Source organism: Micromesistius poutassou, assembly GCF_964030765.1.
Source record: "Micromesistius poutassou genome assembly, chromosome: 1".
Lineage (NCBI taxonomy): Eukaryota > Metazoa > Chordata > Actinopteri > Gadiformes > Gadidae > Micromesistius > Micromesistius poutassou.
Window position 1 is genome coordinate 15,436,898 of NC_140271.1, and position 70,000 is coordinate 15,506,897.

The 70,000-nt window shown below is 48.2% G+C and overlaps 3 protein-coding genes across 11 annotated transcripts in view; 2 read left to right on the forward strand and 1 right to left on the reverse strand.

The window, feature by feature from the left end:
• Nucleotides 1-5,683: 5,683 nt before the first annotated feature.
• LOC311397547 (uncharacterized protein) lies at nucleotides 5,684-14,033 on the reverse strand (the record flags this gene model as incomplete). Its single annotated transcript, XM_084488796.1, is given in 13 exon segments — nucleotides 5,684-5,759; nucleotides 6,641-6,706; nucleotides 6,872-6,945; nucleotides 7,294-7,410; nucleotides 8,048-8,149; nucleotides 8,436-8,552; nucleotides 9,118-9,277; nucleotides 9,279-9,320; nucleotides 9,382-9,449; nucleotides 9,830-9,963; nucleotides 10,754-11,972; nucleotides 12,909-13,043; nucleotides 13,887-14,033. Coding segments are annotated over 13 exon segments (2,457 nt in total).
• Nucleotides 14,034-17,662: 3,629 nt separating this feature from the next.
• sun1b (Sad1 and UNC84 domain containing 1b) lies at nucleotides 17,663-44,532 on the forward strand. 9 transcript variants are annotated; one of them, XM_084480641.1, is made up of 24 exons: nucleotides 18,933-21,043; nucleotides 21,532-21,626; nucleotides 29,943-30,155; nucleotides 30,624-30,883; nucleotides 31,409-31,435; nucleotides 31,555-31,869; nucleotides 32,073-32,204; nucleotides 32,814-32,942; nucleotides 33,936-34,019; nucleotides 34,374-34,496; nucleotides 34,825-34,968; nucleotides 35,475-35,568; nucleotides 36,040-36,098; nucleotides 36,645-36,856; nucleotides 37,982-38,266; nucleotides 38,531-38,614; nucleotides 38,818-38,933; nucleotides 39,219-39,363; nucleotides 39,916-40,275; nucleotides 40,717-40,801; nucleotides 40,918-41,033; nucleotides 41,597-41,764; nucleotides 41,905-41,997; nucleotides 42,503-44,532. In XM_084480641.1, exons 1-24 carry the CDS (start codon nucleotides 20,960-20,962, stop codon nucleotides 42,617-42,619), a joined length of 3,540 nt encoding a protein of 1,179 aa, XP_084336767.1. In that variant the 5' UTR covers nucleotides 18,933-20,959; the 3' UTR covers nucleotides 42,620-44,532. The 9 variants fall into 9 exon arrangements, with proteins under 9 accessions (XP_084336773.1, XP_084336767.1, XP_084336770.1 ...); XM_084480643.1 differs by having other exon boundaries at nucleotides 18,934-19,218; XM_084480642.1 differs by having other exon boundaries at nucleotides 18,934-19,148.
• A 19,940-nt stretch (nucleotides 44,533-64,472) lies between these two features.
• iqck (IQ motif containing K) overlaps nucleotides 64,473-70,000 on the forward strand; it is a gene marked incomplete at both ends in the record, with an annotated part of 11,960 nt that continues 6,432 nt past the window's right edge. Inside the window, 7 exons of the mRNA XM_084488797.1 lie at nucleotides 64,473-64,524; nucleotides 64,636-64,763; nucleotides 64,891-65,044; nucleotides 65,190-65,287; nucleotides 65,549-65,601; nucleotides 65,958-66,035; nucleotides 66,241-66,325. Coding sequence (XP_084344923.1) covers nucleotides 64,473-64,524; nucleotides 64,636-64,763; nucleotides 64,891-65,044; nucleotides 65,190-65,287; nucleotides 65,549-65,601; nucleotides 65,958-66,035; nucleotides 66,241-66,325 — 648 coding nt within the window. The remainder of the gene's footprint in view (nucleotides 64,525-64,635; nucleotides 64,764-64,890; nucleotides 65,045-65,189; nucleotides 65,288-65,548; nucleotides 65,602-65,957; nucleotides 66,036-66,240; nucleotides 66,326-70,000) is intronic.

Below are 70,000 nucleotides of genomic sequence, written 5' to 3' on the forward strand. Positions count from 1 at the left end.
GAGAACCCCACTCAGATTTGAGAAGATTCTCTGGATTTTTCAAAGTCAAAAGTTCAAAGTGTTTTATTTTCACCGTCGCCGCGTTAATGTAACAAAGTGTCACGGGCCTCGTCTAGATCCGAAAGAGCAAGCGTGTGATTACGTCTGTCCCCCTCTCTGTCCTGCGGGGCGCTGCAGGACCCCCCCCCCCCCCCGTTCCGGAGATCCCCTTTGAGGTGGAACGTTCTAGAAGCGGTCGCATCAGAAGGGATTAACCGTGACAACCGACATGTGGGAGAAAAGTAAAGAGGGAAGTGGTCTGAGGATGGGGAAGGCCTGGGGGGAGGGAGGGGGGAGGGGGGGGGGGCGACCAGGAGACGGGGTGGGCACAAGTATGTGAGGAAGGAAAGGATTGATGTGGGGGGAAAAAAGTGGGGTCGGAGGAAAAGACGGGAGATGGAAAAGGCGGGAAGAGGGGGTCGTGTTTGGGTGAAGATGGGCTCCATCAGCACTTCGCTGTGCTGGGTGTGTGTGTGTGTGTGTGTGTGTGTGTGTGTCTGTGTGTGTGTTTTCTATACAAATAAATAAATATATATATAGATGTGCATGGTGCATGGAAAAACATAACAGGTTTATGTAAACGTCTCAGTGTGCACCCGTGTATGTACATGGTGCACGCGTGTGTGTGTGCGTGTGCGTGTGCATGCACGTGTGTTTACGTATGTGTGTGTATGCAAATAGACCTTTTCCACTCAGAGAAATACGAGCTGCGAAACCGCGCGGCACACAGCGTGGCACAATGCGCACCCTGTGAGCGTCAGAGGAGACTTTGACTGTATAATTAGCCGCGATGCCGACCCGACGCCAGAGTGCACGCCGGGTCGCACCTGCGCCGCACGGCAGGTAGGAGTATCGGATAAACAGCGGGATAAGAGGCCAACGCCTTGGTGTGCTATAGCTGTAATTCATATGCAGTCTATAGGGTGCCGTCTGTAGTAGCCTACGTATTGTCCCACGTTCCCTCGCCGTATACTCCCTGTCTCTGATCCGTCGGTAATGGGGAGGAATCTGCTCACAGACAACCGCGCGGTCAGAGATTAATCTCAGCCATAAATTCGAATAGAGAGTTGACGGTAAATCAAGGCTTCGGAACTGGTTTTGGCTGGTGGGTGACATGGTGGTTTGGGGTGGGAGTGGGAGGGGATGTGTGTGTGTGTGGGGAGGGGGGGGGGGGGAGGCGAGGTCAGGTGGAGGTGGTGATGCTGCTGTTGGGTCTGGTTGATATGGCTACGGGCACCGGGTCCAACATCATCAAAACACAGCGGGCGGGGGGGAGCGGGTGCAGCTGTGAGGTATCGAAGGGATATTCGTCCGATATTCGCCATCGGCCTGTTTGCATATAAGCCGGCATTCGGTCGATGTTTATCAGATGCATCCACTTTGAAACAGTTGATTGTGAATGCATGGTTGTCATGTGAAAGAAGGATTATTAAATCCATTTGTGTGATTGAATGTCATTCAAAGATAGTGTGATAAAGGGCTGAAAGACTTTCAAATAGTTCAGTTTTACATTTCTTTGTTGTCCGAGCACAAAAGGGGGAATAAATTACAACAAAAACGTATGAATAAACAAAAGAATACTTCGGGATGGGTACGGGCCCAGAGTTCCACCATCAGTGCATCCTCACACCCACCCACAGAAGCAGAGGCTTCCCCCTCTTGCATGTGTGTGAGCTGGGAACGGAGAAAGTCCAGGAGCCCCGCCACTGACACCATCGAGGGAAGCCCCGCCCCCTTCATCCATCACGCATCACCATGCCCATTTATGGTCGCCCGCAGGAGAACCGAGAGCCAGGGAGATCGCTGAGGAAAAGAGAGGGAAAGAAAGAAAGATGGATGGAAGGAGAGAAAGAAGAGGAGAGAGAAAGGAATGAAGAAAGAATAAAGAAGAGGAGAGAAAGAAAGAAGAAAGAGGGAGAAAGAGGAGGAGAGAGAAAGAGAGAAGGAAAGAAAGAAAGAAGGAAAATAAATAAAAAATGAAAGGAGAGAAAGAAAGAGGGAAAGTAAGAAAGAAATTGAGAATGAGAAATAAATAAATATAGACGAGACCAAGATAAACAACCAAGAACAAGGAATGTTTTATTCATAATTATTCCCTGTTCATGCATTCTTCCCCTCGCCCCTCTCTCACCGCTCTAATCGCAGTCTGCTTTCCCCGGCCTCAGGCTATGTTTGGTTACCAGGTGACAGAATTCCAACAGTAGGAAATGTTCCCCCCCGACCCACCCCCACCCACCCACCCCTCGCGAGTCATCAGGATCTCACGACGGCCTCCTAAATCAGCCTGATTCATTCAGTGTGTGGTACAACATCATTCCATTCATTCAAGCCACATGCTCCCGTTACCTTCCTGTTTCTGCGGAGAGGATCCTGGCTCCCCCCCCCCCCCCCCTCGAGGGGCGAGCGGACCCCTTGGCAGCCTACAATGTATACACGCCGCCGGCTAAACAAACCGCTTTACATTGGACAGAGGCGCTCTCTCCCATTACCATGCGCGCTGCCGCGTCTCTCCACCGAAACACATCTCCTCCTCGCTGGCAGCCGAGGACATATTTACCACCGCGACTCAAACGCTGACACACTCCATGCCCCCGCGCGTGGACTGACCTCTGCCCACACTCACGCACACGCACACGCACACATGCGCATACGCGCACACGCATACAAATGCGCGCAAATGCATGCGGGCACACGTACACAACCACACACACATATAGGTGCACACACACATGCACCCACACACAAGCACACACAAGCACGCATACCCCCCCCCCCCCCCCCCCCCACACACACACACACACACACACACACACACACGTACGTACATAGCGGCATGAGAGTATGTGATCTTCTAACTGCCAGACGGATGCCGGTTTCATCGTTAGCTCTTCCTACAATCCTTGAGCAAGGACAGAGTGTGTGCTTTAGCCGAGCACTATGTAGAAACATGTATTGCTGATATATTTCATGTATAATAAAGTCCATTAAAAGTGTCACTGACAATAAACAAAATCACAGAGAGACATACACACATTTAGAAAGACATGGGTTGTTTGTCCCAAGTAAAAGAAAAGTAAAGACGACAGAGGTTGAAGGATTAAGAGATAGGTGTGTGTTTAAGTCATACTATACCGATTCACAGGCTAACTGACATACAAGGGCATGCAAACAGCTTTGAGTAGTCTTAAGCCTCTTGTTGCAAACTCGCAAGATTAAATATGAAACACAGCCCATATTGTTTTCTCCTCATCCTGTGTTCCATCTCCAGCATGTAAACCCTAACCGCTGTGTTCTCTCTTCATGAACACCGCTGCCCTCTGGCGGCCACTCGTCTGTAATGTCATCCTTTAGTTCAGTGACTCAGTCCTCCTGACCGCTCAGGTAATCTCCGCTGTTTGTTTGCTTTCTGATTGACGTCGTGTCCGCAGGAAAATCACCATGCCACCGAAAATGAACTCATGGTGACAAATATAGAGCCGGAGGCTTTTGGGAAATGAAATGAGGTGGGGGGGGAAATATTTTTTGTATACAGAGGGACTTGTCCTGGAATTGGAAAGAACCGCCACTCGGTCACACCTGCGTTCGAGCTGAGTCAGGGCCTGACAACACCCTGTCTGTCTGTCTGTCTGTGCGCTTATCTGTCTGATTATCCTTCTTTACCGGTCTGTTGGCCTCTGTCTGTCTGTGTGTCTGTCTGTTGATGTGTCTGTTTCTCGCTGTGTGTCTGATTGGTGTGTCTGGCTCCCTTTCGCTGTCCGTCAGTCTGTCTGCTGGTGTACTCGCCTGTCTGTTGACCCCTGCCTGGAAGCCGTGTGTGTGAGGTGAGGGTGTTAACCAGGGAGGTCAAGAAAAGGCCAGTCAGTTCATCTGAACCTGGCATACTGCCAGGAACATCACGTCACCGCTACTGTAAAGGTACGTCAGTTCCTCCGTCTGAGGAGTTGATTGTTGTTGTTGCTGTTGACCTGTCTGACTAGAACCATTCATCAGATCGGCTCTCATTAAGACTCATAGAATAATATAACGACCAGAGGCCATTTATTTCCCTATTTAGTGGGTTTCAGTTTCTAATCTCCAGAGAGTGTCCTGTCATTTAGAGTAGCCTGCATAATAAGCCATTGCAGAAGTGGGAACATTTAAATCGTATTTGTGGCAAAGCCACCATGAAGATCAAATCCAAACAACGCCCCTTAGAACAACTTAAAATAAAGGGCTCAACACTTCATTGAAATGCTCATACAAAGGTGACAAATGTACAAAGTGTTTTGAGACGGCACTCATGAGTATGCCTACTTGTTTTTCTGAGTCACCAGCAGGCAGGGGATGTGACTGACTGACTGACTGTGCCTTACTTAGTATTTCTTAGGGCCATAAACAGACAAAAGGCCACCAAGCGACTCATGCTGAACAGTCTTTTGTAAATATAAACCAAAAAACAAGTCTGGTTTTGGTCACCTTCCTGGAATTGTGGTGAATGACACATTTCCTTACCTGTGATATGACAGGATGACATGACAGCCGCTCTGGGCTGACCCATCTCTTTCTGTGAACCTGACACATACCTATGGGTAAGGGTGATGGTTGATGGGGGAGGTGTATGGCTGTGTGGGAAGCTGACAGAGTAAACCAAGTCAGCATAAACATAACCGGGACAGAATCAAATACAGCAGGGAATTTATTATGGTTATTTTTACTCAAATGAACCACAATCTCCTCTTGAAATATGTGATAAAAGTTGTCGGGCAAATGATATGAGCCTTGATATCACCTATAGTGAAAGGTGCACACACTTATCTGAACAGTTACAATAGTCTGGGAATACCTCGCTATTTATACACTTCAAAAGTAAGATCGCTCTACTATTTCAGTATTTAAAAATAACATATTGGTTGGTTAGTGGTTTGGTTAAATGTACAAGACATTCAGCTCTCCGTATAAATACATTCAGATTTATTTTTCTTTTGGCATTGATCATAGTCAAACAACAGACACAAAAAACAATGAAAAGTAGGGTTGATATAAATAAATAGGCACCAAGAATAAAAGGGGTCAAGCAAACTTGACCCTTACCACATCAATTCCAATATTACTCAGTTAAACACTCAACTACCAATGACTGTCAGTGAAGCATTAGTGATAATTGCATTTGAAATGACAGCCAAGGACAATATTACATTCAGCAAGCATGCAGGATAAGTAGATATGTGTGAGGGAAGGCACAAACATTTCTCTTTCTCGCTTATGGAAAATCCTTTACCTACTCTTTACTTTAGCTGCAAGTATGACATTTTTTTAACTAGTGGTTATAAATCTCACACAGACAAATGTTTCAGTCTGTTTACATTACAGTAAGGGCACATTATAGTCTTTAAAGTTCAACGTTATAAAAAGTGCTTTTTTTGATCATACAAAAAACAAAAACCTTCGCGAGGTAATAGACACGTGGAGAAGGAGAGCGGTAGACCTTTGTGTGTTTAGCAGCAGTGCTCCAAGTAGCGTTGGTTGTACTGTACATACTGACACTGCTTGGTGTCCAGATACAGACAGAGAAGTGTTCCAGCCCTCCGGCGGGTTTAGGCGGACCTCTGGGCAGCGTCTTCAGCCCAATGAGGTCTGGTTCTTCAGGCCCATCTGAACGGCGCGTTCAGCCCACAGAGTTCTGCTTCTTCAGGCCGTCCGAGCGAGTGGTCCTCCCCTCTGGGGTCTTCCGGTAGCAGCTCCTGATGGGGGGGGGGGAAGGTTGAAGCGAAAGACGGGGGGGTTCAGTCGAATACACGCATCATACGTCATACACACATTGCTGGTGGGACGCATCTCCACTTGAAGTGGATTGCAGACATGAAGGTTTCACTTTTACAAAACTAGATTTGTTTTTTCTTTCTTAATGCACTGAATGTCTAATATCTTTTTATTTTCTAACATATTTACACACCAGCATAACCGGTGGCTAACAATAGGCTGATAACATCATCACTGATGTGTGACAGCCTGGTCAAACTACTACAACGTTTATGCAGGCCAGGCAAATTTGATTCTAGAACCTAGAAAGCTGCCTAGAAAGCCAAAGCTGAACCAAGTGGTTTGGTTTTACTGAGGAGATAGCCAGGACATGCCTTGCATATGAACAGTGTGTTTAAGGTACACTGGCAAAAAAACTGACGCAATCATACTGAAATAATACCGTAACCAGAGAAACCTGTGCAATACTTTCCAGGAAAACCACAGGCCTACGCAAATCTTAAATTACCTCTGGGTCATGACTTGATCACAAAGAATGAATCCGGATCCTGCGGTGAGACCAGTTTAAAAAACCAACCGCCTTCAATTATGCTGACTTGATCACAGATGCTGTAAAACCAATTATGGGGAGTCGGGAATTAAAGCTAAACTTTGAAGGAAACTCTATACTAACCCCTTGCGTTTGAGCTTGTCTACGGCTGGGGCTTTCTGGCCTTGCTTTGTTTCCGGGACGCTAGATGAGGAGAGGGGCGATGAGACCCGTTGTTTACATGACGGAAATATGGATGAAGATGATGACGACGACGATGATGAAGGGACGGGGCCGTTTGATGAAGGCAGAGCAGCTGGTCCCACACAGTACCTGTTGGTCGAGGAGCCCTTTCCCTTCTGCGAGGTTCTCCTGCCCTGAGCGGGAGACCCAACGACCCTGAGGGAATACATTTAATCAAATAATATACGCATACACATACAAAAGTAAAGGTCTTGCAGAATTCCTCTGTCAGCGCATGCATTTTCTTTCCATTGTTCATGATGAATGTCCCCTCAGGGATGAATTCAGCACCAATGTAATATAAACACACAGACTGCTCACCTCTTCTTCCTGTCCAGAGACCTCTGTGTAGCCGCCGACAGCGCCACTCTGTCTTTGGGGCTCTTGGCTTTCTCCTGCAAGTGTGTTGTTCAGTAAGTAGAGCACAATGGGTTTTCACAATAGCACGCTTTGGGAGACTTTGGGAGAATGCTGGACAGAGGAAGGTGAAACGTTGCTGCACTGCAGGGACATTAGTGGACAAGGTAAGTGGGTGACAGGGAGGTAAGTGGATTTACATCGACTTAAGTGGACTACAGGGACCTTAGTGGACTACAAGGACATGAGCGGACAGCAGGGATCTTAGCGGACTACAGGGCCACTTGTGAACGACGACGATGTTATTGGACGACGAGCGGGTCAGTGGACTACATAGAGGTGACTGCACTGCATGGAGGATAGAACCAGGTGTCCTGAGGTGTTACCATCTCTCTCTGCTTCCTCTCGGCGCGCAGCTCTCGGTCCTGCTGCAGCAGAGCCAGCCGGTCCTGCAGGGGCATCTCGAAGAAGATGTCGTGGAGGTCGTACAAGGCGGCGCGCAGCTGCAGCACAACACAGAACATGCAAAGAAATCAATATGACACAGCAGGGGCGTCCTTGACTCGGACTCGGTAAAACCCCAATTAAAAGATGAGTCCCAATTAAACGCTAGAAGTTGGCGACAACCGCCGTAAAACAAGAACAAGAACAAGATTGTAGCGTGAGTGTTCTGCCCTCTATCCCCAGCGCCATGCCAGGGCCGCATGACAACATCAGACGGACATATTTCCGAGCATTACCAACTTTCGCCAGTAGATGGCATCATCGGACCAAAAGGAAGATTGAAAGGAATTAAAGGCCTGTTCCATATAGACGCCTGTCCCAAATATAAGCAAATATATAAGTTCAGTGATTGAAACAAATAAAAGCCCGGGCTATTCATTGTTTTTAAAGTTTTACGGTAAGCATAGTCAAACATGATTCGTCAGGACAGACCCCATCGTCGATTGATCGTCAAATCATTTTCTTTTTAATAATATGCGCCTCAATGATGGTGAAGTTTTCGTGGTTTAAACAATTAAAAAATAATCAATCGGTTCATCAGGGTTTCCCACAGCTGTCTGTAGGTGAGGCGCAGTGAGTCCACATCTGTATGTGTGTGTGTGTGTGTGTGTGTGCGTGTGTGTGTGTGCTACATGCCTGGGCTCTGACTCGGTCTTGCAGGGAGATGTCCTGGGGGGACACGGAGCCTCTCTTAGCGGGACCCTCACTCTGGAATGAACGGATGAACTCCTGTGTGTCCTGAGGGAGCAAACACACGCACAAACGCACACACACATACACACATACACACACACACACACACACACACACACGCACACACATAAAGATTCAAATAAAGGACACAACCTCCCCAGCATGTAACACAGTGATACATGTTATTCAATCAAGTTCAATGTAATTGTCTTAATCAGATTTTGGATTTTGGTAGACAAGAGCTGCAGAATGTGTGTTTGTTTGAGTGTGCGTTTGTTTGTGGGCGTGTGTGCGTGTGTGTGTGTGTGTGCGCATATGTGTGTGTTCTCACCCCCACGGTCTGGCGTAGGTGTTTGACCTTCTCGGTGTCCATCAGCCTGCGGGTCAGGAAGCCCCGGGCCACCGCGCCGAGCCGACACACACACCTGTGCTGCTCCGCCGTCAGAACCTGGAGAGGGCAGAACGCAGAGGTCGGCTCTAATCCAGAACGGACCGCATCAAGATCACAGAGATCCAGCAGGAATTTGATTCTGAATGGGGTTGGCGTGCTGCGATCAAAATATCAAACACAACTATCAAACAATACCATGAGGGAATTTTAAACAACATCGCCGGTTCCCCGTCTCCGTTCACTTCTCTCTGAAGGGCTTGTGCATCAGAATGCATCGTGGGAGTTTTTGTTTGTGATACACCATATTGAGAGAACCAAAGGGAAATCCTTATTTAACGTTAATATACGTCATGTTTACCGCGTCTCGCGGGAGAAACTGTCGGTTTCAAACACGACAATGCATCCCCATATAATAATAAATCATTTCCCAATTAATGACTTAAGTAATTACAAAACCAAACACGAATACCAACACAATAACTACGACTGTAACGCTCCTATGCTTCCAAAACGGAGGCAGTCAATGCGGGGAGATGCGAGTCGCGATGCACAAGCCCCTTTCCACGTCACTATGGGCACACTGAGTGCTAACGTCCACGCTGGCTCAACACACTGGCCCCACCTGACTGAGTCTCGATCTTGGCTTGCCGGCCCCCCATGTGGGCCCCCAGAGATAAGCCGGGGGAAGGTTGGAGGGGGAGGAGCGATTGGAGAGCGACGGCGAGGGGAGACCTAGAGTGAAGGAGGCGAGACACGCCGTCGGTGAGTGTGGCCCCCGCCCACGTGTGCGTTTTTAGCAGTGGCATCGTTTTTTTCTCTTTAGTGCTGAGATACTTCTTTTCAGAGAGAGTTAAATCACGTCTGCTTATAATGCACTTTGAATTACTCACCATTCCCACTGAGCGGTCGGTCACAGCCCTGTCCCATCAATCTCCTCTCCTTCTCCTCCAGCTCCTGCACGTAAACACGCACGCACGCACGCGCACGCACGCACGCACACACACACACAAGCACACACACGCACACACACTCACACACGCATACACAGAGACACACACACACACACGCACACACACACGCACACGCACACGCACACGTACACACAGAGACACACACACACACACACACACAGACACACACAAATTAATACACAATTATCGCTCACCGACAGGATTATGAAAATGCATTTACAATTTACAACCCAACCCAACCCTTAATAATCACACGGTTAAATACATCAAAAGAACCAGAAGGACAACATTTGAGTAAACGATGACAGTTGTTCACAGGCTGGTCTGCGTCCCCGCACGTTTGGTGTAATAGCACAGGCTGACCTGCTGGAGGCGCTCCTGCTCTTTCTCCTGCTCGGCCAGCAGCAGAGACATGTGCAGCACATGCTCCTCCTCCAGGCGCTTCTGCATGTCCTCCAGGGCCTGCACCCGCCACTGGGTCTCCTCTGGTGACCCCCCTGACACACACACACACACACACACACACACACACACACACACACACACACACACACACACACACACACAACGGCACACGCACACGCATATACATACACAAACACATACGCATACACGTACACATACACACGCACACACATACACACACATACACACACACACACACACGCATACACATACACATACACATACACATACACATACACACACACTCACACACACATAGCATACACACACACACATACACATGTACATTTAGGGCATTTAGCAGACGCTTTTATCCAAAGTGACTTCAAATAAGTAAATTTGTCAGAAGAAAAATAACCAACAATATATCTCTGTCAGTACACATATACATATCCATACACACACACATTAATCCATTTTCCACACTAACAACTAAAACTAACCATTATATCGTCAACACACATATGGATAACAATGTGGTGCACATCTCTAATGAATGCATTCAAAAATAATCTGTTGACAGTTATATGTCATGTTATAGTACATGTAGTACACGGAGCAGCAAGTTCACTCAGGTCAAATCACGCATGCATCAGCTGAGCGCTCATCAACTGAAGTTTGTCACGACATCAGGACATCGGCTCACATGATGTACCTTTCATGGCGTCATGCAATGCTACAGACTGAACACCAGCGAGAAGTCAACCTAATATATTATTAGATCTAAAATGAAGTCTAATACACATCGTTCACAAGATACACATTTGCAATGGTACGGAATAAATCGTCAAAAATATACACATTCCAAATCCAGGCTCTTACCTGTACTACAATCAGGGGCGTTAATGTGGACCGTTTTGTTGGCTCTTGGCTCCGGCCCCTGAGGACTCCCGGACTCCAGGCTGCGGCCTTGGCCCTGAGGGCCTCCGTCGGGGGACACGTGGGGCCTGTGCATCCCCGGCGCCGGGCTCTCGACGTCGTACGTCTGGCTCAGCGGAGCCGCCGCGCCGGCCCTCCGGCTGAGGGGCGCCCGCGTCACCCCGGCCATGAAGCGGGGCGCCCTCTCCTGGCTGCGGTCCACGCCGGGCGCGGGGTACAGCTGGCTGTCCAGGGTGTGGCTGCGGCGCCGGAAGCCCGGCGGCGGCGGCGGCGGCGGGTGCTCGTGGTGTCCCAGCGGGCTGGGCGCCGAGATCCGCCCCGCGCCGCACGCCGTCTCCCGTCCCGGGCTGTCGTCGCATCGGCTGGCCCTGCGCCCGGCGGCGGCGCCGGCGCCGCAGCCGGGCGCCGGGCCCCAGTGATCGGAGCCTCCGTCCCAGGCCGCCCTGCCGCACGCCTCGCCCGACCCCCCGGGGCTCCTGGGGATGAGGTCGCCCTGGCCCATCAGGAAGGAGAGGTGGAGGTTGCCAGCGGAGACGGGGCGGGGCTTGCGTCTGTGGACGGGGTGGAAGAGGATGAGCTCGGGGCTGGGGAGCCGCTGGGGGGGAGGCTGGGCGTCCGGGAGGCCCGGCGAGGGACAGCCCGAGCGCTGTGCCCCCCCGACCGGGCCCCTGGGGGGACCGACCGGGCTGTGACGGAGGCTGAAGCCGAACTCCACCCCGGAGTCCCTCGCGGGGCCCCCGCGGGCGTGGTTCTCCTGGTCGGAGAGGCGGTCGGATGGAGGAGGCGGGGTGCGGAGGACCACCACCGACTCACGCCGACTCTGCTCCTTCTCCACGTACTCCCTGGAGCGCTTCAGGAGGCTGTCCAGGCTGATGTCCTCCTCCTCCTCCTCCTCCTCCTCCTCCTCCTCCTCCTCTCCCTCCTTCTCCTGGTCCTCGAGCTGGGCTTGGCCCCAGTCGATCTGGGCGGCACAGTGGGTGGGCTCTGGACGCGGTGGACCAGGAAGGACAGGTTCCTCGGCGGTGCACCCAGAGTCCCGGAGGAGCCCCGGGGAGTCGGTGACCAGGGTGTAGCCGTTGACGGTCTCGTGTTTAGGGGAGGGACCGCTGGGGTGAGGTAGCGGCTCCTCCTGCGTAACACTGGGCTCTTTGTTGGGCTGGACCTGATAAGGAATGGAGACTTGTTTGTTGATAATTGGCGCTGAAGTGACTGCTGATCGTTTAGCAGTAATTCTCTATTTCTTACTAGTTTGCCCGAGTTCCTGGATTTGCAGACAAACCTTTAATGGGCTGAGGCTTTCCTTTCAAACAAAAAATCTATACATCACTATAAAGTGGGCATTTTTAAATATCTCGTGTCATTTCCATTTTGACACCCGCCGAAGGGCGCCTTAAAAGCACTTTCATGTCTCAAAAAGGTATAGTCAAAAATAGCCCAGTAAGTGGAGCAGTGCTTGGTCATGTCTTAGGAATGCTTCTTAGACAATCCATATTTAATACTGAAAACATCACAAAATGTAATTAACACTCCCGTCTCACTGTTGATTACATTTTTGTGGCACATTTTTGACCGATAGACCGAAATAATTTACATATACAGACGTTTATATTTGTCCTGTATCCATTACATGCAGAAAATTCAATATATTCTATTTTTGGTGTGTTGGTACAGTGGCCACTCTACACAGTGTTGACCTCCCTACAGCTGGCCGAGTCGGTGCTTACTAAATTCACCCCAACAGATCCCCGTCTCAAGCAACGTGATTGGTCGAAATAAATATGAAGCGAAACAAATTGAAATGCCAAATTGAAATGCCCAGTTTGCCAAAATTCATCGGATACAAGATTAATCTAAAGTCTGATTGGTGAGACTAAGATTTTTCTAAAAAGCAAGGTGGCTGATGGCAAACTAAAATAGTTGGGATTCATTTTACTTTCTGAGCCTCCGTCTCAGAACTTCCCCACATTATTACACGTTTGGTGTGTGTGTGTGCGTGCGTGCGTGCGTGCGTGCGTGTGTGTGTGTGTGTGTGTGCGTGCGTGTTCATGCGTGCCTGTGTGTGTGTTTAGGACGGAGCCGTGGCAGTACTAGTCCCCACCTGCTGGGCTGCCAGGTCCAAGATGTTCTGAACCCGGCTCAGAACGCAGTTCTTCCGCTGGTTCAGTCTGTCTGCGTGCGCCTGGACCGCCCTCTCTCGATGGTCACGCATGACTCTGCGCTGCTCTGCGGTCAGCTGTCAGTAAACACAACACATGTACAACTCACACCAGACAACTAAATGGAGACCATATCGAAATATTTTGATGGAGATATTGAATAAAGAAATACAATGTTAACACTCACACAGAAGGTAGAAGAGCATTGTTCAATGTACTATTTTAAAATAACACAATAACAAACTTCATTCACTATATGTATAAATATGTAGCTATAGCTACATATAGCTGTAGCTATAGCTGTCACTATATATAGCCTATATACGTCCCAGGAGCAGATTCTCTTTCACTGGGCTGTCCTTGGTTTGCTCTGTTCTCAGCGGCAGATGGTTGTTCCTGGACATAGAATACCGTTCACCCCCGTCTATCATTCAGGCACACTTACATCCGTGTATCTTGATCGACATGCGTGCATTTCCCTCATTCCCTTCTAATTGCCGCCACACACGTCAAGGTGAGCCAACAATGCAACCTCTCTGTAACCATGCAATGTAGGAGGTACAGCATGACCGCTCAGAGAGAACCGGCATTGTTTTCAGGAGAAAACCAAGCAACCAAATTGCCCTTCATAACAGCAGCAAAGTGTTCAGTTACGACGGTCAAATGTTTATTCTTAGCAAGGATGAAAACCCTTAAGGGAATGTTTTAGACTATGGGGTTTGCCTGTGTCACATTAATAGACTAAACTGCACATTTTAATATGGGAGCTACACATTTTAACCTAACCCTAACCCTGCAGTGGCATAGAAAACAAATGTCAAATCTAAAAAAAAGTGATTATTTTTAGGATGTATTATCAAGAAACTGGAAAACAACTTATTCTTAATTTAGTTTACCCTTACAGCACTTTAAGCCCTTACCAGAGGTGGGAGCACAGGCCTCCCGTAGAATAGAACGGTGGAAAGGTCTTTCAGTGAACAATGTGTCTTCAACTCCATCTCCTCTGACTTCTCCTTCTCCCGTAGCAAGGCCATGGTTCGAAGGGCAAACTCCTCATAGCTCTCCATGTCTGCACACCCAGACCTCCACACTGACAGGGGACCATGAAGCCTTAAACTGCCGGGATCTGAAGGGTAAAAGGTTAGAAGAGATTGATTAAAAAAACACAACATGGGGAAAGGTTGTGGTGGCCCCTTAACCCCTTCTAGAAGGGAGTGGGTTTCTAGCCCAACCTGCTATCTGTGATCATGAAACTAGGCAACTGGAAAAGCAAGGTTTACTCCACAAAAGATTGCATGTTTGCCCTTACTGACGTAATCTGTGGCTAATACTGCTCTTATCTTAGAGCAAGGGAGAATATTGACTTGATGGGGAACTGACGACCATCAAGAATCCAGCGTCTCACTCTAATCAATATTAACAGTGTAGGCTTCTAATACAACGTGCTTGTCAGCACATATCTGTACAGTGCAATCATCCACCTTAAAAGCCATGAGCATGGCAGCACTGAGCAGATCGAGGTGATCGCCCATGACAATGAAGCATAAGACACCTCATCAGGAAGGATGCCATGCGGTGTTTCATGCGAGGTTACGCATGGATCTCCAGAAATAACTCCCCCCCCACCCACCCCAGAATCGCCACTACAAGCAGCGTTGCAATTACAATATCAGTGCGTAATTTCGTAGTGGTTTACCAAAGCACGACCACCCTACATCCCAATATGAGTTCACTGGGTCAGTGGCTGCAATTGTGTTATTACTACCACTTATTACGCTTGGATCGGCGATGCCACTACCACTGTTCTCAAGGTAAGATCGGTACAAACATTGAATTCAATGAATTCAATGTTTGTGTGAACCGATCTTGAGAATTCGTATTTAATTATCTTTTAAATTGGAAATAGAGCGTATAAATAGACGGTACTGTTGCCCTAACGTTACCGCCACAGCGGTGCCAAGCAGCTGGCGATAACGTGGGAAACCATGACCGGTTTGGTTGTGTCTCCTTTTCGGAATGCCTTACCTCGGGTGTAGCAGACCACACACACGAAGGAGGAAAGGATGAGGCGATGTGTGTTGTTTAAATAGCGGATAATGTCCAGGCGATCGTTTGCCACAGTGTGTCACGTTAATGTCCAGAGATTTAAATCAGTGTCTTCCCTCCCACCCACCCTTCCGGATCGCAACAGCGTCTTCTAGCGACAGCACACAGTAGTGAGTGTTTTTATTGGGATAGGAAATGGTATAGGCCTGCATCCTATAATATAGGATTAATTAATGTATCAATTATTTTGTGTAACTAACTTACAAGCAATAAATGGGTTATGCTGTGTCTTGTGTACACAAGACAGTTAGTTACACAAAATAATTGATACATTAATTAATGATGATGCATAACCCATTTATTGCTTGTAAGTTAGTTACACAAAATAATTGATACATTAATTAATGCATACATTAAAAAAAACACAGCCAGGAACCTAGAAATCTCCTAAACCTTTTCAGGGAAATCATATAAATGTGTTGGAACCGGCCTTCTCCTCATCTTGTAATGGCATGACATGTCAGTCTGTCTGTGAGGTCAAAGTTTCACTTGCCTGTGGTGGCGGTGGTGGAGTTTAGAACCAGGCACCCCCAGCATGCTGACGTGTTTGGAGGGTAAGATGATGGTCTAAGTTAGACTGCAGAGGTGTGCAGGCTAGGATGGGATTGTAGTTGTGTCGCGCAGATCACATCTCAAAAAATCTCAAATATCTGATTATTAATAATCAACATTAAGAAAAAGCGTACCACAGATATGTATTGAGATTGTACACAAATAAGAACCACGCTCATCCGTTTTTCCTGGTTTCTCACACTACTTTATTATTTATTATCAGTCGTTGCATACATTAAACACGTTGGAGCAAACTGCAGAAATTGTTACCATAGTAAACATTCAGACGAAACAAGCCCAGGCAGGCGACACTGAGGAGAGCACATTATGCCTTAATGTCTTTCACAGCTCCTCCTTTGAAGGTGAATGAGTATGCAGAGGCTGGCTAACGCGCATATTCCCCTTGTGGCTCTGAATCAAAGCCTCCAGGTCGCTGTCCTTAAACATGACTTTGGAGTTCTGTCAGGAAAAAAGAACACATAACATTTACATAGACAGCTGCATATTACTGCATATGCTGAACTGATGAATAGCATATGAGCCGTTGAGATAAATTCTTGACAAGTATGTTGCAACGCACAACTTAATGACCCCAGCCTACCTCGAAGGAGTGACGCTTCACCCCCACACACAAAGAGGATTGCTCATAACACAACGTCATCTCCAGGCCTTTGGGCTCCTTGTTTGACAACGCCTCACTGAATTTTTCATGGTGGTCTTCTACGTTTTGGGGGAGGGGGGGGGGGGGGGGGGGGGTCCACATAGGATTTGGTCATTACAAACACAACATATTGTATTATAGAGAACCCTAGCGGTGGCATTGTGTAGTTCTGCGCTCTGTTACCTAGCAGTCGCTTGCAGGAGGATGTCAGTGAATTTTTGGAGCCGGCCTTGTGGTTGTGAAAGGCAGGTCTGTCACACACCTCTCCATCCAGTAGATTCCTCAGTACAGTCTGCCTGGCATGGGCTGGAGAATCCTTGAGGACCTTTTCAATTTCTGACGCATGGATACGTGGGAATAAAATAAGTAAAACCAGATGGACGATGTCAAATGTAAAACTAATAATAAGCATGGTTGAATTGTTCAAACGTGTTTGGAACGATCAAATGTTAAAAAGAATGCATTCTACCTTGTGCTGTTAGGAGACAACTCTCGCAATGGGTGGCTACAAGTAGACAGAAGCAGGTTTGAGGCACAGACAATAGAAACAAAGACCCAACATCGCACTGCAACAAATAGGTTTCTGGTAGCGCAAGAGAAACATAAGAAGAAGAAGCGTATATACTTACAGCGTTTGGCCGCTTGATGCTGAGCGACCATCAGGTGAAATGTACACATGACTAAGATCAAGACCTTCATAGTTGACAGGGAGTCCATTAACAGTGTGTACGTGGAGCTTCACCTAGACACAACACTGGTGTATTGGCAGCACAGTGGTCACATGATGTGGAGGACAATAGGATAACATCACCAACATTCCCCATATGATGCTTCTGGTTTTTCAGGTTTCATCCCATGTTCTTCACAATTTACACACAAGTGCATGTTCAGATGAGAGCTCTTATGGCTCGGATCCAGACCTTAACATACATCATGAAAAGTTGATTGCCAATTAAATGTTTTCATAATATTCATATTTTAACTGATATGTCTATCCAAAAAATGGAATAAAGTATAAATTATACATAATAAAAAGTTTTACAAAAAAGTTAATTACGTAAAAAGTATGATATATATTAGAAGGATTTTTTTGGGTGAAAATAGTAGAGTACAGTACAGTAGAGTACATCACGGTACCATAGTAGTGCTTAATACCGGCCTCCAGGGGGCGCAGTTTGACCAACATAAAGAGAGACGCTGACAGTATCCTCGTTCGTCGTTCTATGGTTCTATCCATAAAAGGACTGACACGTGACGGTGGTGTCAGACATTGGAAAATATGAGTCCTGAGCTAGCTAGTGAGGGAGAGCCCGGCGTCGAAACCGTTTTCAGGAGACTGTTCGCCTGAACGTTTCGCCGCTTTCGGACGTATTCCCCAAAAAATATAACGTTACATTATATGTCAGTTAAAGTGCAAGTCTGTTGATTAAAGAAAGTCTACTGTTACCGGGATCTATCATCTATCATCCACCCATTGCGTAGTGATTTCAAAACTTGGTAAGTCCACATGTAAGTAACAGCTATCGATAAGTCAATATGCTTCACAGCGGTCGACGTGCTTTCTAAAGTTTTTTCTTTTTAGGTTTTTGCAAACGATTTGTTTGGGAATATTTGCTATGAATGCATCCTTTTTAATTGTAAAGTTTAGTGTTTTGGATATACAGTATTCCTGGTCTTGGGCTCAAACGGTAGACTACTGATGTGAGCCATTCGGATGTCAATCATGCACCAGCCTCTCTGTTTAGATGAAGTATAATAATACACGCTAGGGATTTTTAATATATAATGTTTTAATTTGTATTGACCATCCTGAATTCCTTGAACTGGGAAGACATTGCCCGCCTTGCGCTGACATCGAAAACGCGCCTCGTGATTGGTCGACACTAGTACAAACGTTCTCTGACGTCATATACGTTGTAGACCAATAGACGCCCTGCCTTGAAATCGTATCCATCCACCGGTCTGTGTTTTGATCAGCCCTCCTGTCATTCCCTGGATGCGCCACTGAATAGGACAATTATCCATGCTATCCAATAATATCCAAATGTTGGAGTCCCTGGGCGGTGTTGGGCAAGAGATGGGTCACATTTTGTGTAGTAGTCCAAACTATTGTAATTTAAAGTTAATTTATTTGAATTTGATCTGTGTGTGTGTGTGTGTGTGTGTGTGTGTGTGTGTGTGTGTTATTTGATATGTATAAATATATTTTATATTCAATTTTTCACCTGCTTTGGCAACGTTACCGTTTGTTTCTCATGCCAATAAAGCTTTTTTTAAATTGAATTGAGAGATTTTATATATATATGTGTGTGTGTGTGTGTGTGTGTGTGTGTGTGTGTGTGTGTGTGTGTGTGTGTGTGTGTGTGTGTGTGTGTGTGTGTGTGTGTGTGTGTGTGTGTCAGGCAGCTATATCTATGTGTGAGGGAGAGATATGTATTTGAGAGAAAGGGATATGTATGTGAGAGAGAGATATGAATATGTATGTGCGTGTGTGTGTGAATGTGAGAGACAGATATGTGTAGGTTGGGCAGTGGTAGGATCCTGACAAGTGCGTAGAGCTGCTGCAATATCATTTCGTCCAATGGATTCAAACTGTGCGCCCTGGCCCACAACGGTGGTGGTGGGAGTGGGAGGATCTCTGCGCTCCTGGCTTTGTTACGTCTGGGAAGCCATTTTGGAATTCGGCTTGTTGTGGATGAACATAACGCGCACTGGCAACTTATTAACTTTTGCTTCTGTCTAGGATCAACGCTATTTCTCTGAGCGATCTGTCCTCCATTCACCTCCATTTCTCACCCGCTTCCATATTCTTCATGGAGCCACCGCGATGCGGGTGCAACTTGGCGCATCTTCCTTGACAGCAGTGTGTGGATATTATTTCTCTGGATTACGACCATAAAGAATCACAACATTGATGGACTCTTAACGTTCGGGCAAGTCAGCGCAATGCTAGATATAACGCATGGCCTTATTTCTGCTATTGTAAAAATGCAGGCGTGTATTTATAGCTTTGGTTTTGTCCTGGCAGAGCTCCTTTACACATAACTGTTTTGCCAACGAGTGCAATCCCGGGCCTCTTTCTGTTAATATAATTGAAAATACATGCCACATTATCCAAACCCTCTATCCCACAAGTGCCTCTTTGGACAACGAATACACAATTCTGGCCATAAACGATATAGCGCGTCCGCAAGCCAACGGGTCCACAGTGGACTGTGATCGAAATATACGCAATCTAAATTTAGTGCTGGTAATATGAGATTGTAAAGTGGGGACAATGTGTGGTGCTATATGTTGGATATTCATTCGCTTTAGGGAAACCAAATAATTGTGTAACGTTAGCACTCGAATTGACGTGTGGAAAGCCCATTGACTGTTAAATGACCCAGCTATCATTGGCTTTAGTGTGGCTTAGAACTGTTAGTGCGTAAAGGAGACGGCGACAACCGGCGAGCCTCACGGAGACTGTGGACTGTGAATGTGGGTCTGCGTGTATGGAGCGTTATGGTGCCTGTGCGTGATCTTGTTCAGCCCCTCTCAATGACTTTAATGCCATGTCCAAAAGACGACTTCAATACATATATATATATATATATAGTCTATTCTGCACCGGGATAGCCCGAATGTTTTCAGACCCTCGCTGTTGCAGACTTGCCACGGTCCTTGTTTTGGACCTGCCATTTCAAAGCATTGACCAATAAGGTTGACCAAAGTGCTATACAGCATATGCTTGACATGAATTGTGATACTCAAACAAGCAACTTGAATGTTGCTGATGAAACGGTTGGCTTTTCTCTCTAATCTTAATGTCCAGCTGTATTCTTACTGATTGTGATACTGAATTCAATTGTTTTTAAGAGACCGCAGTGGATTTGGCTGATCTGGTTAATGCTATCCCCTCATTAACTCTCATTAGGATTTAGTTGTGGATTTTGAGAAAGCCATCTGGGAAGTGCTTCCAGTTTTACCACCCCTGTCGCTTCAAGCTTGTTTTAATTATGTAACCATATTGAGAACCAGTTGCTTCGTTGAAGAGTTGAAGCAACGGTTTGTATAATTGTGATTTAAGTATAGCATGCATATGCATTGGCCTCTTGTTTTGGAAAAGTGGGCTGAACCCCTCTAGGGTTTTTCACTATGGAGATGTGAACCCTGTTTAAACCGCATTGTACTGAGGGAGTAGAATCCAGAGTTTTATTATATAACCTATCCTTTTCAATCAAGAAAAATGCATCTTTATAAATCTATGTTTTGCAAGGCGCCAAATTAAACACCTCAGGCCTTCGACATACGGGCGTAAACAAGTGAGATAACTCTGTTTTCGTAAGCAAAGAAAAAAAGAGAAAGAATGATGACTAAGATATCCGGCATGCTGTGTTCCTGCCTTCCTGCACTTCTAGTTCCAGCCCCACCCCCTCTCCTGTCACGGAAGTTTCCCGCCTAGTAGCTAAACCCAGCCAAACCTCGTCAGTCTCTCTCTGGGCTTCGTGTTCCGTGTGTGGGTCAGGATCACTCTCTCTCAAGCATTGCCGGCCTGGATGCTTCAAATTAGGTTTCAGTGTGATCCAGATAGAGGGAGGGAGGGAATGGGGAGATCCTGATTGGATCCAGTACCTCTGTGCTGCAGCAGATCGCCTCTTTAGCTCGCTCGTCTCTCAGAAGAGAAGAGAAGAGATGTATTATTCATTGAGGGCCGGCTGCTGTCCGGGCCCAGGCCCTCAGCTGCTGCCAGCCGGAGCCAGGGAACAGGAGGAGGAGGTGGGCCAAGTCTTGTCCGTGACCAGGGTCACAATAGCATTGTTGTGCTGCTTGCTATGAAAGGCACTGGGTGTTGGGTGCATGCCTCGAACAGGGTGCTGGGGCTTCTTTAGTGGTGAATGGGAGAGCTTCCCAGAAGTCCCTGTTGGTGGATAGTGAGTGATAGATATGGAGCAGGGAGGTATATTGTGGTTTAAAGCCCAGTCTATTTATTTGTATACTTACTGAGGTCATTAAGTGAACATAATCGGACAGTGCTTTAATGCTGTGCATCCTTCAAAGAGTTGGGCTGAACAAAAGTGTGTGTGTGTGTGTGTGTGTGTGTGTGTGTGTGTGTGTGTGTGTGTGTGTGTGTGTGTGTGTGTGTGTGTGTGTGTGTGTGTGTGTGTGTGTGTGTGTGTGTGTGTGTGTGTGTGTCGTTCATGTATAACTTGTAACACGTCCATGTCTGCCCTGTTCCCTGGATGTGCATTCGTTCGCCCATGCAGTCTAAGCGAAGAATGACCATGGATTTTTCCCACCTGCACACGTACACGCCGCCACAGTGTGCTCCCGACAACACTGGCTATACCTACTCCCTCAGGTGAGAACCTTCCCCCCCCCATCGCCTCCGATCAACCTGTCATCGTCCAGTCATCATCATGCGACTATGGCACTCCTCAACATCAAAGTCCCAGTTCAGCTGAGTCTGCAGGGGGAATACATTTACAATTTAAATTGCGAATTGTCGTTGAGCCTCTCGGGGGAAATTTGTTGTTCTCCATCTTGGAGCAAGAATACACACGCTTTGTTCCGAAGAAACATGAAACAAAAAAAAGGCCCTCAACTGCTTATTTATTCTGTATTGCAGATTGATTCCACATGTGTGGTTGGGGATTAATCAGTGTGGCACTTGGAGCTTTTTCAGAAGTGGGCTTGGCAAGGATGGCATATGCTATAATAATGATACAAACCTTTGTTTTGCGCAATAATTATCCATTTTCCATGCCGGAGCATTCATTTGAAGTATATCGAAAGGGCTTTTGCAGTTTGATAAAATCAATCATATCATTGTTTTCCATGGGAATGATATTGATTGTCTCCACTTTCAGTCATGTCTTTTTTTTATGCCATTGAGTCTTTTTTAAACAGTGTGTTCATTGCTTTGTACTTCAGAACTATTAGCTATCATTGTTATTCATAAATCGCTTCTGTGCTGCAAATCTTGGACAGAATCCCAAGCTGTATAGATACTGAACTATTATGCTGACTTGCTGTGCTCTCCTTTTGAGTTTATTCCAGTGTAGAGCCAAACTGAAAAACAGGTTGTGCTGTGGGGAAATTATACAAAGGGCCGTTAGTCAGTTTGGGTGCTGTGTAGTTTGCATTTTTAGCAGCTCAATACAGCTTTCTTTAAGAAATGAAACCAGCCATCTATTTGAAAAGTAGGGACACGTTCATTGTTTGGTCTTTGCTTTCACATTCTGCTGTCCTTCACTCCGGTACCTCACATGTCCCAGAGTCATGAGGGCAGGACAGAAAGTAAAGGTGTGTTTCCCTCCGCCTTCGGGGGGAATGTGATGGAATAGTTTTCTCCAGGGCTGTTCCAACTGACACATCTGGCTGTAAAATGGATAGAGTGTATGATCTGTTACTTTTTTTGGATTCTCCTTGCACTCAAACATGAATTGTATTCATGGAGTGGCAATTTTCTTTTGGTTCATGGATCTGCATTTTTATAGTTTTTATGAATCGTGTTCAGTTCAAGAGCTGGAATGGAGTTTGTGTGAAGAAGAGTGCAGGCCTGTTTCAACACTCCCTCCGTTCTTAAATTACAACCTCTCCTCTGGGAATTTGATTCAATATTTTCAGTGGAATTACAGTGAGGCTGAGCTGGCTGCCCGTGTTGGCTGCTGGTCTGCTGAACAAGTCTGTAACTGCAGGCTGGTTTCTGCCAACAAGATTAATAGTATATATTTGGTCTTTCTCTTACTGAACATTTTGATGAAAAACTATACCCTCCTGGGCATAGTTTTTTGCTGTTTGTAGGTGGGCCATTGCATGGAAAACCATCCATAGGATGATTGGATGTTGATGAACCAAATGTTGGAGTAACTTTACAATTTCTGCTCTCATTGAAGTGCTGACTTATCAACTGTCCATTTCTTCCCCAGCGATCTTCATTAAACAAAGCCTGACTGTGCCAATAAGGATTGTAGTTTGAATGCGTTTTGTTCACACCCCAACTACCTGTGGCTTTACTCGCTCAACTCTCTTGCTTGAAGCATTCCCATGGTTTCGCACGAGGAGTGAGAGTCGTCCGACAGATCAAAGGGAAAGAAGGTCAGCCGGAATGTTCTGGGTCGACTTAAGAGCTCAAACTATGTCAGGTCTGAAACAAGCTAATCAGGCTCCTCACTGCAATCTGCTGAGAATACCCTCCAGAAGTCATTCTGGCCCTACCAGTGGGCTGGTGACACCACCAGGCTGAGAGCTTACAGGATCCCAGAGCAAGCTCGGAGCTCGTGTGTGTTAACTAGTATAGGACAGTGAGGGGGACAGTGTCAGGTGACAGAAACCGTTGGGCCATCTGTTGTGAACTTTCACGAGACAGGGGACCTCTTATGGGGCAGAGACAGAGGGAGACTTCCAGACCACCCATCGTGTTAATGTCCGGGTCTGCCATGTTCGTAATGGTCGGTTGGTCGCTGAAAGAGGTTTGCCTGCAGTGTTTTTTCAGAACAAGTTCTCATTGAGGAAGACGCTGTTAAAGGGAATTCCATTAATGTGACTTTCTGCGGTGGGGCCGCACCTCAACTATTAAGAGAGATTTAATTACACATAAGCCATGTAGGGTCAGGGTGACGAATATGGATTGTCAAGCAGTTATTGTACATTATGCAATCGTACATGGGAATTGCCTTGCTACTGTTTTATTATAACTTCATGAGTAATATATGGATCCTCACAATGGATTGCATTGAAAAGAAAAATAGCTTTAATACTAAATTATACCTGAATAACAACGTGGGCGTAAGAGTTAAATGTTTAAAAAAGTAAAGAAGTAAATGTGATTGTCAGTAATTTGTTAAGCAGCAAAGTGCACATTACGGTTGCAAACACAGAGCTAAAGGCCAAATGTGTTCGTTCAGTAATCAGTGTCCTTGTCAGCCCTATTGAAAAGGAGAGATAGGAGACCGTGATTCAAACTCTAGTGCAGGCATGTGCCTTGTCATCTTTTACCACCTCAGTTTTTACTGCTCTGAGAGCATTTTTGCAGGAATGTTGAATTACACAAACTGCATTTGCTCAAGGCCAGCACTGTTTTGGATTTGCTGGTGGAAGGATTCCAGTTTCAAGTCAACATAAATCCTGCCGCTGTTGTGTTTAATGAATAGGAACGGTTACTGGGAATACCAGGGAGGACTTTCCCTTCCTGAGCTTAGATTATCCAGAATAACTCTTTGCCTTGTAGCCTGAATATTGCTTACGGTGAGTTAGAAATCCTCTCTTTTCTCTGATTGGCCACTGGGGCACCATTTAAAACTGCAATTGTAATGGGATTATAATGCATTGTGCGTTGAGTTCACAAACAGGGGGTCCCTTGACGGGCCCCCAGGCTTTAAGCAGTATCATATGATGACAGTTGAGACCTCACCACCATTCATAATGACCAGCAGTGGAAGTGGGTCAACATGGCCTCTGGCTGTCCGCCCCCCCCCCCCCCCCCCCCCCACCTCTCACCCCATTGACACTTGAACTGTGACAGTAGTAAGGTGTAGCGTGCTGGAGAAGAGACAATGAGTGGTGCAGCCGTAATTTGAGGGAACCTCCAAAAGGTCGCAGTCTGAACTGAAGACGGAGACACGGACTCTGACTCTGAACCATGGAGCCCTTAACACTCTCACCCCATATTACTTACGAACCAAGCCTCCTGCAGCTTCTGTCACAGTGTTGTGTTGTGTGTATGTGTGGCTGTCCCAGTTGTTGTGACATCTGGTGCGAGTGTGTGTTTCTATTCACGCAACACTGGTCCAGCGCCAAACGGTTTGGGCTGATCAGTGTAGATGGTTCTATGCCAGCGATGTCATATGGCCCTGCCCAGCCGATATAAAAACACAGAATATCGTTTTAAACCTCAGATCCACCAATCATATCACCTTTTTTGGTTAAAAGAATGAACAATTTAAACGATAATTTCGAACATTTCTTTAGAAGGCCACTGAGAGCATTCCATGTGATCTCTAATGGAGGTTTGTGTTTGTCTGCTGCTGCCCGGGGATTAAAGACGTCCCACTGGTGCATAAGGGGTGTTTTCGAGTGGTCCCCAGGGTAATGTAAAAAAAAAAGCCCCTCCCAACATCGTGTGCGTATATGGGGCTAAACTGATTGCAGATAATGGAATAGAAAACAACTTTACTATCTGCAGGGGGTTCAAATGTACGTCGGTGGGCTGTCCCGGTTCTACTATCACAGCGGAGAGGGGCTGGGTGGGCGGGCTTTGGGTTCTTGTCCCAGGATTCAAGTCTGTTTCTGGTAAATATAGAAACCCAGCCAGCATCATAGTGGAAAGAAGCAAGACCTTCCTGTCTTTTTGTTTTTGGGGAAACAGGGAGGCAGGGCTGCTGCTGTTTCTGTGTCCCGTGGTTCCCTTGAGTCCGGTGTTCATAGCAGAGTAGCAGAGTCTCTCTCATGGGGCAACGACGTTTGTTGATTTCAGTCAACACTGTTTAGTAGGGAGTAGCTTCAGTGTAGACATTAATGAAAAGCCCTACTTGTCAAACTCTTAAACTGATTCCAATACAGAAATGCGGGCTTCCGGAATGCAGGAAAGAAATATATCTGAGCCTTGGCTTCTTGTGAGTGTAAAAAAAAGAAATGCACCTTAGTTAAAAGCTTTTCTCTTTATTTCCCGACAATCTGAAGAGACAACTAGGACAGGCCCTCATTAGGCCCAGGATTGCCGGTCGTTACAATGCAGCCACTGTCATCGGAATGAAATAATTAATTAAACGGCAACACATCTTGCACGTACACACGTTGGTGGTGTCTCCTGTCCTCAGTGTGTCAGGACTCTCTGCTGTCATGAACTGGGATGACCTCCCCCCCCCCCCCCCCCCCAAACAGTGAAGGTATGTGTGGGAAAGCCTTCCAGGTTCCTGTTTGGTAATTGGATCTTTGCGTTGCACAAGGATGTTCCAGGCGAAGCAGGGCCACCAGCAGCCCATTTGTGGTGTTTGTTCAGTGGTGTCTGGTTGTAGGCACGGGCTGATATGAAAATTCCCGGCCAGCCATCTGCAGATAACCAATGAATCCTGGGTCTTGTGCGGCTCAGATTTACAGGCCCCACGTGACTCCAGTAATCTCTTCTGAGTGTCGAGTCTGTGGCTGGCCACGCTGTATATAGTGCAGACATGTTGTACTCTGGGGGTCAAATCCTATAGCTGGCACTCGACCTGTGTGACTGAAGACTAAAAGGTGAACAAAGTGCAATCCCTTCGTTAGGAAATGTTCATGTTTGGTCAGCAGCATGAGGCGCAGAGACCCCAGAGTCCCTACCTGCTGCTGAATGAATGCTGCTGCTGAATGCCAAGTGGCCTGAAAATCCCTTTTTTTAATTTCTCTCGTAAATACAGGCCATGTGGCCCGACTCTCTTGGTATTTGAACTATTAGAGGCTGGAGACAGGTTCCTGCTGTAAGTGTGGGCAGAGGACTGGGCATTGGAGCTGTTGGCGTGATGGCAAAAGGAAAAGCTATTCATGGTCATCTCTGTGTCGGAAAAAGGCCTTGTATGATCCTTCCGTTTTCTTTCTTCTTTCCGCACTCCTTTCTAGCGTTCTCCCTCCGTCTCTATTAATACTGCGGACGTGGGAGCACACAGATCGATACAAAGACTTGAGAGCAATCTGTGTTCACTCCAACCCTCTCTCTACATTCTGAACAAATTCAAGTCTGTGCACCAGACTGTTTCAAAGGGGTTGACAGTGTTTGTTAAGGGGAATACTGCTTAAACAGTGATAATAATAATAATGTGGATTTGCTTGTGCGTCTACACACGATGAGGGATTAGGAGTGTGTGTGTGTGTGTGTGTGTGTGTGTGTGTGTGTGTGTGTGTGTGTGTGTGTGTGTGTGTGTGTGTGTGTGTGTGTGTGTGTGTGTGTGTGTGTGTGTGTGTGTGTGTGTGTGTGTGACACAGTCGGATCAGTTATGCTTGCCTTGGCAACAATGTTAATGTGCAGTGTGTTAACAAACAGGTTTTACTGAAGATTAATGAGCCACCAACAGGTTGATCAAAGGGTTGACATTCTGCCTGAGCCCAGAAAGTAAGTGTGTGTGTGTGTTGCCCTGGAGATTTCCGTATTAACACTGCAGCCAAACTGTTTTGCAAGTGCACATCAACGCAATACAACACAAGGCTTAATACAGTCATGTCACTATAGCACAAACTGGACAGAATTACTAAAAACCTGTGTCAATTATGTGACCCCAAGCTTCTGTTGGTTTCCAAAGTGCATATTTGGCATTCAGCCCAGCAACAAGCACTGATGCACCAAAACTCGAAACTCAAAGTCCTGAAGGTTTCAGTAATAAGTTGCATTTGATGGGAGATTAAGTCTTTTTCTCCTTGTAGTAATTTAATCATTTTCTCCCTGCAAGTTTAGCCTTCCCCCACCTGAAGGGGAAGGCTGTTGCTTAAGCCCTCCAGCTATGTACAATTTTATTGGCACCTATTGGTCTATAATTATGGTTGTTAGTGTCAGCAATGAGCATGGTAAGCCTGACTGTATTCGAACACTCGCTGCATGGAGCATGTTATGCAGTGAAGTCGCGTTACAATTATCAATTAAATTAACAATGCCAAGATCCCTTTCACGTAGAAAACATAGCTGAACACACGTCTCATGTTGTAATCATTCTAATAAAGTCAATCATGACTAAAGTTATTATCATCATTATTGTATAGATATATTGCCCAGTTTTATAGGGTGGGCTTGAATGTGGAATGACCTGGGCTCCATTCACATCGATTCACAGGGGAAAGGTGTGTTAGCCGGCCTTACAGGTGTGTGTGTGTGTGTGTCAGGTGGACTGGCAGGTAGAACGCAAAGAGAGGTGAAAAGCCCATAATTGGCTCTCTGTCGGTCCGTGGTTTAATCCTCAAGGTTAGTTACATGACAAGGGCAAACGGAGAGGCGCGTCCGCCACCCAGAGTGCATCTGTCCTCCTGCACTGCAGTTCAACTGTAGCCAGCGTACACTCCTTTTTATACTTGTGCGGTTGAGCTTTGAGCTTTGCCCGTGTGAGCAGTTCCGGTGGACTTCTCGGCGGTACCAACGTTCATTCAAACAGACAAATGAGCGTTCTTGTTTACTTTCCCCTTGGGCTGGTGTGGACCCGAGTAGGTGCAGCTCTGGTGATAAGTTGCTCCCCTGGCTCCTCCCCCCCTCCCATCAGCAGACCTTGCTCTGTCTGTGAGGGAGACGGACCACATGACCTACTTGAGCCAATTACGAGGGTGCACACACAAACAAACCAGAAGCAGTGCGACGACGCCAACAGCGCTGGCCATGTCTTAACGCTGCCGTCCCCGAGTGGAGTGTGTTCGTAAATGCCCGCGGAATCCTTTTGGACGGTACTGCATCCGCATTACATTATTTCTGTTTGTTTCACGTGTGTACTTGTGTGTGTTTTGGTTGAATGCAAGACTGCACCGTTTTTCTGAGAAAGTAGTGAAACTATGCTGTTGTTCCCTGTTACACATTTACGAGGGAGATTTCTGGTACTTGGTGGAATGTAGGCTTGGCATTGTGTGCCTACTCTAACTGCGAGCTGTGGCCAGCATGAGTCAGAGCTGCCCAGTTTGCAAAAGTATACTCAACGATCTATTTTGCCCTAGTAATGTTGGGTGTTGCCTTTTTTCATTGCTGTCCATAGTGGTGTATACCATACATAGCACACACACACACACACACACACACACACACACACACACACACACACACACACACACACACACACACACACACACACACACACACACACACACACACACACACACACACACACACACACCGCACAGGGGTGGGGGGGGGGGTGAGTCATTTCCTGCCAGGCCCATCAGCAGTTGCAGGAAGCAAACAAAATTTCTCGTGTACCCTCTATCTCTTTCTCGTGTTGGTCACTATCCCTGTGTCCATTATGTAAGGTAGCATGTATGGACATGATGCGTACTGCTGTTTGAATTCAACGGGATGGGCCAACAGAAGAGGAGAGCACAGAACATCTGCCACGGTAGTAGTGTTGAACCAGAGGCGGTCAGGTGTAGCGTGTAGTTCCGTTTGTTGGCAGGCTTCTTGTATCTCAAGCTGTTGTGCGGTCGTCCAACTTCCCTTCCAGGGTGGTTCGAGTTTAACAAAACTTTCCACCTGCTAGAACTTTGTATTAATCACATCGTGTTATCTTTCTCTCCCTGTCTCACGCCTCCTTCTCACTCTGCCTCTCTCTTGCCATTACTTCGTCGTCGTCTCTTGCTTTCCGTCTCTCTCGGTCTCTCTGTGCCTCTCTCTCTCTCTGTCTCCATCTCTCTTTCCGTCTCTCTGTCGGCCTCTCTCTCTCTCTGTGCCTCTCTCTGTCTCTGTGCCGCTCTCTCTCTCTCTCTCTCTCTGTGCCTCTCTCTGTGCCTCTCTCTCTCTCTCTCTCTGTCTCTGTCTCTCTCTCTCTGTCTCCATCTCTCTCTCTCTCTCTCTCTCTCTCTCTCTCTCTCTCTCTCTCTCTCTCTCTCTCTCTCTCTCTCTCTCTCTCTCTCTCTCTCTCTCTCTCTCTCTCTCTCTCTCTCTCTCTCTCTCTCTCTCTCTGTTTCTGTCTCTGTCTCTGTCTCTCTCTCTCTGTCTCCATCTCTCTCTCTCTCTCTCTCTTAGTTCCAGCTACTCCACGGCGGCTCTAGAGTTTGAGCAGCAGCACCAGCTCGCTCCCGTGTTCGACTCTCCCAGGATGTCGCGCCGGAGCCTGCGTCTGCAGACCGGCGGTGCCGGTCTCTATGGCAACGACAGCCATGCCGACGGCACCCAGAACCACGTCAGCTACACCACCAGCACCACCACAAGCAGCAGCAGCAGCAGGAAGGAGACCCGGTAGGGGCCCCAAACACACACGCTACGCAGACTCGACACACAGCAGAGAGCCTCGGTCTGTCTCCTTCTGTCAGGGGCCCCCTGTGTTGTGAAGCCTGTGGCTCTGTTGTTACACTAGCGCATGTTCACATGTGGGACACTTTAACCCCATTGACGCGGCAATACCAGTAATGTTGCATTTGCGTACAATTAATTGATGTTTAATGCAACATAAAGAAAGCAGAGGGAGTCATTCGTTCATGCCATTTAGAAGTTATTTCAGTAAATGGCTAGAACTATGAGAATCACTTGCTTCGATCATTTTTAACTGATCAATGATTCTGGACAATGATCATCATTCCAGAATCATTGATACTTCATTGCATTTTCTATACAATGTATTGGCCATCTCTAATCTTCTTCTTGTTATTGTTATTTAAGTTGTGATTATGAGTAACACTCCCCCCCCCCCCCCCCCCCCCCCCACAGGACGCCTCGCAACAGGAGGCAGCAGCAGGCGGTCTCGCAGACGCTGTCCCTGAGCCAGATGGACACTCCCAGGCAGACGCTGTCCTTCTCCGCCCTCAGCACCCCCGTGGCGGGCGGAGGCCTTCAGCACGGCGGCCACGCCACCGACGCCACTCTGCTCTCCTCCGCCGCCACCGCCACCTCCACCGCCACCTCCGTCCCCGGCCAGGCCAGCCTGAGACAACGTACCTCCACCTCCACCACCACCGATGGATACTGGGGTCAGTCGAGTTTTCGCTAAAGCGTTTATATCGTGGTGTTGAAATGGGCTTCTCACGAGACCAAAAAGCCACTCGCTGCTTGTGTGAACCATGACAACTAATGAGTACAATATGTTCCTCTTTAATAATTTCACTAGTTACTTGCTGGCCCTCATCTTTGTCCTGGCCCATATTTTTATTAGTTATGCAACATTATCCATATTTGGCAAAGCACTGAGCCGCACAGGAAATACCGCCTGTCATCGCACTAATATCGCCATTGTATAAATGAGTGGTGCGACTGAGTAAAAATACCCGAGATGGGCCTTGCACAAGGCTGGCTTTGTTAAATGCCGGGGTTGATAAACACGGTGGGTGGTTTAGTGGGCTGCGGTGGTTGATGTGTCAATAGTTTTTGTAAGTTCCTCTTGATATGGTTCTCTCTGTAAAACACAAACTCATATGTTAAGCCGGCCAAGGACTTGCAGACTCATCTCACATCTTTCTCTTTCTCACCGACTTAACTTTCTGTGTTTCTTTTTCCAGGGTCAAGTCATGATGTTGAACTCACAGGTCAGTCGAAAAAAAAAAAGTTTTTCCTCCATGATCTCTTCATCAACATCTTACTCTTACTCTGTACCGTGCAAGGACTTGCGTTTTATTCACCGTCCCAACTCTGGATGTCTCTTCAGGGCGCAGTACCAGCCACGGCCACGGCCTCAACGGGGGCGCCACCGTCAGCGTGTCCAAGTCTTCCCAGCACACCTCCTCCGGCGCCAACGGCTACATCTGTAAAGACTGCTCCATACACTCCCCCGGCACGGGCGACCTCATCGCACGCTGCGCCTCGTCTTCGTCCTCTTCATCATCTCTGGCCGCCCAGGCCGCCGCCTCAGCGGCGGGCGCCGCCGTCTCCTCCTTCTCGACGTCTTCGGCGCTGTCGTCGTCATCCATGTCGCCCTCCTCCAGCATATACTCCCGAGACAAGAGTCGAAGGAACAGGACAGGTGAGGAGCTCCGGGGGGGGCCGCGCGGGGACACGCAGCGCTGTAGGGCTTCCATCTCGCAGCTCGAGTCCTGAACGAGAAGAGAAAATTTTTGGAATTCTGGGCTGAATGTTGTTTTGCCTTTTTTGATTTACGATGCGCTGTGAGTGTTTGATTAACTAACCTGTCCGTCTGTCCCCCGTCCCCCGTCCCCCCCCCACCAGGCGTCCTGGCGTCCGTGTCCAGCACGTGCGTGCGCTACGGCAGGAAAGCGGTGGCCCCCGTGGTGTCCCTCGTCACGGTGCTGTTCAGCAGCGTCCTCTGGCTGGGCTCCAGGGCCAGGGGCCAGGGAAAAGGTACGGACACGCACGTCACCTCCACCTCCTCCACGCACACACGCCGTCCTGTCGGCCTGGGGCCTGGTCGTTTTTTGGGTCAGGCCCCGTTTTCTTTTTTTTTTGGATTACTCCCATTACTAATTCGGAATCAGTATTCCAAATCTGCAGGGAAATGCATCAGAAATTGGCCCTCTGCTCAGTATGTTGTTAAACCTGCACTATGTACATTTTCCCATCAGCACCATCTAGTGGCTTGAGTTGTAGCTACAGTTATAGCATGTAGTCTTCAAACAAGTTACTCTCATCTGAGATTTTAGTTCTGATATTTGTTACTGGAGTAAAAGGTTGCATCAGGAACGATGCATATTGCAGCCTTTTTTTATTTTATTTTCCCAAATGCCTTATCACATCCCTAATATCGGACATGACACCTTCAACTCCTTGTTTTCCACAAATAAATCTCTTTATTGGACTAATGGATAGTGTGTGTGTGTGTGTGTGTGTGTGTGTGTGTGTGTGTGTGTGTGTGTGTGTGTGTGTGTGTGTGTGTGTGTGTGTGTGTGTGTGTGTGTGTGTGTGTGTGTGTGTGTGTGTGTGTGTGTGTGTGTGTGTGTTGGGTGTCACTAGGCTACCTGACGTCCTTCTCAGACTCTGTCAGGGGAGTGGCGGCCTCCAGCATGTCCAGTGTGTGGCTGTTTAAGCAGAACGCTGTCCGTAGGATGAGGGGCCACAGGGCCAATGGCTATGAAGGAGAAGGTAGCGCGTCCAGCCACAGAGGTCAAAGGTCGGGAGTCAAAGCTCACCGAAACCACTGACCTCTCGTGCTATTATTAAACTCCTCAACCGCTATCTGTCGACTCGACATTTTTCGATGTTTCCTTCTGCTTCTGCTTCTGTTTTTGTATTGGATTTTTACAATTTTTATTGTTTTTTTGTATTATATTGCTACATAAGGCCCACTATTCACACTGTTCATTCAGTTATTTACATACATTGCACCAGAGATAGCGACAAGTTGTAAACGCCATGAGGAAAACACGTTTCAATGTAAAGCATCAGCACACAAGGCATTTACACACAAGGCATTTACATGTTTTCCATTCCACTATTGAAGAAATATTGTACACATTAATTTACCCACACATGCATACACATATGTGTACGTACTTACACATATGTAGACATACGTCCACATACATAAACATATATACAATATATATATAATATACTAATGTAGGCACACAAAAGCATGTAGGGGCAGTGCATTTTCTTCTGGAATTGTCCGATTTCTAGTTCTTCTTCCTGCCTTATAGTGGCTGCAGCTTTGGTTTCCCTCTCGTCCTTTTGTTTACAACCAACTCAAATGTTAAAAGGCGGGGCTCCCACTGGTACGGTCGGCCTCTATGGAGAGGTCTCTACTTATCTCGCTTATCCTCTGCATGAGGTCTGTCCTATTGATTGCCCACTTCCTGTCCTGTTCTATGTTTTAAGGAACTAGTTGACTTAAAATATGTTTCTATTCTCTGGTGGATTCTACGGCTGCTGATTTCAATGTCCCCCTAGTGTTGAAGGCTGCATGCATTTTCTTCCCTACACTTTCTCTCTCGAAGTTAATAGCATCTTTTGCAGATTGCCTCCCATCTTTCCTACAGCAACATGTTTTTCTCCTGTCATTGGCATTCACTGTTGCCTGGCTTTCATGCGTCGTTTAGATTTGCAATGCAAATAGTGTTTTCCTGTGTTTTACAGCTCACTCCAGCTTCTGTGGAAGCATGAATGTAAAGGATCTGGTGACGGGGGACTCGTCACATCTTAAACACAACGGCTCCCTGTGTAAGTAGACACAGACACACAGACAGACACACAGACAGACACACACACCACCCCCCCCCCCCCATTGGCCTTTTGTTATTAAAAACATATTTTTTAATTCATCAGCAGCCTTTATGTTTTGTTTTTTCGCCATTTGCTTAGCCGATAAAACACTTGTGTTTTTTGTGTTTGCTCCTTGCTTTTTGAGTTTGCATTTGTAATATTTGTGTTTGTGTGTGTATGTTTGTTTGTTTGTGTGTGTGTCATGTGTGTGTGTGTGTGTGTGTGTGTATGTGGCATCATCTGTTTGTGCGCGTGCTCCATCCTGGCCTTTCGTTCCCTCCACCCTCCTCCCGTGGTTCGTGGTGACCCCAGGCGACGACTGTAAAGGGAAGCAGTCCTCCCACGCTGCAGTGACGCGCTCTGTCCTGCTGGTCTCCCAGTCCTCCAGGACTCAGCGCCTAGTGGGGGCGCTGCTCAGCGTCCTGGCTTACACAGGTTCATGAAAAACCCTTTTATGGCGCTTCAATGGGGAACACAGCTGGAGTGGAATTAAAGCCTTTTGCTTAACATCTGTGTGCTTGGCTGATTTAAGTACTTTAAAAACAATCCTATGGCCTCGTTTTCTATTTCGGTTGTTTTTAATGTACTTGTTGATGTGGACTTCATATTATGAAGCAAAAAAAAATATTCTTAAGCTCCTTTTCTTAAAATTGCAATTTAAAAAACCAAACAAAAGTGGTTCCAACACCTCCATTAAACCAGCAGTGAAATGTCGTCTCTTCGTAAGACAAACACCCTTTTCCGTGTGTGTTTGTTGGCCCAGGTTCCTGCCTTCTGGTGCCAGGCTACGGTGTGGCGCGGGCGGGCAAAGCGCTGGGCTCCGGGGCCGGCGCCGCGGTCTACACAGTGGTGCACACGGTGGCCCAGAGGCTGCTCTCGCTGGTCTGCTTCATTCTAGCGGCTCCAGGTGGGTCCTGACCTGACTGTGTGTGTGTGTGTGTGTGTGTGTGTGTGTGTGTGTGTGTGTGTGCACACAGGACCGAGAGGGGTATGTGAGAGATAGCGGAGGACTGTAGGTTAGAGTGTGTGTGCGGGGGGGTGTTGGTTAAAGGTTGAGCGTGTGAGTACAAGAATGAGAGGGATGGGTGTGTGTGTTCATGTGCACATTCTAGGACTCTAAATTAAGCTGAAAATCCCTACAATCATTTACCTCTTTGGGTGTGGAGGGGAACTTGATACATTACCAAATACCTGTTATGCCCCTGTTTTTTTTCCTTGTTTAAATTTGCTTTATAAAATAAAAACTTGCATACATTTTTTTATACTACGCTTTTATTTTGAAACCTCGTCCTCGTCTCTGTATGAGATAAACGCGGTGCTCTTTCTGGTAGTGCAGCAGGTTGTGAACCTCTGGCCGTTCCCGGTGGGCTTCCTGTTGTTCATTGACTCACTCCTGTCTTCCTATTGGTCCAGTGCGTGTCGGCTGGGGACTGCTGTGGTTCCTGTCCACAGGATGGTACCATCTGGTGTCCTTCATGTCCCTCCTCAATGTGTTCTTTCTTACCCGGTAAGAGCCCCTGACCTTCAGTATTCATTCCTCTCTGTTCTTTCATTTTCTTTTTGTCCTGTGACAAGAATATGAATATGAACATTTTCAATCATCGGTTTTTATTTTTTTCTTGGGTGACTCAAATGTCAATATCATTATTTGTTTCTTCATTCATTATTCCAACGCAACCCTTTCGTTATTTTTAAATAAGTTGGAATTTTTTTAGATACATAGAATTTAATAATTTATGTTATTTAACAACGGTTGTGTTACCGTCTGTTATTCTAGCTCACCATTTCCATCCTCAATATCTATCCTGATCTTGTTTTGGTGCAGTAACGGCACCTCTTCCATAAACAGTAGTTAACCGCGTTGTTGACTGGGCTATACTTTGCATCTTAAAAGGCAAAGATGGCTCGTGTGACGTGGCGATTGTTTTGTAATATTTTGCATATTACATGACCACCATTTTGTACCGCTTTGTTCCAGATGCCTTCCCGTGCTGTGGAGACTGCTGCTGCTCCTCCTGCCTCTCCTGCTCCTTCTAGGTACGCTGGCGCTGAGCTCTGTGAAGCCTACCTCGGGTTGTACCGCGTGACCCACTTGGCGGGCCGCACCACATCCACACACACGCATCCACACACACACACATCCACACACACAGCACGGAAGCAGCACACATCCCTGGAGAGGGTTTCATAAGATCTGTACTGGATCCAGGTCATGGGCTTAAGGAGACAGAACCAACGCTTATCTGTGGATCCGAAACACACACACACACACACACACACACACACACACACACACACACACACACACACACACACACACACACACACACACACACACACACACACACACACACAATCACACACACGCACACACACGCACACCTCTTACTTTCTCAAAAGCAACATACAGTCAATTTGAATGCAGTGCAGATACATTGTACTAACAGGTCTCGCACAAGGACACTGGGGATCAAACCCAGAACCTCTAGGCTGTTACGTAACGTCTGCTCCCCAGCCACAAGCCTGCCCCAGACGGTCCTCAGCATGTCTCTGTCCTGTGTCTGTGTCCCCCCCCCCCCGTAGCTCTGTGGTGGTGGGGTCCGTCCACGGCCGCCCTCCTGGCCTACCTGCCGGCCACCAACCTGAGCCAGTGGCGGCCCGCCTCCCCCCTGGTCCTCCTGTCCAGCCTGCTCCCGGCCTCCGCCCCCGCACCCCCTCCCACCGCCCCCCCCGTCCTGGAGGCGGACCTGACCCTGAGCCACGCCACGCCAGCCACGCCCATCTCCTCGGTGCCGGTAAGAGTGGAGGAAGGGGGGGGGATTTGTTATGGAGTATTGTAACACAGGGAGTTATGACCGAGCAACCTGATTGGTCAACCAGACCTTTTTTAGAACGTGATCAAATGAGAATGACGGCACACCGTGCTCAAATGAAACGCATCACTGTGAATATCACTCCGCCATTGATTGGCTCAAACTGTAACCTCCTAGCCTCATAATCCCTGTGAAATTCGTGAACATAGTAGCCAAGTCTGTCCATGAAACATGATCTTATCTAAGTGTTTTGATTCAGTTTGGAAAATCCAACAATCTCTAGAAAGCATAAGCTGAAATAGGCTGGCTTACTGCACCACTGGGACCAAAAGGCATCTCCGATGTTATGTCGTTACTGAGGCCCTCCACCCTACTGCCTGGAGTTGCAAAAGGCCGTTTGTCAAGGTCTACGGTCATGACAACGCGGCTTTTCTTTTTCCATCACTGATTGTTTTCACGAACAACCAGCCATTCATTAGCGGGTGTGTTCACCGTCATTACTGGCGCGACAGCCAGGCGGTGAGGAATGATGCGCTTGCGCAGAGCTCTGCAAGCGAGCATCCCTGTAGGTCACGCTCTCTCTGACAACGCCTGCTTGTTAAGCCGTATCTGATGGAACGCGTCACACCCGACCACAGATGTGTTAACGACTGCAGGCAGACGTGGTGAGGGAATCCACCAGGATGTGCTGGGGTGACTGCAGTGATAGCGAGAGACAAACACACACTTGACAACCGTGTTTCCTGGAGGATATATTTCCTGCACCTTAACAAAAGCACACACATAAAACCTATCGTCATCCATATGCAAAGAAAGTAAGAAACATATTTGTTTTTCGGTACAGCATTTTTTTTTTTTATTAAACTTTTTTTATTTTTTATTTTGATTTGATTTATTAAAATGTATCAAACAAATGCCTTACACACATGAAAATACATCAAATACAATTGAGGATAAAACCACAATAAAGTCCAGGACTTATTGCCATTGTGGACAAAAAAAAAAAAAATAAATAAAATTCGGTACACACTGAAATGAAACATGCAACAACAGTTCAACCCTTCCCGCTGTGTTAACCTCTGCCCCGCCCCCCTCCCGCCCCTGCAGCCCGTCCTCCCCCCCGCCGCCGCGGTGGTGCTGGCCAGCCTGGACCTGGAGCGTCTGGAGCGTCTGGAGCAGCGGCTGGCCCTGCTGTGGGAGCAGGTCCAGCGGGGGGACCAGAGGCAGGAGCAGCGCCACGGCGACACGCTGGTGCTCCACAGCAGCCTGAAGGAGGAGCTGCGCAGCCAGACGGACCGCGACGGCCTGGGCCTCTGGGTGTCCGCCCTGCTGGAGGGGAAGCTGGGCGCGCTCAGGGCGGAGCTGGAGGAGGGCCACGCCCGCAGGGCACAGGTAAGGCGTGGCCCCCGTGGACCGCTATGAGGTCCGGAGAGATTAAAAAGAAAAAGAACAAACCTAAATACAACTGTATGCAAAATCAGCGTTCTCGGAGATGAGTAAAGACTAGTTATTTCGAGTCCGCCGTGTGTGACATTTGTTGTGACACACACCCCAAGAAATCTGAACCTGAGTGTGCAAGGTGTCAGTGCACTTACTGTTTTGCCATTGTGTAAGGGTTTTGGATGGACTGATCGATACAGCGTGTCTGTCTTGCAGAAAGAGGAGCTGCAGCAGCAGAGTCGGGCCGAGCGATTGGCCGAGGTGGAGTCTCTGCTGGCCCTACTGGCCTCCAGGACAGAGGTACGGCCCGGGTTCACACTCATGATTGGTTCAAGTTCTTGTGCCTGCATTCATAACAGTGTCATGTGATCACAGAGTATTACATTCTTCCAATGAATTGACGCTTGGCGTGATGATAACAATAATATCGGTAGTATCCTAGTGCCTTCGCATATGTTGTGTTCCGGGTGATTAACAAACCTGTTGTTCTTTGGCTGCTGCAGGATGTGCAGCAGAAGCAGCATCAATACAAAGAGGAGAGGGAGGAGGAGACGAGGAAGGCAATGAGAGAGGCCGCCATTCTAGCGGAGGCTCCAGAGGTTCCGGTCGATCCCATCAGGTACCAGACTCTCCAACGTGGTGTTCAATATATATATTACCTCTTATGCCTCAGCTAGGGGGGAGAAATAGGCAAGGCAATTTTATTTATATGACACTTTTCATACACGAGGCAGACTCCAAGTGCGTCACACAAAAACATAACATTGTCATGCAATAAAATGCAATAATAAAATAGAGAAATAATATAAATAAAATGGGGTAAATCCACATGTAATTCCATGTAGAAAGCCTCTTATATCGGACCAATGACCATTGAGTGCTAAGCGCCCTGCCGTCCCTCCAGTGTGGGGGTCAACCAGGAGGACCACGAGGCCTTGCTGGCGGAGGTGAGGAGGCTGGAGACGGAGCTGGGGCGCGTCCGGGCCGACCTGCAGGGGGTGCTGGGGTGCAAGGGGAAGTGCGGGCAGCTGGACACCCTCCACGAGACGGTAAGCCGGCCCCACCAGGACCCAGATGGGATGGGATGGGATGGGATGGGGGGGGGTCTGAAGGCCTTGATGGCTCAGTGGTAACTTGTGTGAATGTGGTAGTTCATCCTTTTTTTAGATTAGAAAATACAGCCAGCTCCTTGCTTGAGGTTTTACTTACTGCTGTATCTTCTTGTTTAGACTCCTATGTATGCTGTGGGTCATTCCCAGTTAATAGGGAAATATAAAATGCAGGCATGAAATGATGCTTGTCCAGTAGTCAAGAGAAGAGACTGTAGTGGAAAGTAAAAATGAAAGAGGAAAGTGTGGTTGGTATTAAAAAAAGAAGAACTTTCAGCGAAACCGTTTTCTTTCAAATAAGAGAAAGCAGTCCTATTTGGGGGAGGCTTTCAGTAGCTGTGGAACTCTCCCGGTCTCTTTACCATGCGGCTGTCTTAGGTCACGTCTGATGCATTTCTAAAAAGACCCCCAACAGAGCCCAGCTCATTCCCATTGGCTCCTGGCCCTTAAAGGACTTGTGCTTTTGTCCCCCTGCTCCCTCCCCTCCCCCAGATCTCCGCCCAGGTGTCCTCGGAGGTGTCCGCCCAGGTGCGGCGGGAGCTGCGGGCGCTGTTCTACGGCGCGGGCCAGGCGGGCGAGGGCCACGGCGACGACGACGCCGCCGACGCCGCGCTGCCCGAGAGCCTGGTCCTCTGGCTGTCCCAGCGCTACGTGGGCGGGGCCGAGCTGCAGGCGTCGCTGGCCGCCCTGGAGCTCGACATCCTGGGCAACGTGTCCCGGCAGCTGGCGCTCAGCCGCGAGCAGACCCTGCTGGACGCCAAGGCCCAGGCCCAGAGCATCAGCGAGACGGTCAGCCAGAGCGTCAGCCACAGCGTCCAGCACAGCGCCGCCGCCCAGGGGCTGTCTGAGGAGGTACGGGTGTTGGGCCCCCCGCCTCGTGCCTCTATCGGGGGGGGGTGGTGGTGGTGGAGGGAACTGTGGAGGGAATCTGAGATCACAGTGGGCTGAAGCTAGTTCTCCTGTTGTTGTTTAGAGCGGGACAATGTTCTGGTGTTTAGAAATGTCTTGCCCAGGCATATGGAGTTGATTGTAACTTGAACAACATAATTATTTAACATTAAATACTTATTACCACAAAAAAAAACGACAGATTTCAAATTTACAGTATAATATTACAGTCCAAAGTCCCAGTCAATGTCAAGTCACTAAATGTTAGTGCATTATATACATTGACTTCAGTAGTAAGTCTGTTGCACAAACGTATGCAGCTGTTGTCTGCCCTTTCCTTCTGCCTCTCTGGAGACCGCTCTTAATCTGACCCCCTGTCTCTGGCTCTCTCTCTCTCTCGCCCAGCAAGTGCAGCTGATCGTCCAGAACGCCCTGAGACTCTACTCCCAGGATCGGACGGGCCTGGTGGACTACGCTCTGGAGTCTGGAGGTAACAATCGCCACCGTGGACCCACGGTCTCTGCATCTCTGTGATAAGGGGGGCGTTACAGAATGATTACTGAACATATATGAACATAATCCTGTGTGTTTGTGTGGGACTATTAGGAGGCAGTATCCTGAGCACTCGCTGCTCGGAGACCTACGAGACCAAGACGGCCCTGATGAGTCTGTTTGGCCTCCCTCTGTGGTACTTCTCCCAGTCGCCCCGCGTCGTCATCCAGGTGAGGCTCCTGAGTCGCTCTGGCAGAGGCCTGACTGTCTGCAGTCAAGGGGCCGACTGCAGTCAAGGGGCCAAAGGGCCCTGACTCTCCGTTACTAGTCTAGTATGACTCATTCATGTTGGGAGGGGTACGATGGCCCCAGAGACGGCATGCGTTATGAGTTATTACTCCACAGCTAGTGTCTAATGATTCGTCTGTTTCTGTGCTTTCTATGTTTACATGAAGTGAAAAAGGGAAATGAGTCATGCTCATTCCTACAATGTAATTGGAAATAGTGATGTAAACATGTGCAATGTTGAGGGATTGAAAACTGCAGGCACTGCAGTTCCTACAATGTAATTGGAAATAGTGATGTAAACGTGTGCAATGTTGAGGGATTAAAAACTGCAGGCACTGCGGTTTTTCATGTCATTTCATCATGCCTCTGGTTAGGGGGAAAGCATCCTGTTCTTGTCAGAAATGCATGAGTGTGTACATGTATATTAGGTTCTGATGAGATAACCACTGTTAAAGCTTGTACTCATCTCACTCATCTTCCCCCCCCCCCCCCCCCCCCCTGCCAGCCGGACGTGTACCCGGGGAACTGCTGGGCGTTTAAAGGCTCCCAGGGCTACCTGGTGATCAGGCTCTCCCTGAGGGTCCAGCCAACTGCCTTCTGCCTGGAGCACATCCCCAAAACCATGTCGCCCACCGGCACCATCACCAGCGCCCCCCGCAACTTCACCGTCTATGTAAGAGCAATCACTGAACACGTAATGCAGCCAATCAGTGGCGTCCGTTCGCCATCACTAAGGGGTCTTCAAGGGATGGACGCCGACGTATATTCTCAGTGATCGAGTTTCATGCAATGAACGCGTGTGTCTCCGTCCAGGGTCTGGAGGACGAGTACCAAGAGGAGGGTAAACTTCTGGGAGACTACGTCTACCAGGAGGATGGGGATTCGCTGCAGACGTTTCCGGTCATGGTAAGTAAGACCCACACATGTGTAACCACACGCGCAGCACGGATGAGTCACCGCACACACCAAACACACCCATGGAGCTTCTTGTGTGGGTGACACGGGGAAAAAAAAGAAAAGAAAACAAAAAGAGATCTGGTTCCAAAACCCAGAAAAAAACGAAAACAAGCGAATCTTCAGCTGATTCAAGACTCCGCAAGAGCCACAGAGTGGGGGGCAGCTACCCGTAGAGCCATGTCCCCATAAGTCTGCAGCCTGGCCTTTGATCCACAATGTCCACAAGCTACCTGTAGGCATCCTAAAAAGGCTCGACTCCTACCTGCTCCTTTTTAAAACACATGTTACTGAATCCGCTGTGATTCACTTTCAAAAAATCCCTAAATGATAATTGCAAATAGAAGTGTACAAGCCATTTCCTTTGGCGTGAACAAAGCTCTCCTGAATCTGAACGTCCGTCCGTCCGTCCCCCGTAACTCAATCTTTCTCCTCCGTTTGCTCTCGTCTCTTGCAGAACAACGAGCAGGCCTTCCAGATCATCGAGATGCGGGTGCTGTCCAACTGGGGCCACCCAGAGTACACGTGCCTCTACCGCTTCAGGGTTCACGGGCAGCCACGCCCCCAGCACTGAGGCCCCGCCCCCCCCAGCAGGGAGCCACGCCCCCAGCACTGAGGCCCCGCCCCCCCAGCAGGGAGCCACACCCCCAGCAATGAGGCCCCGCCCTCACAGAATACCAAACATATCATGCTAATGTACATAAGCTCTCGTCGGAACGTCGCTGGACACCGATGGCAAGGGAGAGGGGAGGGAGGGGGGGGGGGGAGATGGTTATGTGGGCATAAGGATTTAAAAAGAAAAATGTTTATATCAAATACTTTTTTTTGCAGAACACTTTTAACAAACTGAGATGGTGATCACGTGGTGGGTTTAAAATGCAACGTGGAAAGGAATCACGGACGCCATGCCTTTGGTGTTCGAGCAGGACTGAACAGAATCAAAGAAGGAAGTAAAGCAAAGACTGAACGTCTGGGATCATGGAACAGGACGTTGACTATGAGGAAGAAGAAGAAGAAGGTGAAGAAAACGAAGAAGCAAAGAAGTCCCTCTCCTTTTTTTAAAGCCTATTGCACTCAGCCAGCTCCCGTCCCAGTGCAGCTAACCACCCCTCCCCCACCCATATTATTATACATCTTCATTGGCCTCACCCCCCCCCCCCCCCTATACAGACACTCAGCCGGCGAACTGCAAACCCATCTCCCCCCCACCCCCCCTCTCCGGCTCTGCACTCCACTTCCTGTGTTCTTCTCCTTTGGTTTGTGTTTGTTTTGATTTTTAATCGTGTTCATTTCTCCAGCCCTCCCTTAGAGGGGCTGATGTGTAGTTGTCAGGATCAAAGCCACAGCACCCCCCCAGCCCGTGACACAGTAGTCCAGGCACGCCCCCCCCCCTCCTCCCCCTTTTCATCATTTTATTTTTGTGTCAAATCTTCAAACTCATCGTGTCAACTTTAGAGACTTATTGCTTATCAAGTTGGAGAACATCCAAGCATCCTTTATCTCTTTGGCCGACGCCCATCCACCCGGATCACAATACCCGACTTACGGACAAGCTTTGAATGTGTTGCATTTTTTATTATTATGGGATGGAAAGAAGTCCTCTGTACTCGCCCACTCTTCAACCTTTTGGAGATGAACTAAATATGGACACAAATGTCGGAAAGTTTCGCTATGAAATATGAACTCAAACCTGCGTTCATTGTTGTGGTGTCGGACTACACAAGGCTTGCATGAGGATACGGATGGAATGAACGTTTTCGACTGAAGTGAAACGACGAGTCATCACCTGCTGCAAATGTAGTTCTGAGAGTCACTCCTGAGTTGATAGTATAAATGGGTTTGGAGAATGGGGGCCGTTTGGCGCCCTCTGGCGGTGGGCAGGTGTGCTGCGTTCGCGTCACTAGGGCTCTCTTAACTCGTGTACCCTGAAGGAATGTATTCTGTATATTGTTAATAGATGGTCTTTTATAACCGCTATCCTGCTTGTTGCTTTAGAAAAGAGGTGCGCCATGACATTATATTAATTATCACATGTTATAAGCTCTACTATATTGTTTAATACGTCTTGTAAAAAAGCTTTTCTTTTTTTTTTGGCTGGGTAGGGCTAAAGTGCTAGAGGAGGCCCTGTTAACATTTTGCTAAAAGTAACTATTCATCACATGACATTAATCACACAATTCATCACGATTTGAAATGGCAGGAAAGGAGTGTAATTATTGTTTTGGCGGCAAAGCAGGTCGAAAATATTTTGTAAAAAAAATATTTTGTCAATGGATCCTATTTATTATGTAAATTTGTCACGACAGATAGGACTTAGTACAATTTATATTTTGTCAAAGACTCATCGGTGCATATTTGAAACATAAATTGACGCGTTTTTTTTGTTTATTCTGGATAAATTGCTTTTATTTTTGTCCCTTTATATCTATGATTTCGTTACGAATGCTTTGGATTCCTTGATTCCAATAAAGGGTTACATTTTAAGAGCCTCAAGTGATTCGTTACCTCTCCTCTACCTTTTTTTTACATGCACGACAATCCAGTCAAAGCCCTAGAAATCAATTCCAAGAAATGTGTTATTTATTTATATTTATTTATAACGAAATGTGACGTCATTGACTGTCTGCTGACAAAATGGGTTGATTGGCTGAGTTAGCAGAGCTATTTAGAGGGACTAAACTAAAAACATTTCTGTAATTAGCTCTGGCCGACAGACTGTTTTGGTCATAGACATCTTATAAGTAGACGCAGCATTGGCTGCTGTGACGCGAGAAATTGGGCGGCCGTCTTGGAGTGGTGATGAGCAGCCTGAACTGACAGCTGACAGGTCGCGTCTACAGAAGAAAACAAGGATGCCGGGCTGGTGTTCCTGCTCCAATGAGCGGACCGTCGAAAATCGGAATCAGGGGATTACTTTTCACAAGTAAGATTTAACATTAACGTACTATTGGTTGTATTGTGTGAAAAAAATGTTACCACAGAGTTGAGAAGGAGCAAAGATCTTCAATAGTACTGAAATCGTAGCCGCTAGCAATCAAGAGTATGACCATAATAGAATTACTTAGTCATAAAAAAAATACGTAGGCCTACTAAGATTAAGTTGAAATAAATGATGAAGATAAAGATTGTAAAAGCCAACAGGGGTGAAGGACCACAGTCCAGATTGTGTAGGGGGGGGGGGTAATATATGTTAGCTAACTAGACAATCAGATGGACAGTGGCTATACAGTTGTTGGGAAAATCAGTCTGTCTAGCTACTTGACCAGAGAAAATGAGACGGAGAGGTAATAAAGTCTGTCAGCACGAGGGCCTCGGATTTATTAAGTAAAATGGTAAAAGTGATACAGGTTTGCAAAGCGTGAACGATCGAATATTTCTAAGTCCCTATCAGCGCTGAGGTCGTCTGGAGCTTCGCCTCCTTGGAAGTTCTGCTTCAGAAGAGTGTGAGATGATCTGTGTGGTATGGTCTTATGCTGTGTTTTTCCTCCTATCGAGGTGTGTGTGCTTAGGGTAGGTGTTTGTGTGTGTCTCTGAGTGCACATCTTGACCTTGAGTCTCTGGTCACTGATACAATTTATGAGTGCTCAGTGTTCCTTCTGACCAGGTGCGAGGGGTTCCCAAGGAATATCTTGGGAGTTATGGGTGCTATGTTATCAGTAGACTGGCTCCAGGGTTTGGGAGTTTTAACTGGCCTCCGGTTCGGGCCTGGATCTGGAGGATGGTCGGTTACTCCTGTGTTGGTTTAAACAAGGATTAACGATGTGATGTATATGTTTCATGTGGTGTGTTTCTTATCATGTGTCGTGCTCATCGGGTTGTATGTGCTCACTCGTGTCCTCCTGCCTCTGGTTCGGGCCTTGACCTGGAGGATGGTCGGTTACTCATGTGTTGGTTCAAATAAGGGTTAACGGTGTGATGTATATGTTTTATGTGGTGTGTTTCTTATCATGTGTCGTGCTCATCGGGTTGTTTTGCCCATCACAGTATAGCTAGTCTAGCTTTCCAACCCAATTTTGTGTAGCCCACCTTCGTGAAATGTGTGATAAACAGGAAAAGGCCCTGCCACACTTACCTGACAACTGGAATGGGGTAATTTTTGGGATTACTGTTGAACTACTATGTGTTCACCCGGCTATGAACTGAGACTTGATAAATCATATTATCAATATATAACATATCTTGCCTTTTCTCTCTATAGTGTAACACTATATAGTACCATTGATACACATATTAATACTAACCATCATGAAACGTATAGCAATACTAACCCACTATATATATATATATATATCTCTTCCCCCTTACCTCACTTGTGAGATAAACCATTACCAGTCATCAGCCATCCTTGTATTTGGCCCTCATCGCACCTCAGTCCCATCCCTATGACTGCCCTACCATCGCCTGTTGCTGTCCCCTTGACCGGATTCCTGGCCTGTGCTGCCTAGCGATCCACTACTGCCCTATGACAATTCCTAATCCCTATGACAATTCATCCCTACACTAGACTATTTGAACTTTCTGACACTAAATGGGATTCATGCATTATCATACTGGTTAGGTAACCATCCCACCTCTTTGTAACATACACCCCAGGTGGCTCTAAACACCATGTTCTATTCTCTACACCTAACTAACCTATTCATTTATCATGTATACAAACCTTATTGCCCTGTAACTGACCCTAGGCAGATGGGTCAGGCCCTCGAGTCGTGGATCTGCTCGAGGTTTCTTCCTATATGTATCTCCAATTCTAGGGAGTTTTTCCTCGCCCCTGTTACTCATGGGCTCTCTCTGAATGTTCAATACTCTGTAAAGCGCCGTGAGACGTGTAATGTCTTGGCGCTCTATAAATAAAATTTAATTGAATGTTAACTTGTGTATAATTCCCAATTTTTATTGATATATTTGCATTTTATTTACATTAAGTTAAAATTTAGTTCCCCGGCTCCATTCCTCTTTGTAAGGAAATGTTCTATTTTGTCTAATTTTAGGCAAAGTATAAGACAATACTTTCTTAACAGTATAATTGGAACCATGAATAAGTTGTTCAAGTAACAATATTCAAATACTAACATTGTTGGGTAAGACAGAATTTGGTTTTATTCTGAATCCAGTGAAACAGATTGGTGGTTTTAGCTGATATAAAAACTTTCAGGTGTTTATTTATGTTTAAGTATTTGGCAGACGCTTTTATCCAAAGCGACATACATAAAAAATACATATAAAACAATCATTTAAGGGAAGAATGTAATACAAAATATCAATACAAAGTGTCAAGACAGAATAAACTCAGCTGCTGCAGCAACAGAGATACAGTCTATAAGTGATGGGCAAAACAACCTAATGAGCACAGCACATGATAGAAACACACCACAAGACATATACATTACACAGTTAACCCTTGTTTGAACCAACACATGAATAACTAGCCATCCTCCAGGTCAAGGCCCGAACCGGAGGCCGGATGCCACAACATGAAGAGATGTTAGAAACTCAGACAATGCACCACACATTCGCAAAGCCAAGAGCCAGTCTGCTGATAATATAGTGCCCATAACTCTGGGTCAAGATACCCCTCGGGAACCCCTCGCACCTGGTTAGAGGCACAGAAGACACTCATGAATTATATCAGTGCCCAGAGGCTCAAGGTCAAGATGAGCACTCAGAGACACACACAAACACCTACCCTAAGCACACACACCTCGTTAGGAGGAAAAACACAGCATAAGACCATACCACACAGATCATCTCACACTCTTCTGAAGCAGAACTTCCACGGAGGCGAAGCTCCAGACGACCTCAGCGCTGATAGGGACTTAGAAATATTCGATCGTTCACGCTTTACAAGCCTGTATCACTTTTACCACTTTACTTAATAAATCCGAGGCCCTCGTGCTGACAGACTTTATTACCTCTCCGTCTCATTTTCTCTGGTCAAGTAACTAGACAGACTGATTTTCCCAACAAATTGGTGACCCCCGACGTGATTTTTCCGAATTGAACCGCAACTGGGAAAACCACAGAGGACGGAGAGAAGCACGCCCCGGGTCCCCGGAGCGCCGGACCGATTCCTGCAGTCTCATCTTGGGTACCCAAACAAAAGGTAGGCAGAACCTGTTGATAAAATTCGAGCTCTGCATAGTTATATAGCCCAGCAAACATTTTCTCGACCTGCGTCAAAGCGAACAAGTCCAGTCGACGTCGAGTCACGACGTGACTTCATTTCGACATGAAAACATAATCATTAGAGGAATGGTGATTTCAAGGAAGACTTATTTTAGAGTGGTGTAACCGAATAAACACTCCCAGCAAACATTTATGCATTCAACAAGTCTAAAATACGCCGGGTCACAACGTGACTTTATTTCGACCATTTGCCGACATGAAAACATATATGCCGCTACGGAAATGGTGATTTCGAGGAAAGCTTGTTTGACAGTAGTGTAACTGAATAAACACTGTTTATATCGCTATTTAACTTAACAACGATGTAACTTTGTAACATTAGTGTGAACGGTAATGTTTACACATTAATAGTATTATTAAAAAGTGTTATTATTCCAAACGCAATATGCTATCATGTATATGGCCAATATAGGTGCTAAAAGGTTTTATTCCAGCATTTACTCAAGTTCCATTGAGGAACTATTTTTCCTTGCGCACCAACACGTAATCCCTCCAACGCATGCGCAGGTGATATCAGTTCGCCGTCAAGTTCGGCACTCAGCAGCATGCGGGAGTTGCAGGTGAGTTTCGAAAAGACACTGCAATTCAAAATGCAACTGTAGAGACATTACCCTTTTGTTATTTGCATGCTTAACTGTTGAATTTGAGGCTACATGGCGTATTCTCATGGATAGCGGGTTTTCGTATTTGTAACGTTACATACGAACTGGGAGCGGGAAGCTAGCAGGCTAACGTTAGCTTAGCCCTGAAACGGGACGCTGCTACTTCCCAGCTGGGGAGCAGCAGCGTCCCGTTTCAGGGCTAACGGTAGCTGTGTGTTTATTGAAAATAAAACACGGGTGGCAAAGCCCTTTCCCCGTGCATTAGACCTGTGAACTGTTGGTCAATTTTAGGACCCATTCTTCTCATTATTGATAGCGAGAGGGGTGATAGCTTCCGATGTAGTTAAGCTAAATGGACTTGATGTAGCCACCAGGTAGCCCTTGAGGCTGGGGCGCTGGATGGTGACTGTCTTCGTCCACTGAGCCCAACACTTGGTGTATTTTGGCCAGTCAAACTTCTCACTCTCACCAAACTTTGTACTGGTGTTCTTTCCAGCTGCTGTGACGAGATGGAATCCCGAGGCCACAGATACAGTAATCGAAGCAGCCATGAGTTTACACCTGAAACATGCACCTGCAAGGACTGGGGGGGATGGGATTTTGATCCCAATAAGTTTTAATTTTGTTGTTTAAAGAAGATGTAGGCCTACTTGGGTATAAATAAAATGTTTTTGATGCAGTGCACTATATACCCTGAAATCTGTCTTTTGTTGAAGATTAATAGGACATGTATTCATGCTTGATTGATAAGAGTATGCATAATTAAACAAAATATTATAGATGTAGCCAAATATTGCTGTCCTTTTGATATGACCAAATGCTATATAGGCTACATTTGGTTCTATCTATACATCATGTCGGCAAAGGGTCGAAATAAAGTCACGTTGCGACTCGACGTCTATTGGACTTGTTGACCACACGGTTTGAGGTAAATATGTTTACAACAGATTGAGAAATGTTTAATTATCTACATGCAGCACAAGAACTGCTTGTTATAGGTTCAGTGGGTAGCTATACTGAAAAACCGTAAATTGGGGCACACTACAAGGTAACTGAAATGTAGCTTAATAGGCCTATTTTTTTTATAATTAAGTGGGTATTTAGTGTATTGGCTTAAAAGTAAATTTCATGTAGGTTGAAATGTCGTCTATACAACGTCGAGACGACGTGGATTGATGTCGTCTATGAGACGTCGAAACGACGTCGGTCGAAAGACCGACGTCAGAAAAACTTTCATATCAGCCCCTCAAATCGACGTCGTTTCGACCTCCATGACCAACGTCGATTAGACGTCTAATCGACGTCGAAATGTTTGCTGGGAGGAACCACATTAGGAGATGAGACTGTAAGAACGGTCTGCTACGGGGTATCCCGCGGGGACGAATCCCACTGCAACGTAGTGTTAACCCGTAAAAACCCGATTGACCCTAAATGCGTGAGTGAAAGACTGGAATGAACTGGGCTATGAGAGAGACCCATAGTGGAAGACTGGAATGAACTGGGCTATGAGAGCAGCACCGGCGCTCCGCACACGCAGAACACGCACTGCGCGTAGGGCACCAAGTGTCTGGGGGGGGCACCAAAAAAATCTGTCTCGTAAAAAATCATCATCATAATAATAATCATAATAACGCGATATATTTAAAATGAACATGTGTAAAACGTGTTAATAGCAATACAAAAGTAACATTTGCTCGAGAAAAAGATGCGTCTCCTGTGCGGCCCTCTCTCTCTCCCCTTGGTGCCCCCCTCCCCCACATCCCAGTGGTATGTTCCATTAGATCATTCTCAAGTTTGGCAGACACCTGTGTTTGGACATGGCCTCGAAAAGGCATCAAGAGTCGGGGGCGGATAAGAGAAAAAAGAAGAGACAGCGAGATGATGCACGCACGTCGATGGCAGGTAAGACAATGTTTTAAATAAAAATGGCTAATTCTGTAATTTAGTCCTTGTATGAATGTCTATGCTCATGCCAGGTAATGTTAACGTTACCGTTAACGTCAACAAACTAACGTTAGCTCCTATATTCTTTTAGCCATCAGAAGTCGTCAGCCAAGTATTAGCCAAGTTTACTTATATAGGCCTAGGTCTACTGGTCTACTTTCAGGACGTTTATTTTGCGTTTGTTATGTAGCCTACGTTATGACGTTATGTATGTGTACTGTGAACCAACGAGTATGCAATTGTGTACTGTAGTGGAAAAAGTAATGCTACAGATGATACTTTAAAGTAATGAGTTGATGAATGGAGAATGGCTCCTGGTAACATGAATTCTGAGAAACCTTGCATCTGCAGGGCAACATCTGCAGGTGAAACTACAATTTGAAAGAAAATAAAGAAATCTTAGTTATGTCTCCCTTCACATTCATAGTTTTCAAATTATGTAGGTTTTTTTTAGATTGTGAGCCATCAATCATTGTCTTAAAGGTAAAATAGTTTTAAATGTTGTCATGCATCAGTGATTTACACATTGGCTTACATAAACCTGTAATTAATATGTAATATTGTTTTTGAATCAAGGTGCAAAACTGTATTTCAGTGTACAATCCCTGAGTATTTTTTCTTGTATTTCTGAATGCAGGGTCAATGCTTAGATATGTGCAAGGAGTTCCTCAAGACCAGGAGGAAGATTTAGATGATCAACCATCCACCAGCAGTTCAAGCACACATCATCAACCACCAATCTCTGCAGACTCTGCAACAGCACCCAGCCCTGACCAACAACCATCAACTACTAGTTCAGGACTTATGTTAATGTTTGGTGCTATTGTTAATGCAAAATTAGTGTAGTCTTTTATCAAGATTTTAATTTCTCTTTATTTGCACATTACATTTTGCAAAACTGTTGAGAAGTTATTTTGGAAATAAAGAGAAACGTACTGACAATTACTGAATTGATGTTTGATTGATGATTTTCGGGGGGGCACCACAATGCATTTGTGCTTAGGGCACCCAAATGGCTAGCGCCGGCCCTGTATGAGAGAGACCCATAGTGGAAGACTGGAATGAACTGGGCTATGAGAGAGACCCATAGTGGAAGACTGGAATGAACTGGGCTATGAGAGAGACCCATAGTGGAAGACTGGAATGAACTGGGCTATGAGAGAGACCCAGAGGAATTAAGGCCTATAATGAATCGAGCGTGGTGGTAAAAAACCCTCGATGGCCGAGGTAAATAAGGCTCGCTGCATGGTGATAATGATACTGATGGACAAAACAACCCGATGAGCACGACACATGATAGAAACACACCATACAAGGCACACACATCACACCGTTAACCCTTATCTGAACCAACACATGAGTAACCGGCCATCCTCCAGATCAAGGCCCGAACCAGAGGCAGGAGGACACGAGTGAGCACATACAACCCGATGAGCACGACACATGATAGAAACACACCATACAAGGCACACACATCACGCCGTTAACCCTTATTTGAACCAACACATGAGTCACAACACATGAGGGGGGGATTAAGAAATATACTACCGGACACGGTTAACCCGTATATCAAGAAGACACACCACATAAAACATATACATCACGTCGTTAATCCTTGCTCAAGGTCAAGATGAGCACTCAGAGACACACACAAACACCTACCCAAAGCACACACACCTCGTTAGGAGGAAAAACACAGCATAAGACCATACCACACAGATCATCTCACACTCTTCTGAAGCAGAACTTCCAAGGAGGCGAAGCTCCAGACGACCTCAGCGCTGATAGGGACTTAGAAAATATTCGATCTCTCACGCTTTATGTAGGCTACTTGTATCACTTTTACCATTTTACTTAATAAATCCGAGGCCCTCCTGCTGACAGAATTTATTACCTCTCCGTCTCATTTTCTCTGGTCAAGTAACTAGACAGACTGATTTTCCCAACAATACCCTCGAGAACCTTGATGAGTGGATTTGAGGTGCCCGGAAAGGCACGATAAATAATCTTTAGTTTGGCCATATATTCATTGCATATGCGGGGACGAACGGACAAACCCATGGATTGACGTAGATTAAGGACAGACTAGGGATAGCAGAGACCTCTCAGACGGCGTGCGTGTGTGCGAACGGGACTGAGAGACAGTGAGTATGAGAGAGAGAGAAAGACCGAGAGGCGGTGTGTGAGTGTGCATGGGAGAAACTGAGAGCGAGCGGGCGTGTGAGAATGGTGCGTGTGTGTGGTACGCACCATCTTCACCCAGTAAACGGATAAAAGATATAAACAAATGAATTGATATTAATGAATGCTACCTCTTTACTGTGCTGCTTTGACTTACGGCTTGTTCCGTTGAGATCAATGGATTGATATTAATAAATACTACCTCTTTGCTGTGCTGCTTTGACTTACGGCTTGTTCCGTTGAGATCAATGGATTGATATTAATAAATACTACCTCTTTGCTGTGCTGCGTTGACTTACGGCTTGTTCCGTTGAGATAAATGAATTGATATTAATAAATGCTACCTCTTTGCTGTGGTGTTTTTAAGAATGTTGAGTGACGTCCCTTGGGCGTATAGTAGCCTATACATATTATGAGTTAATTAATAATGTTGAGTGACGTCCCTTGGCCGTATAGTATACATATTATGAGTTAATTAATAATGTTGAATGACGTCCCTTGGCCGTGTTGTATGCCTATTATGAGTTAATCAATACTGTTGAATCGCGTCCCTTGGCCGTGTTGTATGCATATTATAAGTTAATCGATAAAGTTGAATGATGTCCCATGATTGTGTTGCATGCATATTATAACATAAGATCTGACTATGTTAAATAACGTTTCTTGGATATGTTGTTTCCTTTTACCCCCCCCCCCCCCCCCCTTTTTTTCACCTCTCCAAAGAGTGACTTAAAAAAAAAAAAAGCAACTCTACACCTCTCCTCCGCCCTCGTACGTTAGACCAGCCCAACAGAGCTCATTGTTCCCCGCCCGCCATTTTTTGAGTTCTCCCACTCCGTCCCACACGGCACCTCCCAACCCGCCATATTTAGTCTTCCCCTGGGACTACACCTCTCCTGACTTTCGCCACCCCCTACTGGACAACACCCACACTACACCTCTCCCGACTCTCACGACCCCCTACTGGACAACACCGACACTACACCTCTCCCGACTCTCACGACCCCCTACTGGACAACACCCACACTACACCTCTCCCGACTCTCGCCACCCCCTACTGGACAACACCCACACTACACCTCTCCTGACTCTCCCTACCCCCTACTGGACAACACCCACACTACACCTCTCCTGACTCTCCCTACCCCCTACTGGACAACACCCACACTACACCTCTCCTGACTCTCGCCACCCCCTACTGGACAACACCCACACTACACCTCTCCTGACTCTCCCTACCCCCTACTGGACAACACCCACACTACACCTCTCCCGACTCTCGCCACCCCCTACTGGACAACACCCACACTACACCTCTCCTGACTCTCCCTACCCCCTACTGGACAACACCCACACTACACCTCTCCCGACTCTCGCTACCCCCTACTGGACTACACCCACACTACACCTCTCCTGACCCTCGCTACCCCCTGCTGGACTACACCCACACTACACCTCTCCTGACTCTCGCTACCCCCTGCTGGACTACACCCACACTACACCTCTCCCGACTCTCGCCACCCCCTACTGGACACCACCGACACTACACCTCCCCTGGCTTTGAACCCCCACCGCCAAAGAGAAGCCACCACACCCTGCCCCCAGAACACGTGTGCCTCGCAATCCCGACAAGCCGCTGTGCCAACAAACAGAGACAGTAGGAAGGCACCGAACACCCACCATGTCGGACGAGCAACGAACCAGAGCATTGAACTGGTTGAGCCTAAACGTCGAACCTGGAAAAGTCTTGAAGGACAACGCACGGAAAAAATGGGAGGCGCGATACGATGACTACGTTAAAGGTTGGCAGAAGGAAGGGGTGGTACGCCTGGGTCCCCTCGACCAAGCCGGCCGAGTCGCCATACACGCACACATCCGCTCACAGTACGACCAGGCGAAAGTCCGCCGCGACAATGCTGGGAGCCGCGTGGGGCGTGCGGACGCCCTCGAAACCCAAGATCGGAAAAGACAAAAGAGAATCTTGGTGCTGAATGCATTAGCCTCTTGCCTACCACCCAACACCCCAAGACCAGCTCCCTCCCCCAAGAATCCCTTCCTAGTGGACCCCACGACCCCTGCCTGGATGGCCCTGACGGCCCCGCTCTATCCCTCTCTACCTGGAGCCGACGCAATTGCCCAACCGCCTCCGTACAGATCGCCATCCCCAGAACGAGTCGAGCCAAACCCAGAGAAAAAACTGACGCAGATCAGCATCCCTGGCCCCAGCGCAGCAGCCCTGGCCTCCCTCCTGGTGGACCTATTGGCAAGGGCCGAAGAAACAGAAGTGAAGAAAGCGGAGAAGGCAATGAGAAGACACTCCGGGGTTCCTCAAGGGAAAAGCACAAGAAAGGAGAAAAGGCATGATGATACGGCAGACACCCTGGAATGGGACCCAATGGGAGAACAATGGAAAAAAGAAGCCCTGGACCGAATGACCCATTACATTCAGGATGAATTCCATCTCCTGAGTCGACAGCTGCGGGAGACGCAGGAAAGCAGAGACCAGTGGAACTCTGGAGGCGAGACCCGCGGGACGGACACAGATGCACGACAGAGGGACCTGATCGAATGGCTCGACGCGAGCCGATCAGGGAGCCGAAGAAGTCCGACCCCGACTACGGCCACCACCAGCACCCCCAGGGGACCCCAACCCCCGGGTCCCCCGGCACACGGACAAAGGGCCACCACCAGCTCCCAGGAGCGCCACGACCAGGACGGGACTCCGGAACCGCTGATGGAGACCCCGGCAGGGCGACCAATGTACGTCCCCTGGACCCACCGCGACCTCAGGGGACTAGTGGACGACCTCCCCCCTATCAAGGAAGGGGCGGGAAAGTGGATCAGAACCCTCGAGCAGCTGACCTCGGCCGATCGGCTCAACATGGGGGATGCCCGAGCAGTCCTCATGAGAGGGGAAGGACCCCGAGCAGTCCAAGACGTGGAAAACGTGGCCAAAACCACCAGAGAGCCCGACGACTCCCCCTTCGACCCCTACCGCCCCGCATGGTGGAACGCTCTGAGGGGCCTCTATCCCGCCCAGAACTCGGCGGCATGCATGACCGGCCTGAAAAGAAAACCCAGAGAATCGGCAGGCGAATACCTCACCCGAGCCACTGAACGATGGAAAGACGGATTCGGAACTCGGCCGGGAGCCAGCGCTGCCACAGAAGCCATGTTCCGAGTCGCGGTTGAAGCGGGTCTCAGCGCCAAGACCCGCGAGGGCCTCAAGACAGTGATCGGGCTCGGAAGAATGAACGCCATGGACTGGAAGGAGGCTGTCACACACCACGTGAATCTGCAACAAGACCGGGAGGACGAAGACGCCAAGGAAGATCATGACCTGAGGAAACGGCTCCTGCGAATGGATGTGAAAAAAGCGACCCAGGAGCATAACCGGGACAAGAAGGAATCCAACAAAGACCAAGCCTCCGAGATCATGCCCCTCGAAGTGGCACCGCCACCGGCTCCCAACCCCTCGGTTCAGCCAAGCAGCCCGCCCCCAACCCAGGGACAGGCTCCTCCCACCCAAACATGGGGGCAACCTCCCCCGCAGACCCCGCAGTACCCGCACCCAAACCTGCCACCATCAATGGGCCACGGGGGGTACCAGAACCAGCAGCCCAGACAGTACGCCCCCGGCCATTCCCAGGGTCGGGGCGGATATCGAGGAAGAGGCCACCCAAACCGGTACTATCCCTGCCATTCCTGCGGGCTCCTGGGACACTGGGCGTACTAATGCCCCCAGAATAACCCGGGAATGCAACAACACCAACAAAATCAACAGAACCAAAACGGACCCCACCCCGACCAACCAACTGGAAACCCTGGAAATGGACCGGCACAAACACCCAACCCCGGTTCCCCGATGTACCCCGTCTGGAATGACCCGGGCTACGACGCCCAATGCTGACAAGCCCCGAGCGCCCTGAGGGGGTCCCAGGTGGTAATCCTGGGATCGGGAGCCCCGATGGTGGAAGGACTTGTAAACCAGACCCCGGTTAGCTTTATGGTCGACACCGGAGCCACAGTATCCACCATTGGGGACCTGAACCACCAAGTCCCACCCCTCTCCACTCGAACCCTGACAACCATGGGGTTCTCGGGAATAGAAAAAGTCAGCCCCTTCACAACCCCCTTGCCGCTCACCATACTGGGCCAAACATTCCACCATTCCCTTCTGTATTCCCCCAAGTGCCCCACCAACCTCCTAGGTAGAGATGTCCTGAGCAAAATCAGCTGTCACATCAGCTGCTCCCCGGAAGGCACTTCAATAACGGCAGACACCGACCAGTCCCTCCAGATGATGATGATGATGTATGAACCCCCGCCCCTGAGTCCACCCGTAGACGTGTATTGGATCCGGAACCTGACCACCCCAGACGGCCTCAAACCCCTAGAAGAAATATGTAGTGAATGGACCCCCTGGATCCGGCAGCAAGGAGACTTCTACGCGCCGCTCGACCCCCTCCACACGACCCTCAATGTACTCCGGCACCCAGATGACAGTTATGACGAACAATGGAAAGGTACCATGGAAGGTACTGGTCAGAAATGCCTTTATGAGGTGATGTACCTCGGACCTGAGGGGGTGGGGGCTCCCACCCTCCTCACCCAGGAACAGGAATATTGGTACCGCCTCGGGCCCGAGTCCCGACCGCACGTGACCCTGGCAATCGCCAGACACCACATGGCCATGAATCTGGGGCCCATGATCTCAAGAGCGAGCCAAGTACGAGAATGGATCCCCACTGACAACCCACATGTACACCTGGCCCCTGAAATGGGCTTGACCCGGATCTCCTTTCCCCGCACAGCTTCCTGGGGAGTGGCGGAACGGGTGGAGCGCGACCGGACGCCCAACCCAGTAGTTACCGACACCCCCGCTCCCCCGAAGGAAGAAGACCCCGACGTAAAGACCATGTTGGACGACCTACCTCAGAAACTCTGGGCCACAGGAGCCTACGACATGGGGTTCACTCCCCAGCACAACATCCATGTACCCCTCAAACCGGACCAGCCCCCGGTTCACCAACCCCAGTATAAGGTCAGACCCGAAGCAGAAGCAGGGATCACGGCCACCATAGAGGGCCTCAAAAACGCAGGAGTGCTCCGGCCCTCTCAGTCCCTATGGAACACCCCAATTCTCCCAGTCAAAAAGGCGGATGGACTAACGTGGAGGATGGCCCATGACCTCCGCCTTGTGAACGACACAACGGAAGGACCCCCCGAAAGGGTGCCAAACCCACAAGTAGCGCTCCACGGGGTTACCCCCGATCACCTCTGGTTCTCTGCAGTAGACCTGGCCAACGCCTTCTTCTGCATCTCCCTGGACGAAGGCTCACAAGACATCTTCTCTTTCACTTGGAGGGGAGAAAAACTCACCTACACCCGTATGCCACAAGGGTACCAATCAACCCCCACCATATTCAACGACTGTGTGCGGAAGGATCTCAAAGACACCGTACTACCTGAGGGGGTGGTAATGATCCAGTATGTAGACGACATCTTACTCGCCGCCCCCACCAGACTGACATGCATAGATGCAACCAAGACCCTGCTCGAGACCCTGGGGAAAGCAGGGTACAAGGTCAAGCGGTCTAAACTCCAGGCTGTCCGGCCCATGGTCAAATTCCTGGGGAGGATGGTCGGTGGAGACGTCAGAGACATGACCCAGGACACCCGAGAAACCATCCTGCATTACCCAAGACCCACCACGGTCCAGCAAATGTTAGCTTTCCTGGGACTGTGCAACTACAGCCGCCAGTACCTCCCAGACTTCACTGAGCGAACGACAGACCTCCGCCGGTTGGTCACCACAGCCGGCACCCGACACCTTCAAGCCCTGCTGGAATGGGACTCAGCGGCAGACACCGTCTTCCAACAACTGAAGCAAGCCCTCCACACGGCCGCAGCCCTCCAAGCCCCAGACTATACGATCCCCTTCCACCTGGACGTCACACAGAGGAACGGAAATGTGGCGGCCACACTCTGGCAAGCAAAGGCCGGCACCCGGAGAACCCTCCTCTACCACAGCTCGGCCCTGCCCACCCCGGGCCTTGGACTCCCTCGCTGCGCCAGACATCTCATGGCCATCGCTATCGCCCTACGAAAGACACAGTTCCTCACTATGCACAACCCCAACGACCGCTCCCTTGCCGCCACTCAGCGCGACCTCGTCCAGCAGCACCATCAGGCTACCGACGACGGCGCTCCAGGCCCGAGCCAATAGACATTGCATCATCGGCATGGTGGGGCTAACCTGGGCTCTGCTGGGTTTCCTGATCCTGTGGGGGATTGAGGTCCATCGGATCTCCCCGGCCAGGGCCTTCACCACCGAGCCCACGTCTGCAGTGCTGCAACTCTCCCCGGAACCCCCGACCCAGGGTCCACAACGCCGCAAGAGACAGACATCCCAGCGGGCCATCAAGTCCCCTGATGACCCCTGCCTCACCAAGTACAGTGGGCTATCTCTAACCTATACTTACGGTTCCAGCGCTGCCTATGCCTTCCTCCTATGCGACATCATCCCGTGCGTTGGCGGGCCCGCAGCCTGGGAAGGGTACGACGTCTACATCTGCGATGCCCCGAAGGGCTCCTTCGCGGGAGTCCAAGGCAATGGGTAATGGTATCCGCCGAAAACCGAGGTTGGTGTCGAGGATGGGGCAATGTACTATGGATGACAGGGGGGCACCAGAATCACTATGTCACTAACCGCTCTCAGACTCTCCACAGGCCTGACGCGACGGCCGCACTACAAGCTAATGGCTTCCTTTCGGGAGGCAACGGCGGGGTCTCCCTCACCCTCAGGAACGTTACCAGAAACCCCTACCAAGGATGGGGCAGCCCCACGCTACGGTCAACTCGGGCGTGCGGCGTGAGCACGGACTCTGCCTATTTTGTGTTCGGGGTATCTCATTCTGGCGCAGACACGATGGCCTTGTTAAAGATAAATTTCAGGAAGGCCCCCGCCGCGCCCGCCACACCATCCCCTATGGCCAACGCGACGACTCCTCAGGCCCCAGTCCGACCCTTAATTACTTGCGACGGCCCGGTTACGGTTTTTGATTTAGATTCCGTGGGGCACCTCCCCACCCATGACTCTATCGCACTCGCGACCGGCTACACCGACGATAACGCGTGGCTCAATTGGATTGCCGCTACGGTCAGATTCCAGGGCCTGTCCGACTGCGTAGCCTGTGCATCGGCCCGCCCCCATCTCGTCTCGACCCCAGTACTGTTCAATTTTACCAACGACCCCATCGGTTCTCATTGCATGTTAGCTCTGTTTATGACCATCTCCCCGGCCGGGTGCGGCCTCCTTAGCTCTCTGTTTCCCCCCACCCTTAACGACTCACTTCCCCCTGTGTACTCCCCTGGGGGGTCGACCCACTCATGCATTACCAGGGTCGGAACGGTAAGCGTCGGGGCGGTACCACCGTCGTGGTGCCACTCCGACACGAACGTCACACTTTGGTCCAATATGACCAACCCTTGCGTAGGACGCCAGGGCCTATTCTGGTCCTGTGACGAGTACACCCTTAGACTGACTCTTCCGGCACAATGGTCCGGAACCTGCATTATAGTGCGCCTACTGATGCCCGTCACGCTCTTTACCCGGGGCACGGGCCCGGCAACCAAACTACCTCACGCGACCAAACCACCTTGCGCAACCGAACTACCTCCCGAAACCGTCGCTCCACCGCGCTGACCGACCACTTTGACCTGACCAAGAACACGCCCACGTACGTGGATGGCATAGGCATTCCTCGGGGCGTGCCGAACAGGTTTAAATTGGCTGATCAGATAGCCGCGGGCTTCGAGAACATGCCTATTTTCGCCGCCATAATCCCCATCACCCCCAACAAAAACGTTGATCGCATTAATTACATTCACTATAACGTCCAGCGCCTATCCAACCTGAGTCGCGACGCGGTAGAAGGGCTAGCCTCGCAACTGGCCGCCACCTCTCTGATGGCGTACCAAAACCGCCTGGCTCTGGACATGCTGTTAGCCGAGAAAGGGGGGGTCTGTTCGATGTTCGGGGCTCAGTGCACCTTCATTCCCAACAACACGGCCCCTGACGGGTCGGTGACAAGGGCACTGGCCGGCCTTCGGGCTCTTTCCGTCCAGATGGCCGAAGACTCCGGGGTCGATAACCCAATGGAGCGATGGATGACTGACATGTTTGGTAAGTGGAAGGGCTTCCTCATGGCCATCATGTCATCCCTGGCCTGTTTTGTCGGAATTGTGGTCTGCTGCGGGTGCTGCTGCATCCCCTGCGCCCGCACCCTCTGCTCACGCCTCATCACCACAGCCCTCGAGAAGGAGAAACAACATCCCCCTCCCTACTCCGAAGCAGCCCCCCTCATGCCCCTACTGGACCTGCCTGTCCAGCTCCCCCACGACGACCAGGAAGACCAGCTAGTGCCTGCGAGCTTTGGCTGTGAGTACGACTTCCCCCACCCCCCCCACCCGTCCCCCGTCCCCACCTTCGACTACGTCCCTGGCGGGCCGGACATCTTCCTGTGATGGGCTGGTGGTCTCCCCGGTAACACGGCCCCGGCCTCCTGTTTCCACCTTTGGCTGCTGCCACCCCGGCCCCCTTGCCCTCCACCCTGCCTGTGAAGTGCTAGTAACCTCTCCAGGAGGGTGGCCCCGTTCCCCGTCCCCGTCTACGACATGGCCGCTCCTCCCACCGGATGCGCCCGCGCCGCTCGGACCAGGGATCTGCGTTCCGATACCAGGGGCCCGGCCCGTTCCCTTATGGCTTGAGGGCGCCCCTGGCTGTATTTGCTTTTGTACACCTCACTATGTTTAGCCGCTCCCGTATCTAAACCTGTGCCTTTTGAGATTGTTTGATGACTCGTTTTTATCCTGCACCGCATTTAGCCACACACCGGTACGGACGATGTTTTGTTATGGGTTGATTTGGTTTGTTATGATGTTCCCCGCTGTATTGCTTATGTTCACCAGGATAGTGCCCTGCCGGGACCGTCGAATAAACGGGTCGTAAACTAGTATGGGTGTGGTACCGCCCATACTCCCATGTGGCTCCCTGGCAGGGGCTAATGAAGGATTTCCCCGCTGCTTGTATATTGATTATTGTTTCTCTTAATGTTGTTTATTTTGATGTTGTTTGATGTTTTTTGAGATTGTTTAAAGTTGATTTTAAGGCTGTATGTTGTTTGTTTGATGTTGTTTGATGTTTTGATGCCACCCCCTATAAGGGGTGTGTATGGCATACTCATGTCCGATGCATGGGTAGCGTTTCTCCCACGTGGTTCCCCATACACCCGGTCGGGCGTGTTATTAGTATCCCGTGCTCGTTGTTGCCTATTTTTGTATTCGGGTTTGTCACCTTTCTAGTGTTTTTGCTTGTGTCACGTTGTTCCGTATGCGCTGAGGTCCTGACCCTTCATATCCATCGTAGGTTACGTTGAGGGGGATATGATGGGCAAAACAACCTAATGAGCATGGCACATGATAGAAACACACCACAAGACATATACATTACACAGTTAACCCGTATATAAAGAAACACACCACAAGACATATACATTACACAGTTAACCCTTGTTTGAACCAACACATGAGTAACCGGCCATCCTCCAGGTCAAGGCCCGAACCGGAGGCCGGATGACACGATGAGCACAGCACATGATGTGTATATCAAGAAACACACCACAAGACATATACATTACACAGTTAACCCGTATATCAAGAAACACACCACAAGACGTATACATTTTACACAATTAACCCTTGTTTGAACCAACACATGAATAACTAGCCATCCTCCAAGTCAAGGCCCGAACCGGAGGCCGGACGCCACAACATGAAGAGATGTTAGAAACTCAGACAATGCACCACACATTCGCAAAGCCAAGAGCCAGTCTGCTGATAATATAGTGCCCATAACTCTGGGTCAAGATACCCCTCGGGAACCCCTCGCACCTGGTTAGAGGCACAGAAGACACTCATGAATTATATCAGTGCCCAGAGGCTCAAGGTCAAGATGAGCACTCGGAGACACACACAAACACCTACCCTAAGCACACACACCTCGTTAGGAGGAAAAACACAGCATAAGACCATACCACACAGATCATCTCACACTCTTCTGAAGCAGAACTTCCACGGAGGCGAAGCTCCAGACGACCTCAGCGCTGATAGGGACTTAGAAATATTCGATCGTTCACGCTTTACAAGCCTGTATCACTTTTACCACTTTACTTAATAAATCCGAGGCCCTCGTGCTGACAGACTTTATTACCTCTCCGTCTCATTTTCTCTGGTCAAGTAACTAGACAGACTGATTTTCCCAACATAAGTCCCTAAGATATATAGATATCTAATGTATGTATTATTTTTCCAATAGAAATCAATGAGCCTCTAATACTTTCACTGCATGCTTAAGACGTCGTAACCATATAGGCGTCTTACGCTGGGGTCGAGTAGGCCTACCCACCAGTTTTCGTCAAGATTCACTTTGTACCCACCACTTAAAAAGACAAAAAAACTTGAGTTTAAATATTATGGATTATTACACGGCTCTTCTCAGTGCTGTGGAACACTCCGTTCACTTGCATGGGCCTTCCCGACTTCCGGCCGTGAATTATTTTTTGATAATTGACCATTGCTAAGCACATAATGACCGCTGTAAAGGGAAGCAAGCGAAGCAAGACCCCTCCACTTTGCGTCGGTGTCCGGTTCGCCCTGTCGGGGCTTATTTTCCCGATAATGACCGGCGTTCTATACATTATTCCTTACTTATTTTTGTATGAGCTGCCAGCCTGGACAACGAATGAGGTATTAATACCGATACTCTTTGGCTGGGATGCAATAATGAGGCTTCAGACAATCAAGTCATTTTAGCCTGAATACATGAAGGTAAAAAGCACCAGAGCAGGTTGGTAGGACCATGGACATACAGAGACCCTAAGATATATAGATATCTAATGTATTCATACATTGTTTATGTAGGATATACGTATATGTATATATAACCTAATCATATTGTTTCTTCTACTTAAAAATAGCTGACCGTTTTTTTCTCCTTCTCGGGATTATATTCCCAGTTTTGATCTCGGACGTCTGGTCACTTATAGCATATAAGAATATTATATTACTGTTAAGCCAACTATGAATAATAAAACACGCCAAAACATGTGTCCTTTATCATAGCTACACATATGACAAAAAACCGCGTGAAAATCAGTGGTATTCAGTGAGGTAAGATTAATTAATTGCGCTGACAGTTGATTGCTCCTGCCAAATGAATCACACTGAGTGGAGCGGATCACCACTCCAAGATGGCGGCCCCGCGTCTCGTCAGCGCCAGTAGGCAGTAGCGGTCGATGCTGCGTCTGCTTATAAGATGTCTATGGTTTTGGTGAGAAGCTAACGGCTGCGGCCTGCGGGAAGGCGCGGCTGCACACGTCATATCCTGCCTGCACAGCCGGAAGTTGATCCCTCGCCTTTCCTTGACGACGTCCCTAGCAACCATAGTGAGACATGGCAAAGGTTATCCGTTCAAAGAAAACTCTGTGGCAACAAGTTTGCGAAGGTAAGATGTATTAAAAAAACAAACAAACTAAAATAAACGATAAATAACCAGTGGTGAAGAGGGGGAAAAAAAACAAAAAAAACGTAATTCTACTTGGGTGTATTTATTAAGAATATGAAGCGGAGCATCCCAGTCCTCCCACCGACGCATGGACGGACGCTGCGTCCGTCAGCACGCACGTCTCCCAGTACAGCGCCAGCAAACACTCGCCGGTCTTCTACGGCCTCACGACAGCCAAGGTCAGATCATCAAGAAAACGAATGTTGACAAAATTCTTGATAAACAAAAAAATAATAATAATAAAAAAACGGCTCGACCCTAACATGTCATGTGAGATGATAGTGATTTACCATTGGTTCGCTATAGGTCTCTGTTGACGATGACCCTCTGAGGAACTTTGACCCTCTTCTGGGCCACCCTGCCCTCGCTGGCTTCTCCATTTTGGACAAACCCAAAGTCTTGAGTCCGAAGTGCACCAGCGCAGCGGCACCTCCTCTGAGTCCCCCACAACTCCATGAGCGTATGTTTGCCCTCCCTGAGTCCCATTAGTCTGCAATTCCTTCTTAGCAAACGGCTCATCAGTCTGTGTGTGTGTGTGTGTGTGTGTGTGTGTGTGTGTGTGTGTGTGTGTGTGTGTGTGTGTGTGTGTGTGTGTGTGTGTTCAGGTCCCATCACTCGGTACTTGGAAGAGAGTGTGTTTCCTGTCTTGCTGCCTGGATTAGAAGCTCTGCTCAGAGAGGCCCAGAAACAACGTTGTTTCCATGTAGGAAAATCCCTCCTTAAACCGAAAAAAAAGACACCAACAGACCACAATACAGCCGATTAACCTACAATAAATCAATCATAATCAATGAAGAAAATATGCATTTATTACAAATGATAACATTTATAAACAGTTGCTTAATACGAATAGATACTCAAAAGTAAAATGAACTGTAGATGTCTAAAAGATAAGATGATAATGATCTGACTCTTTGTCCAACAACTGTAGGTCAACACATTGTGTAATTTGTTTTTGTTTCAGAGGAAAGTAACAGCTTTTAATCCATGTGACTTCCTGACAGAGTGGCTTTACAAGTGAGTTCCCTCTCACATTTTTCTGTCTCCAGGGAAGTGCCTTTTAAACAGTGTTTTTGTCTGACTTTTTGCAGCCCAATATGACAGCTAACACTGAATGTAATACATGGCCAGAATTCCAAATTCTGTGTTACTATGATTCATAAACTTTACAGATATTGATCGAAATATTGATGGAAGTGTTGTAACATTTGAAGTATATCTATGTAGTAATTAGCTAAACAACAGGGGGTAACCAATTGAGTATGATTTGACGTAACCGTTTCTTTGTGGTTTGTGGAGATTGCATTGTATACAATTGTATGTACTCACCGTACTGCAACCAGGCTAGCAAATCATATGGTTCCTCCCCACAGCCATAACCCACGCAGACAAGAACAGCTGTCTGTTAGCTTCCAGGATATCCCCTTTGTGAAGGAAGGGCTCCTCAAACAGTGAGTGAAATCACTCACTCACTCACTCACTCACTCACTCACTCACTCACTCAGGGCAAACAGGATATCATATTTTGGAAATTACATTTTGTCCTTCAGATTTACTGCTCTGTTTAAGCAGTAAAACACTCTGGTGCTCTCTCTCTCTCTCTCTGTCTCTGTCTCCGTTATAGTCACTCGCTCCCATTGTTTTTCTCTATTTTAGTCCAAGGCCTCCCATCCCTCTCTCCCTGCTCCTGAGTGAGCACCAGGCTGCTCTTATGATCCAGTCTTTCTGGAGGGGATACAAGGTAGGTCAGGCCAGGACACAGATAGAGACACACACACACACACACACACACACACACACACACACACACACACACACACACACACAGAAAGGTCAACAATTCTCAAGAACTGTTTATCACACTAGGGGTATATTCAAGTCCACGTAAAACAGTATCCTCCGAGCTTGCTCTGCTACTGAAGCCTTGTAGCTCTCCCAATTGTGCGTGCCCCCTCCGGCCCCCCTAACCTGAACCCCTAGTATGAAATGATTGGTTCACAACGAAGCCCCCCCCTTGATCTGCTGGAGCCCCCCTTGACATGGAGAATAAATGCACACGGAAACAGAAATGCGTTACATAACATTTCCCTCATGTATGAGGTAGTATTAGTGTTGCTGGATTCAGCCTGGTCCTGGATGATACTATACTGAACTGTGGTAGACGTTATCTGGGATCCAGCAACCTACTTTGTTATAACAGAACTTCTGGGGGGTGACGGCGCAGAGACTAGTGGGCCAGGAACCAGAGACTGAAAGTGGTGGATGAGGCTTTCAGAAGAGGATTTGAATAAGTGTAATTCTACAGTGGTCACTCTACACGCAATTGATTTCAAACCTTTACACACTTTTTTTTTTTAATGTCAGTACTACTGCGGCTTAATTAGTTCCATCAAATATGGAGCAAAAGATAGTGAACCATCCCGTATCCGTCCGTTTATCACCGGCTGTATGTGTGTGCAGAGTGCTGGGTGGTGCTGCTGCTGTCTCTGCATGCACAGCGATGAGCAGAGCCGTTGTGTAATCCCTCCGGTTCCCTTCCAAATCCCTGCATCCTTGCAGCCTGTGTTCATTCTGCGGCCCTGTTATGTCACCACAAAGGCTGGGGGCTTATAATGCTGCCAGTATGTGTGGGTGGTCTGTACCACAGTGTTTTGCACTGGGTTATAAATAGAGATAGACATGCATGCACACACACACACACGCACAGAACCTTCTGTCCATGACTGCTTTCCCCAGACGGGAACATCAATTTCATTTGATTAATTTGACTGTTTTATATGTATTTCTTTTCTTTCTTGGACACCATAACTGATTTTGTTGATCAATAAGTATTTGCCCAAAAGTTTTCCAGGTAAGGTGCTCCCATGTGTTTGTTTGTTTGTTCCCTTGCAATACGTCCTACCGTGTAACTTTGTGTCCTTTCTATTGTGTGTGACTGCATATATTTCACGAGGCGATGTCACCGACAGGGGGCAGCACTGGCTCTCCGAATCTCCGGTATTTAAATTCACCGCTGTGCCGGTAGATGGCGGTAACGCGTCAGTGCGCCGAAGTGAACGCCGTTGTGTTTTCCCTGCACTCAAGAGATTGAGGAGGTCCACTAATAGCACTGCAGCCCCAGACCGACCGGGGATGTGTCAGGACGAAACAGAAGAGTGGGGAGATGGGGCAGAACTTGGCTAAGAAAGTGCAAGTGCTTAGTTTAAAAAAAAAAAATTGCTACGGATGGCGGGATGGATGGAAGGGAAGGGAGGACGGACGGAATAAATAAAGAATGAATGATGGGATGATGAATGATTGATGCTGGGAAGCAGTGAGGAAGGGAATGCGACCATGATGATGACGGCGATAATGAGGATCGACAATAATACTGAAGCAGCATCATTATTGAATGAGCCTTCAATTATTCAACCTTTCAGATTAGCTTCCCAAACGTTCACTCATTAGGATAGGAAGGATTTAATGTGGTATAATGACAATAACTACTACCTCACGTAGTGTGGGGTATTTCGGGAAGGGACTGAAGCAGAGCTCAGTGAAGGACTCCCTGGTAGGACTCTGTGGTGGTGGTGGTGGTGGTGGTGGTGCTACATGCTACATGGCTACCTTGGCCCCAGAAACCAACAACAGCCTAATGAATGGTGGGGCCGGCAGGGAGGACACGAGGACTTCAGGAGCCCAGGCATTGTCAACCAGTCGCTGGGAGCACTGAGGCTGAGCAGAGCGCCGTGGCTCACTGAAGGCTGTGTGTGTGTGTGTCTGCGTGTGTGTGTGTGTGTCCACGTGCGTGCGTGTGTTTGTGTGTGTGTGTCACTCGGCTAATCTGAAGGAAAATCCTCCTGCTCTCATTCGTCCTCTTGTTTCCAACTGATCCGTCCTTCCTCTGTCTCCGTTACCACGTGTTGTTGTCTTCAAGACCTCAGCCTCCCCACTGCTCCCTCTCCCTCCCTTTCTCTCTCTCTTTCCCTCCCTTTCTCTCTCTGTGTCTCTATCCCTTCCTTTCCCTCTCTTTCTCTCTCTACCTCTGTCTGTCTCTCGCTTTCTCTCTCTCTCACTCTATACATCTGTCTCTCTTTTTCTTACTTTCTCCGGTTATGCAACGCAGCTTGACGCAGCACTCACTGCAGTGTGTGTGTGTGTGTGTGTGTGTGTGTGTGTGTCAGGAGCAGTGAGGAGAAAACTATTTTGGGGTATTTTTGTGTATTCACTCATATGACTGCTTCTCCTCTGTGGCACTGAACCAAAAACACACACAACCACAAACACACACACACACACACACACACTGACTCTCTAATCCAACACACACACACACACACACACACACTCTCTCTCTCTAATCCAACGCCCTCCTCCCTAAACAAACGTTCATGCTGGGACCAGGCCTGTGCGGACCCTGACCATCTCGGCACTAATTCTAATCCACTTATCTGTCTCCCGGACTGTAAGACGAATAAACACTCTCTCTCTCACACTCGCTCCACCACAGACCCGCTAAGATCTGGAAGGTTCACTCCCAGGACCAGATCTGTGGTAGCTGAGGGATGAAAAGGAGTTTCAATTAGACACAGCCCCATGGCCATAGCCCACCACAGTTCAGGGTCAGCGCACCCATATAAACCACTGCTGTTGTGTGTTGAGTGTTTGTATTTATACTCATGGCAAGCGTATCCCAGTTTGCCTATTCCCAGACTAACAATAGCCTGGGATTTGAACTCTCTCAGGTCAAAGTGGCCAGTGTGTTGTTTCTTTTTACTAGTCTGTATTTCAAACTGCAATGTAAAAATTGTCGGTTGTGCTGTTACAATAAATCCCAAGAATGCCACTTCCATTTTGTGGATCTCTATAAAACCTCCACACCACTCCAGTGAGTGGTGTGTGCGTGTGTGTGGGTGCTGCCTGGTCTCTGCGTGGCTCGGGAGTCGGCTGTTGCGGGCCGACACGCTGACGCTTGGTGAAACTAGGCCAATTTACCCTGTCTGTTTGTGTAGTCCTCCACGAAGAATCACACCCTCGCACCGACACACTCCCGCTCTGCCCCGCACGCATCCTCCTCATGCCACTGCGCCAAGGATTCCTCTCATGTGCACGCACGCACGCACGCACGCACGCACACACTCAGTCACGCACTCACGCATACACCCACGCATGCACGTACTCACTCACTCACTCACTCTTCACTCACTCACTCACTCACGCATGCACGCACTCACTCAGGCACGCACGCACGCACTCACTCACTCACTCACTCGCGCACTCACTCACTCCTCACTCACTCGCTCACTCACTCACTCACCGCCTCACTCACTCACTCACACGTCATTCACCTCCGCTAAAGTGGGTCCTTGATTCCGACCGAATCCACCCCCAGGGGAGGGAGGGAGGTGGGTGGGGGGGGGGGGGGGGGGGGGTGGGG

Coding starts and splice junctions, on each gene's coding strand:
- sun1b (XM_084480641.1), top strand. CDS start 20,960: ATGTATTATTCATTGAGGGCCGGCTGCTGTCCGGGCCCAGGCCCTCAG. Junction 30,884..31,408: donor CACCACCGATGGATACTGGG/GTCAGTCGAGTT, acceptor TTCTTTTTCCAG/GGTCAAGTCATGATGTTGAA. Junction 32,943..33,935: donor CAATGGCTATGAAGGAGAAG/GTAGCGCGTCCA, acceptor TGTGTTTTACAG/CTCACTCCAGCTTCTGTGGA.